Source organism: Chenopodium quinoa, unplaced genomic scaffold, assembly GCF_001683475.1.
Source record: "Chenopodium quinoa cultivar QQ74 unplaced genomic scaffold, ASM168347v1, whole genome shotgun sequence".
Lineage (NCBI taxonomy): Eukaryota > Viridiplantae > Streptophyta > Magnoliopsida > Caryophyllales > Amaranthaceae > Chenopodium > Chenopodium quinoa.
This window is the reverse complement of record NW_018743050.1, coordinates 795,832-867,920: the sequence shown is the minus strand read 5'-3', so window position 1 is coordinate 867,920 and position 72,089 is coordinate 795,832. Positions and strand designations below refer to the sequence as shown.

At 34.9% G+C, this 72,089-nt stretch overlaps 5 protein-coding genes, 1 long non-coding RNA gene and 1 pseudogene across 10 annotated transcripts in view; 3 read left to right on the top strand and 4 right to left on the bottom strand.

Moving 5' to 3' along the window:
- Nucleotides 1–20,155: 20,155 nt before the first annotated feature.
- On the bottom strand, nt 20,156–23,143 carry LOC110730857. Of its 2 annotated transcripts, none has more exons than XR_002513160.1 (3): nt 22,839–23,143; nt 21,741–21,811; nt 20,156–20,611 (listed from the first exon to the last, which is right to left on the bottom strand). It is a non-coding gene; the product is annotated as an uncharacterized LOC110730857 (long non-coding RNA). The 2 variants fall into 2 exon arrangements; XR_002513159.1 differs by having other exon boundaries at nt 22,842–23,135.
- Nucleotides 23,144–30,639: 7,496 nt separating this feature from the next.
- LOC110730856 lies at nt 30,640–37,179 on the top strand. Of its 2 annotated transcripts, none has more exons than XM_021910688.1 (8): nt 30,640–30,820; nt 33,182–33,275; nt 33,407–33,474; nt 34,474–34,546; nt 35,206–35,297; nt 35,389–35,493; nt 36,030–36,129; nt 36,821–37,179. In XM_021910688.1, the coding sequence occupies exons 1-8, from the start codon at nt 30,678–30,680 to the stop codon at nt 36,995–36,997; spliced, it is 852 nt and encodes a 283-aa protein (XP_021766380.1). In that variant the 5' UTR covers nt 30,640–30,677; the 3' UTR covers nt 36,998–37,179. The 2 variants fall into 2 exon arrangements, with proteins under 2 accessions (XP_021766380.1, XP_021766381.1); XM_021910689.1 differs by having other exon boundaries at nt 30,687–30,820; nt 33,178–33,275.
- LOC110730770 lies at nt 36,994–43,516 on the bottom strand (annotated as a pseudogene).
- A 4,045-nt stretch (nt 43,517–47,561) lies between these two features.
- Nucleotides 47,562–51,526, top strand: LOC110730854 (transcription elongation factor SPT5-like). 2 transcript variants are annotated; one of them, XM_021910684.1, is made up of 3 exons: nt 47,563–48,446; nt 49,171–49,999; nt 51,076–51,526. In XM_021910684.1, coding segments are annotated over exons 2-3 (600 nt in total). In that variant the 5' UTR covers nt 47,563–48,446; nt 49,171–49,400; the 3' UTR covers nt 51,077–51,526. The 2 variants fall into 2 exon arrangements, with proteins under 2 accessions (XP_021766377.1, XP_021766376.1); XM_021910685.1 differs by lacking the exon at nt 51,076–51,526 and having other exon boundaries at nt 47,562–48,446; nt 49,171–50,168.
- Nucleotides 50,233–52,062, bottom strand: LOC110730855 (HVA22-like protein f). The gene is made up of 5 exons (XM_021910687.1): nt 51,720–52,062; nt 51,592–51,618; nt 51,390–51,512; nt 51,047–51,293; nt 50,233–50,949 (listed from the first exon to the last, which is right to left on the bottom strand). The coding sequence occupies exons 1-5, from the start codon at nt 51,764–51,766 to the stop codon at nt 50,920–50,922; spliced, it is 474 nt and encodes a 157-aa protein (XP_021766379.1). The 5' UTR covers nt 51,767–52,062; the 3' UTR covers nt 50,233–50,919.
- Nucleotides 52,063–53,583: 1,521 nt separating this feature from the next.
- On the top strand, nt 53,584–54,519 carry LOC110730769. The gene has a single exon (XM_021910592.1). The coding sequence runs from the start codon at nt 53,584–53,586 to the stop codon at nt 54,517–54,519; it is 936 nt and encodes a 311-aa protein (XP_021766284.1).
- A 3,236-nt stretch (nt 54,520–57,755) lies between these two features.
- Nucleotides 57,756–72,089, bottom strand: part of LOC110730853 (serine/threonine-protein kinase HT1-like) — a 15,742-nt gene continuing 1,408 nt past the window's right edge. Inside the window, exons 2-12 of one of the 2 annotated variants that reach the window (XM_021910682.1) lie at nt 70,383–70,451; nt 70,181–70,258; nt 69,239–69,324; nt 69,030–69,150; nt 66,654–66,733; nt 65,438–65,497; nt 65,201–65,319; nt 63,471–63,556; nt 60,543–60,664; nt 59,456–59,567; nt 57,756–58,348 (exon numbers count right to left, since the gene is read on the bottom strand). In XM_021910682.1, coding sequence (XP_021766374.1) covers nt 58,253–58,348; nt 59,456–59,567; nt 60,543–60,664; nt 63,471–63,556; nt 65,201–65,319; nt 65,438–65,497; nt 66,654–66,733; nt 69,030–69,150; nt 69,239–69,324; nt 70,181–70,258; nt 70,383–70,451 — 1,029 coding nt within the window. In that variant the 3' untranslated portion in view covers nt 57,756–58,252. The remainder of the gene's footprint in view (nt 58,349–59,455; nt 59,568–60,542; nt 60,665–63,470; nt 63,557–65,200; nt 65,320–65,437; nt 65,498–66,653; nt 66,734–69,029; nt 69,151–69,238; nt 69,325–70,180; nt 70,259–70,382; nt 70,452–72,089) is intronic. The other variant, XM_021910683.1, reaches the window with a different exon arrangement.

Below are 72,089 nucleotides of genomic sequence, written 5' to 3'. Positions count from 1 at the left end.
ATAATCTTTGTGTGTTGATTATTGTTGTTTCTTTCGATTACTGTTGGTGTTATTATACTTTTGCTACTGCCATATTGCTGTTTTGGTTGTGCTACATTGGATTATTATTTGTGTGAGAATTTTGGTTTCATTGGATTGAATTTTGGGTTGATTGTCTTGTGTGTGACATAGTGGGTGTCGTAGTGACCCCCTTTTGATCTCTACAACTTGGTATTATAGTAGTAACAATAATGACAAATTACTAAAACTTATTAAGAATATAACAAACCATAGTAAGAATAAAATTGTCCAACTTCATAAAGTTTTCGAAAATATATCAATATGGATGTCTATAGAAAGATCATTAAAAAATAATTTCATTGGTTTTTTTTATTATAATTTTTTAGTTTTTCGTTTGTCAAATATCATCAAATGAAGTATTATTCGATTCTTATAATAAACATTTCTCTTCATTAATGACACTGACTAGGAGATATTTTCTCCAGTAACAAAATTGTATTTTTTGGTAACGTAAAACATTTTTTTAGTAACAAGAAAGATTATTTGGCGGCAATGAAATTTTTCCTACTTTCTTCTAATAAAATAGCGCCAAAACCCCAAAAAAACTCCCTCTCAATTTTCCCTATCATATTTTTAACTAATGTTGAGTTGTCAATTTTTAATAGGTGTTGTATGTGAGGTGCACATGCAATGATTGTATGTGTATCACCTCCCATACGGAGTGATTCCCACTAACCACCTTATTTAAATTCCCCTTGAAATACTTAATGATTGCACAATAATATAATTTGTAAGAAATTAATTATTACTCCATTTTTCGTGCATTAATTTATAAAATTATAGTTATAGCGTACGAGCAATAATTAATAAGTATATATTGACATTAAAATTATAAAGATTTGATTTATCATTAGTTCTATATTAACAAAAATAAATAAATAAATAAAAAATTATAGTCCAACCAACTAGCTCAAACAAACAACAAATTATGTACTTAGGATCTCATCCTTAAAAAATACACACACAAACTATTTTAGCTCTCAATATCGAACAAGGCCAAAGTATAGTTTGATTAAACTAATAAATTTATAATAAACCTGAGCATCGCTCAGGCCAATAAGTAGTTTCTAATTAATTAATGAGTTTTAAGAAGAAAAAAAATTTAAAATTACACATGGGATTAAGAAGGTAAACAAACATTTTGAGAGGTACAATGGTCCGTACACTATTTATAAGAACAATCTCCTACTTTTTATAAGGTAGGGAGGGATTCTTTCAAGCTTTATACTAATTATTTCACTCTAGCTTAGTTACTTTCCAACTTTTTTGACGAATACTTTCCAACTATATGATACTCCCTCCGCCCCATAATATAGTTTCCGTTTTCCTATTTTGGAGATCTAAAATGTTGTTCTTGTTTTCATTTTTGGATTGTATGTAAAGACCCTTATACCCTCACTTTTTTAACTTTATTCATTGTACTTTCTAATTTACCCTTCAATTTTGCACATGTTTTGTACTTTTTCCACCTTTTCTCTCTAACTTATGTTTGTTATCGTACTTTTAGTTTCACTTTTATTAATGAACTTTATCCACTTTCTCCTCTTATTTCTTAAATATTGTGAAAAAACACAAATAAGAACTATATTATGGGACCGAGGGACTACGTAATATTTTTTCCTTTTAACATTTATAAATTTTTTCCTGTTTGTTCTTTCTAATTAAACCCACACTTGAAAATAAGATGAATTTGCTTCAAAATCCAAAAGACAAGATTTTCAAGTGACTACCATAAAATTTGTTTTGTGGATTTTTTTGGATTAAATTAAGATTCGTGAAATGTGTTTCTAAGAATTTATTTATGAAATGTTTTTCTATTATTAAGGTTCACTTTCTTTAGTTTCCACTTAGGGCCTCAATAATGTTTAAGATGGCAGTCATGGGAAAATTGTTTGTGATTAAACAATTGAGAAAATCTTTCACTTCAAACCAAACAGGACGTAAGAGTCTTTGTTGATCTACACTCACGTGATTAACATTTTGTGTTTGCAATAAATTGATTATAACACCTCTTTTTATCCTTTAAGTGAAGAGATCGTTATACATCTAGTGCACAGTGCACCCAAGTTTATGTAAAAAAAAAATTGTAAGTTGATGTGCGTTATTTGTTGTATTGTTGATAATGCAAGTGTTTGCACCCAAATTTTCTCAAGATATATACGAAGTACTAGTATCCAAATCCCCCATCTTTAACTTCTTTCCAGGCATTCAACATATTCACAGGCTTCACATTGGTTCCATTACTTCCAAATTAGTTTCATTGTATGCAATGGCGGATCTTGGCCAAAAATATTAAAGGGGTCGGGATATGAAAATTTTACCTCTTGCTCAAAACTAATCACTATATTATAATATTTTATAAATAAAATATCATTATTAAGTTTAATAGCTAATTAATTGCAATAATGTACCAAGGGTCGAGCCCCAAATGGCCTCGGTGAAAGTTCCCCTTCTGATTGTATGAAGTTTTCACCATAACTATTTTCATATGGCAATATTAATGTAAGGTTAGGGTAAAGGGTAAGATAAATTTGGGAATAAGTGAGAGAAAAGCTAAGCTTAAAGGGAGCCAAATCCTAACAAACCCATGATCAAAAATAAATGATGATCATACATCTCCAACAACATAACTAACTCTAATAAGAACCACCAAATACAACTCCAATCAACATAAACAAACCCATTACTTACAAAATTCACTCATAAAAATATGATAATGTAGAACTTGAGTGAAATACAAACTTTGAACTCATTCTCTTTTTTTTTTCTTTTCAAACTTGAATTTTTTTCTTTTTCTTTTGAAATTTTTTTTTTCTCTTCTTTTTTTTTTCTTCTTGAACAACCTTCAAATAGAACATTTGAGCATTAAAAATTTTTCCTTTTGCTATTTTTTTTTCTTTTTAACTCATATTGGAAATTTCAACTTTGTCACACAACATATCATCAATATTTTCCAATATAATCATAAAATCAAAGAACAATCACTCTTCTTTTATTCCCACATTGTGCAAATAATGTACACACCACAACTCCCTCACCTCACCAACTAATAGCTCCCCCAAGCCAAGCTTGGGACTAGTAACCAATGGGGCTCATATAGGCTTGTAATGTGGCAAAATAAACAATAAAAGGGCACAAGTAACAACATGGGTAACAAGAAGGGAACAAATGTATCTAATATCGTCTGAAGGCTTCCTAAGAGAACAAATGTCTTCGTCCTCCTCAATGTGCATAATATTGAGCTATATAAACATTACTAATAGTTGCAAACCAATACTCAAATTCATTGACATACCAGGAACTATGGAACTATCACACATTCCTAACCAAATCAACTAGTCAAGCACTATATTCACAAATAGTTGGCAAGATTGACGCATGTTAAGGTTTCAAAGCAATCAAACATCAAATCATGATCAACTAATCCTCAATATTTATCATCAATAACCAAGAATCAAAATAATTTCGAAAAATTTCATCAAGGGACATAGGGAAGCATGATTTATTATTCATTGGAATGTATTTTTGGATTTTTTATTATTTTTGAAAGCAATAAAACTAACCTAAGAAAGCAATAAAATCTACTAAGCACACCAAAAGAAAAAAAAATAATAAAATAAAATAAAAAGAGAGAGGGTGAAAGATATACCAAGCGCACACGAGAACCTCCCCCCAAGCTAAATAAGACAATGTCCTCATTGTCTTAAAGGGAAGCTATTAGTCAAAGTGACTACTCCTCATCATCACCACATCAATGTCACCAAAGCCTCGAGGATTGCAATGCATCTCTTTGGAACAAAATTGGGCAAGAAAGAAACAAGGTGTTAGTGGGAAAAAGCTCAAATTGAGTCAGGTTCACTATTCTGATCATAACTTTTGATATATATAATACAGTGACTTCAATTGCATTGGAAACTAAACTTGAATAGCTTTCCAAAGACAGGTCACACGCAAGAATCGGATAAGAAACGCAAAAGTTATGGCCTGTCGAAGTTGAAAAAGTTTGCTGACGCTACGCGCGCCCGATCGGGCGAGCTCTGCCCGATCGAATACGAGTGCAGTTCCAGCGTGAATGAAGCCTTATCTAGCTCAAAATATTCACAAAAACAAACTCCCACAAGCATTAGTTACACTCTCCTTACCTCTCTAAAAAAAATAAAAAAATATAAAAATAAAATAAAATAAAACACACACAAAAATAAGAAAAAACTAAACTAAAAAGCAAATTAAAGTACGGGTTGCCTCCCGCAAAGCGCTAGTTTATCAAGGTCCCGCTCGACCATACTCCTTCTCTCAATCGGAAGAATTCAACGCCTTGAGTAACTTATCAAATGCTCCTGCAAACATTTCATTTAACACTATATAGGGCTTAATTGCAAGCACATTAATCCCTACAAAGAAAAGGTTAGGAGCGCATAAAGAGAACTCAAGGTAGAAGGAATTCCCTAATCAAAAGTATTTATTTATCTGCTTTGATTATGCCCTAGGTCTTTTAATATTTGATTTTTCCCTACTTTATTTCTTTCGACCTTATTCTCCATAGTATAGAATTTATTCACAATAATATTGGTTACTTAGATAATTTAGATTATAATAATTAATTAGGAATAGAAATACTTGTTTCCATGTGGAGTTCGACCCTACTTCCCTATCTACTTTAGTTAGAGGACCTAGGTAATTATTTTTTATTAGGGGATACGACTTTACCCTGTCAAAATTTGGCGCCGTTGCCGGGGAAACGGTTTTATTTTTGTTTTCTTATTATTTTTTTTAGTCTAGATTATCCCCTTTTGTCTCAGAGAACGTTAGTTCATTGAGGCAATTCTCATATTTGTCTTTTAGTTCTTTGTTTATGCCCAGGTGTTCCAGATCAGGTTACATTCCATTCGATCCTGAGATCGAGCGCTCTTTTCATAGGCAAAGGAAAATCTATAGACAAATTCTGGCGGGTTCTGAGGAGGACAACAGTCGAAGATATCTTCCCTCTGATTCTAGTGACACAGATATTCCCTCAGATTCAGAAACAGAGATGACGGCCCAGAAGAAACTCAGTGACTACTCGCAGCCGAAGCTCACAAATTTCCCGCACCTTACTCCCACTCCGGCACTAGATGGAGTTCAATTCGAAATCAAGCCCCAATTTATCACTATGATAGAGAGGAAGCAATTCAGTGGAGCTAAGGGTGAAGATCCTAATCTTCACATCGCAGATTTCTGCCAATATTGTAACACCATTAGACAAGTCGGGGTTACGCAAGACCAAATCAGGGAGATTCTTTTTCCTTTTTCATTATGTGGCAAAGCTAAATTATGGTTTAATGGTTTGAATAGAACTGCACTTGGTATTACTGACTGGGAAACTCTTGCTTTGAATTTCTATAATAAATACTATCCTGCAGAGAGAACAGCGGTGCTAAGGAGTGCTATTCAGAACTTCGCTCAAGAGGCTGACGAAACGCTATATGAGGCTTGGGAGAGGTTCAAGGATCTACATAGAGAGTGCCCCCACCACAATCTAGCACAATGGCAATTGATCCAAGCATTCTATAATGGACTTGGAAATTCTTCTAGATCAGTGCTAGATTCTGCAGCTAGTGGGAGGTTCATGAATTTAAATGTGGACGATGCAGGACAGGTTATCGAAGACATGGCAATACACAATTCCCAATATGGGAATCCGAGAGGGTTTGCAAATAAAGGAAAACATAATGTCGATTCCGTATCCTTTTTGCAAGCTCAATTAACGTCTATTTGTCAAAAAATGGATAATCTTATTGTTGCTCCTAACTCTGTAGCTAATGTTTCTGTTGTTGCTAATAATGAAGCTTTTTGTGAAAATTGTGGAATTGTAGGTCATTGGGAGCAAGATTGTAGGAGCTCTATGGAACAAGTTAATGCCTTTCAAACCTACAGGCAGAATAACCCATATTCTAATTCCTACAATGCCGGTTATAAGAACCATCCCTATCTTTCGTACCGGAGCACCAATAAACAAAATCCTCCACCTCCACAACAACTACAATAGCAACCCCCACCACAGCAAAAATATTATCATCCTAATTCCGGCCAAAAAAGCCAAGCATCACCCTCATCATCTTCCGACCCTGCCATGACAGAAATTAGAGCAATACTTGCCAATATGCAAAAGCATATGGAGAGTAGGGATGCGCAAATTGATTCTATCCTAGCCCATAATAAAATCATGGACAATCAAATTGCACAACTTTCATCTACACTACAATCTCGTCAGCAGGGAGCTCTACCATCACAACCTATCCATCCTACAGATCATGCCAATGCAATCACTTTAAGGAGTGGTTCACATTATGATGGACCTCCTATGCCAAAGGAAGATAGACCAGTTCCTGATTTAGATTCCTTTATACCAAATGCTAATGCTGCTAGCCCTGGAGGGCTCCAAATAGATACTAACCCTACTAATGTTTCTGTGCAGGGTAAATCGTAGGATAAGGGAGGAGATGTGCAGATCCTGGTTATCAAACTTCCATTCCCTAATAGACAACTGAAGAGTAAGTTTGATAAACAATTCGATAAGTTTTTAGAGGTTGTGAAAAACCTGTAGGTAACAGTTCCTTTTACTGAATTAATCACTCAAGTTCTTGCTTATGCTAAATTTATGAAAGACATTCTGACTAGGAAAAGGGCCTTTAATGAAGTAGAAACTGTAGCTTTCACAGAGGAGTGTAGCACTTTATTGCAAAACAAATCCCCTCCTAAATTAAAGGATCCCGGTAGTTTTTCTATACCTTGTCATATAGGGAATGTTTTTATTGATAAAGCTTTGTGTGATTTGGGCGCTAGTGTCAGCGTCATGACATTGTCTGTCTGTGCTAAACTTAATATGGGAGAATTAAAATTTACTAATATAACTTTGCAAATGGCAGATCGTTCGGTAAAATACCCTTTAGGTATTTTAGAGGACGTTCCTGTCAGAGTTGGTAAATTTTTATTCATGTTGATTTTGTTGTGTTAGACATGGCAGAGGATACACAAATACCCATTATATTAGGTAGGCCTTTTCTCCATACTGCAGGAGCAATTATTGATGTTAAAAATGGTAAACTAACCCTTTCTGTAGGTGACGACAATGTTACTTTTAGTTTAGGGAAGGTTTTGAAGGGGCCTATGCTAGAGGAAAATTGTTGCTATATTAATGTAATTGATATAATGGATGATATTTGTGATGATAGCTTGCCACAGGTTCTTGCGAAGGATCCCCTGGAGGAAGTTCTCTGCGGGAATTTATCTAGAGATAATGCAAGCGTTTGGGGTAATGAGGTACAAGATATTGAAAAGGCTCTTTCCTTAAAAGAGTTAAGCCCCAAGGAAACAATGAAGGTAGTAAATTTAGTTCAGGAATCAAAACTTGCAGAGGTCAAGAAACCTGAGCTAAAACCTCTCCCTTCTCATTTAAAATATATTTTTCTGGATGAACAGGAACTACACCTCGTGATCATCAATACTGCACTTACTGACCTACAAACTTCCCAACTTCTAGGGGTTCTCAAAACCCATAAGAAAGCTATTGGGTACAGTATTGATGATCTCAAGGGTATTAGCCCTGATCTTTGTATGCATAGGATACATCTAGAGGACAACTATAAGCCCTGCATTCAACCCCAACGAAGATTAAATCCCAACATGCAGGAAGTAGTCAAGAAAGAGATTATGAAATTACTTGATGCAGGTATTATTTATCCTATTTCTGACTCAAAATGGGTAAGTCCTGTGCAGGTAGTGCCAAAAAAGGTGGGATGATTGTGATAACAAATGAAAAAAATGAATTAATTCCCACTAGAACTGTAACATGTTGGCGTATGTGCATTGATTATCGTAGATTAAATATCACCACTAAAAAGGACCACTTCCCTCTTCCCTTTATAGATCAAATGCTTGAGAGGTTAGCCAATCATAAATTCTTTTTCTATTTGTATGGGTATTCAGGATTTTTTCAAATTCCAATTCACCCTGAAGATCAGGAAAAGACTACTTTTACATGCCCTTATGGCACTTTTGCATATCGTAGAATGCCTTTTGGTTTATGTAATGCACCCGCTACCTTTCAACGTTGTATGATGAACATTTTTTTTTATTTCATATAGTCTATTATGGAGGTCTTTATGGATGATTTTAGCGTATATGGTTCTTCATTTGATTCATGCTTAATTAATCTCGCTAAAATCTTGAAAAGATGTGAAGAGTGCAATTTAATTGGGAAAAATGTCACTTCATGGTGACAGAGGGAGTAGTCCTAGGTCACATTGTATCTGATAAGGGCATACAAGTAGACAAAGCTAAGATATTAGTGATTGAGCAATTACCTCCCCCAGTTAATGTTAAGGGAGTTAGAAGTTTCTTGGGTCATGCGGGGTTTTATCGCCACTTTATCAAAGATTTTTCTAAAATTGCTAAACCACTGACGCAACTTTTTCTCAAGGATGCTCCCTTTATTTTTACTGACGAGTGTCTTGAGACTTTCAATAGGATTAAGCAGGCTTTGACATCGGCACCCATCATATGTGCTCCCGATTGGAACCTTCTTTCGAGATCATGTGCGATGCAAGTGACTTTGCGCTAGGAGCCGTGCTCGGACAGAGAAAGAACAAGGTTTTTCATGCTATTTATTATGCTAGCAAAACTTTGGATGAAGCCCAAGTCAACTACGCCACTACAGAAAAGGAGTTTCTTGCTGTTATTTATGCTTTAGAAAAATTTAGATCATATCTTGTTGGTTCTAAAGTCATTGTTTTTACTGACCATGCAGCATTGAAGTACTTGATAGCCAAGGCGGAATCAAAGCCAAGGCTACTCCGATGGGTTCTTTTGCTCCAAGATTTCAACATAGAAATACAAGATAAAAAGGGAGCAGAGAACGTAGTGGCAGACCACTTGTCACATATCAGGTATGATGAGGGTAAGGATTCTCTACCTATAGATGATTCTTTCCCTGATGACAACCTTTATGCAGTTGTAGAGCAACACCCATGGTATGTGGACTTTGCTAATTATTTAGTGGGTGGTACTCTACCTCTTGACTTGTCCTACCAACAAAAAGAGAAATTCCTTTCTGATGTTAAACATTATTTTTGGGATGATCCTTTTTTGTTTCATGAGTGTGCAGATGGATTATTTCGCAGGTGTGTTCCCGAATGGGAAGTCCACGGTGTTCTTACTAGTTGTCACACCTCACCATATGGAGGACATCATGGCCCCACTAAAACGGTGGCCAAGATTAATGAGTCAGGTTTTTATTGGCCTAGATGTTTAAGGATGCTAACATTTTTGTGCAGGCTTGTGACTCTTGCCAGAGGACTGGCAACATCTCGCGGAGGCATAAGATGCCCCAAACAGGAATTTTAGAAGTTGAAATTTTTGACGTTTGGGGGTGTTGATTACATGGGACCGTTCCCCTCTTCAAAAGGGAACCGTTATATTCTTGTCGTTGTCGACTATGTATCCAAGTGGGTTGAGACCATCGCCACTCCTACAAATAACGCCAAGGTCGTCCACAGACTTTTCAAGAAGACCATATTTCCAAGATTTGGTGTACCCAGAGCTATAATAAGTGACAGGGGATCTCACTTTCATGAACGGAAGTTAGACACCCTCCTCAAAAAGTATGGTGTCTACCATAGGACAGGTTTAGCCTACCACCCCCAAACTAGTGGCCAAGTTGAGGTTTCTAACCGTGAGATTAAGGCCATTCTAGAGAAGGTGGTGGAAAAGTCAAGGAAAGATTGGAGCGACAAGTTGGACGACACCCTTTGGGCATACAGAACTGCATTCAAGACCCCTGTAGGTACTACTCCGTATAGACTCGTGTACGGAAAAGCATGTCATCTCCCGGTCGAATAGGAATATAAGGCATATTGAGCTATTAAGGAGCTCAATCTAGATGCCAAACTAGCGGGAGAAAAGAGGTTACTTCAACTTAATCAACTCGGTGAGTTTAGGTTGACGGCCTATGATAGTGCTCGAGTCTACAAAGAGAAGACGAAGAAGTGGCACGACAAGATGATCCTTCCGAGAGAATTCAAGGAGGGTGATAAAGTGTTACTATTCAACTCACGACTTAAACTTTTCCCAGGAAATTTAAGGTCAAGGTGGTCGGGTCCTTTTATCGTAAAGAAGGCCAATAAATTCGATTTTGTGGAGGTTTTCGACGAACATGGTAACGAGTTTAAGGTTAATGGCCAAAGACTCAAGCTATATCGTGAGGGGGCTACAATCGATGCAGTTGAATCACTTCACCTAAGCGGTTCCGATTCACTCTGAGTTTCACTATGGTAAGAGGGTCGTGCGAGACCTAGATAAACCAGCGCTTTGCGGGAGGCAACCCGTATTTCTTGCTTTCTAGACTAGTTTTCCTTTCTCTTTATTTTTATTATTATTTTAGATAGGCGAGGTAAGTGAAATTTTACCTTTTATAAGTGTTTTTGTACAGGTATAGGTTTGAGAGGTGAAGAGATTTAGAAAAATTTGAAGACGAAAAGAAATCGAAGAAGAAGCTAAGGAAATCCGACTGGGCACGGGCCAGATCGGGCGGAGCTCGCCTGATCGGGCGCAAAAGCGAGGACAATTTTCAGCTCTTAATTCGCCCGATCGGGCAACGCTGCCCGATCCGGCGCGAAAATGGAGTTGTAAATTGGAGCTTAATTCGCCCGATCGGGCGCGCAACTGAAGTTAGAAATTCGAGCTTAATTCGCCCGATCGGGCGAGGCTGCCCGATCGGGCGCACTTTTGTGAAAAATCGAGTGAAGGAAAAGAAATGTCGGGCGAAGCTCGCCTGACCGGGCGAGTGAAAGGGCAAAATTTCACTTCGTATTCGTGCCCGATCGGGCGCGCCACCAGGCATCTGGATTTCAGCTTAATTCGCCCGATCGGACGCGCCTATTTTTGGCCGTCCCTTTTAATTCTTTCCCTTATTTCTTTCCTCACTTTCTTCTTCTTTCATCTTCTTCCTTACTACTTTCTCTCTCTAAAACCTCCATTTTTACACCTTCAAACTCCCTTATTTTCAAGATCTCCTCCAATTCTTCCATCAAAACTCAATTATTTTCGCATATTCTTAATCCTTTCATCTTTCTCTACAATCTACACCCAATTTCTACCACTTTCTCTCAATTTTTATCAAACCCTAAGAGAGAGAAAGCTTCAATTCCTACATTTTTTTCATCAAAAATGGCTCTCAAAATATCTAGGACCGTAAGGGGGGAAAGCTCAAGGCAACAAGAGCCTAGGATTGACCCGGAATTGCAAGTTTCGGGATGGGAGAGGGTGGTCATCACCACCCAAGAGCAAAAGCAAAGGATGATCAATCTCACGTCAAGGCAGGTAATTCCTACACGTTTTGTTCATCACCCCACCCTTGCTAAATTAGGAATTGATAAACCCGTAGAAAAGTTGTTCAAAGGAATTGGCATGAGTGGTTTGTTTAACATGCATTATGATACTTATGATTACTTGACTTTGGAATTTATTTCTAGTTTTAATGTCATAAAATCTAATGCTTTGATTTCTCATGTTCAATTTAGATTACTTTAATAATGATGTTAGATTGTCTTTGAAAGAATTTGGCAAATTATTTGAGTTAAAATCGGATAGGCCAATTGAACCTCCTCAAGACAACATTGTTGTTGTCTATCAATCCCTTACGGGGGATGCTAACTTGAACCTCCAACATGCCAAGGGCACTTGGATACAACATCCCGTGCCAAATTTTTGGCAACGGTTTGTTGGCCTTACCATATTTGGGAGGCATGAACCCGCCAATGTTAGGCGTGATGAGCTAGAATTGTTAGGGTCATACATGATACCTAGGAGTGATAAGCTCAACATTGTCCACAAGATGGCCAACCACTTCCAAAGGGTGGCCAATGCGGGCGAGGCGGGTAGGTCTAGGGTACCCATTTATTTTTGTGGTCTAGTAACTCACATAGCGGTCAAACACCTTAACTTTGTCCCTAACAACGACGGGAAGGTAGCCGGCCCAACTATTATGGACTTACCCTATTTAGGTGGCCTAAATTGGATAAATGTCATGGGAGGTGAGACTTGGTGGGTGATTCAAAGGGAATCGGGTAGAAGGGACAATGCTTTTACTTTGCCCAACCCCACCTTGACCAAATTTGAGAAGGGGAAGCCTTCTTATACTTTCGAGATTAACGGTCAAGGTGAGGTTCAACCACCTCACCCTTCACCACAACCCCACCAATCTCCCCTAGACCACTCCCCTCATCATCATTCACCACACTACCCACCTCCACCCTTCACATATGACATTCCCACTTCCTCAACCAACTACAACATTGACCCCAACGCCCCTTATGACTTTTCGGCTTTTAGGAGCCAATTGGATAGAATTGAGATGGGGCAAGGGAGAGTCGAGAGTATGGTTAGGAATTTGGACACTAGAGTTCGGTCTCTAGATAGACGGATGGGGTATGTGGAGAGGAACGTCGGGAGGGGTTTGTACCCCATGTATGATGATTATGCCCGTCGGGGGGCTATTCCCCCCGATTCACTTGTTCCCGATTGGTTCCAATATCCGCAAGGTGGATACACGGACCCAAGTGCCTACGGTACCTATGTGGACGACTCATCGGTCCATGGTTATGGGACCGATGTTCCTTTTGGTGGGCTTGGGGGGAATGTGGACCCTAACTACTTTGCAGGTGGTTCGGGTTATGGAGGTGGTGGTGCAAGCCATGGAGGAGCCGGTTCTAGCCATGGAGGGGGCTATTCGAGGATGGACGAGGATGAGGAGTAGGCTACACTCCCAAGTCAATGAGGGCATTGCTTGATTTGGCTTGGGGGGTGATCTTTCGCTTGGTAACTCTCTTCCTTTTCTCTTTTTTATTTGCTTTTTAGTATAGTTTTATTTGCTTTCTAGTGTAGATTTTATTTGCTTTCCTATATGAAAAATACAAAAAAAAAATTGAAAATAAAAAATATCCAAAAATACATTCCAATGAATTGTAAATCATGCTTCCCTGTGCCCCTTACTTGAGAAAATTTGTTTTGATTCTTGGTTATTGATAATGAGCATTGTGGATTTGTTGGTCATGATTTGAAGTTTAATTGTTTGGATTCCTAAACATGCGTCAATTTTGCCAACTACTTGTGAATATTGTGCTTGACTAGTTGATTTGGTTAGGAAATGTGTGATAGTTCCATAGTTCCTGGTATGTCAATGAATTTGAGTATTGGTTTGCAACTATGAGTAGTGTTTCATGACTTACTATTATGCACATGAGGAGGACGAAGGCATTCATTCTTTTAGGTAGCCTTTAGAGTATTTAGATACATTTGTTCCCTTCTTGCTACCCATGTTGTTGTTTGTGCCCTTTTATTGTTTATTTAGCCACATTACAAGCATTTATGAGCTCCATTGGTTACTAGTCCCAAGCTTGGCTTGGGGGAGCTATTAGTTGGTGAGGTGAGGGAGTTGTGGTGTGCACATTACTTGCACAATGTGGGAATAAAAGAAGAGTGATTTTTCTTTGATTTTTGATTGGAAAATATTGATATGTTGTGTTTCAAAGTTGAAATTTCCAATATGAGTTAAAAAGAAAAAAAGAGCAAAAGAAAAAAAAAATTAATGCTCGAATGTTCTATTTGAAGGTTGTTCAAGAAAAAAAAAAGAAAAAAATTCAAGTTTGAAAAGAAAAAAAAAAGAGAATGAGTTCAAAGTTTGTATTTCACTCAAGTTCTACATTATCATTATTTTTATGAGTGAATTTTGTAAGTAATGGGATTGTTTATATTGTTTGGAGTTGTATTTGGTGGATTTTTGTTGGAGTTAGTTATGTTGATGGAGGTGTATGATCATCATTTATTTTGATCATGGGTTTATTAGGATTTGGCTCCCTTAATGCATAGCTTTTCTCTCACATACTCCCAAATTTATCCTACCCTTTACCCTAGCCTTACATTACAAGCTTTAAAGACCTTCCGACCTTGTGCATAGAGTTGTGTAAATGTGAAAGTGTTGTTTATCAATGCAAGTTATGACTTGACATATTTCGAGTCGACTAGTAGGTTGAGCGTTCATTGTTTTAAACACACGAGAGTGTGAGATGGGTGGGCATTGTTCACAATAAAGGGGTTGGTTGGAGAGCGATCGAGTACATCTTTTACTCGCCACATAAATGAGAGTTGAGTGTGTGAGCACTAGTCTTGAATTCTATATGCTCTTGTGGTTTGCTCTATTTGACAATTGTTGGGGAGGAAGGGTGATTAGATGAATAAGATTGATTGATGTTGAAGCATGTTCATTAGATTTGCCTTGAATCGTTTGTGCTTGATTTGATTATTGGGGTGAAGCATGTTTTATATGTTCATTGATGAGCTCTTTGCTTAGGGACAAGCAAAGGTTTGGCTTGGGGGAGTTTGATATGTCCATTTTATATAGTAATTTACCCCCGTCCCTTGGTCATAATTAGTAGTGTTTTTGGCTCTTTCGAGCCACTTTTATTACTAATTTGTGTTTTCTAATGTTTTCGTAGTTTTATATTTTACTGGAAATTGCACTTTTGGAGCATTTTCCCGGATTTTATGGATCAACTACGGAAGCTAGAAGGACACGGCCACTTTTGAAGCCCAGGATCGGTGAGAGCCGATGATTAAGGGCTCGGTATGAGATACCGAGGCTATTGGATCGTTTAATCAAGACCCGATGAGAAAACTTAGATTGGGCCGAGGAATTGAGCCCAATCGAAATCCGAGCCTCGAAGAAGAAGACCGGGCCCGATCGGGCAAGCATACGCCCGATCGGGCGGCTGCGCGCATAAGGATCCTCAAGGGAGAGGCGCGCCCGATCAGGTGAGCATAAGCTCGATCGGGCGCGGCACACCAGCAGCGGGCAAAGCAAAAAAGGCGGGCCTGATCGGGTGGCCCTTCGCCCGATCGGGCGCGTGTTTTTCTCAGACCTGATTAGTTTAGTTTTAATTTTTGTTTAAAAGAATGCTTAAGTACGAATTATGTACGTAATTTTGGTTTTACCTTCTTTTTTAGACTTTCTCTCTCTACTTAGGATATTTTCTCTCTCTTAAATTTTCTCTCAACTTTTGTTCTTAATTACTTCCATTAATCCAGATTACTTTTGGTAACAATTTCTTCTCTTTTAATTTCAGCTATATTACTTGCTTCTTTGATTATGCTTTGCTTTATTTATTTGATTAGTAGGGTCGAACTCCACAGGGAAACGAGTCTTTCTATTCCTAATTAACTAATATAATCTAGATTATGAAGTAACCAATATAAGTTGAATATGAAACTAAACTACGAAGAATGAGAATAAGGAGAAAACAATATATAAAAAGGATCTAAGGTATAGGTTCACCATTAAACAATATTCCAGGGTAAAACATAATAATCAATCATCAATGTATACATTAATCAGATCATAAAGGGCTTTCGCTACGTATTACAATCACACAATTAATTTATCGATGTAGACACCCATGTGTGTCTCCCCAAAACCAAACCCAGTGATGAGTACCTTTCACGTCGAATCATAATCGAATGAAGTGAAAGTGTGGAAAGTTTAGTGTGGCGAATAGTTTTAATTCCTTTTCTTCTCTCTGTTTTTGAAAACTTATTTTAAGAAAACAGTCAATCCAGTTTGGTTGGTCCATGATATGGGTCCAATAATGGTGTAGTTGGATGGGATTTGAAAAGACCTTTCCAACGATATATTATAAGCCCAATTCCGATGAATATTGAGGAAGTTATGGCCAATTTACTAAACTGGGCCCGGTTTGTGCCTTATATACGGTCCAATAATCTAGAGGAGGGCCTAATATGATTTATCATTCCTAATGCAATTAGAAATGGTTTTAGTCTTCTAAAATCTTCTAGAAGGTTCTTTTCATTCCTAATTCAATTAGCATTGATAAATTGACTTTTGTTGACTTTTCAGAGTTTTAATCAAAATCAAATAGCATTTTCGAGGGAATTATATGATTTTATCCTCCAGTACGGCAAACTTATCTGATTTTCGAAAACGCGTTAAAGTCAGGCTTGGCGCCTGACCCCAGGCTTTGGCGCCTGGAACCAGGCGCTAGCCATTGGCGCCTGGCGCCAGTGTTGGTGCCTTGCGCCAGTTAGCCAGGGTTTGCGCCAGCTCTGTTTCAGTTGCGCCAATGCTCTGTTTTGTTAATTTTATCTTTTTGGCTGATTTTCTCTATAAATAACGTATTAAAAACTCCGTTTTCATTCACCAACTCTCATCAAGATTTTCTTGATTATTCTCTCTCTCTCTCTTTTCTAAACTAGCCTTTTCTCAAATACAAAATTCCGCATTCGCAAGACTTAGAAACACCTAGCCATATTCGAAGTTACCTTCGCCCTAGACGTGAAAGGTTTAATTTCTGAGGGTTTGGTCCCAAATCTCTCTTTCAATTATTTAATTTAATTGTTGTTTATTGTTTTCCTTGAAGTTACTAACGTGTGTATTTTGTTATTAGAAAGAGGTACGAGGCATCAAAGTAAGTACTTTAATTGATTTATTGATATTATGATGTAGAAATCATGTTTAAATTGTTATTATGATATTCCTAGTATCATGTCTAGGGTAACTTTAATATTAAATATGATTGTTATGATGCTTCCTATTTTCTTCCTAATATTTATGATTATTAGTATCATGTTAGGGTTAAAGATTTGATTTTTATTGCTTAGTGACATGCTAGGGTTTGTTATTAATCTTGTTAGTATCATGTCTAGGATCTTGCAGTTATTATGCTTGAATATTAACATGAACATGATTATGATTATAATTGTTATTATGAATATTATTATTTTGATGATGATTATTATTATCATGATTATTTCAGTTATAATTTATGATGATTATGAATATTATTATTATTATTTTGATGATGATTATTTTATTTAAGATGATTATAATTTTATTGTCATGATATTGATTATTTATTATGTTTCTTGATATTTATTTTTTTTGCTTGATCACGCATTTATGCATGTTTAAAGGGAATTTGTACTTGTAATCACGCTTAATGAGATAATTAATAATCTTGTTTAGGGTTAATGTGATTATAATTCAAGTGATCGCTAATAATATATTTATGTGTGCATTAATATTCAACCAACATAGATAAACAATTTAGGGTTAATCCTATTGATTTCATGTTAATTAGAAAGCGCACATGAATACGATCAGAATAAAGTAGAGGCCTATTATTAGAGCAGGTTCAATCTCTTTTAGGTTGGATTTGTACCTTCATCCCCGAGCCCTTATTTGGTTCTAGACCTTATGGATTTGACGATCTCTTGGATCGTTAAGGAGTGTAACCTTCATCCTATGAACGGTTTACAAGTTCCTAAAACTTGTTGGCGACTCTTTTGCTCTATCTTCTTCCCTTTTGGACGCCACCGTACTTTAGTGTATGATCACAGTGGGGTTCAAGCTAGGGGTTAACGCTTGAATCTATTTCCCACAATCGATATTAAATCTCATCTCTCGAATCTCGACTTAACCATTTATAAATTAACCTGCATATTGAAACTAGACCTAAACATCAATTCTCATCTGTCGAATCTCGAATCAATATTGTTAAACTCATGCATAAAAGATCTGCGTAAATCTAGTCACAGAGCATTAAATCAATCAATAGGAAATTAATCTAGCATTCACTAGTAGAAAATAAGTAATGGCAAGCGGTTCAAACCCCCTAATGGGAAGCGGTTCTGAACCGTATGCCTTTAGGGGGCTTGCCAATTGGTCTTTAAAATGGCAAGCGGTTCGGAATCGCTTGCCAATTGTAGTGAAAGGGCAGCGGTTTTGGCGCCAAACCGCTGCCCATTAGGGGTATTAAAAATAAAAAATAAAAATTGGTTTTTTTCACTTAAATTGATACATAATCAAAAAATATATAAAAACATTAATATTTTTATTAATTAATTGTTGTAATATTACAATTTCTGATTTTAAACAGCAAAAAAAATAAATTAACAAAAAAAAATTACAATTTCTGATTTTCAACAATAAATTAACCACCCCACACCACCAGCCGCCAACCACCACACCACTAGCCACCACCCTACACCACCAACCACCAGCCACCACCACCAGCACCACGACCCCCAGCCACTTACCCACCACGACCCCCACCAACACCAGAAAAGCGGCCAGCACCACAACCCACCATCACCCGTCCACCCACAACAACCCCCACCAACACGAGAACACTTGCCAACACCACCATCCACCACAACCCCACCAACACCAGAAAAGCGGCCAGCACCACAACCCACCATCACCCGTCCACCCACAACAACCCCCACCAACACGAGAACACCTGCCAACACCATTGTCCTCCACGACCCCCACCAATAACAAATCGACCTAAACAAGCCAATTCAACCACCCATCACAATAAAATTTAAAAAAAAAAAACTGAAAAAACAAAAAAAAAGATAAAAAAAAAAGGAAATACCTTGAATACCAACAAAAAAAATCGAAATTGGCTTTAAATTTGGGCTTAATGGGTCAAATTCGACCATAAAAACTCTAGATCTAGAGTTTTTATTGTCGAATTCGACCATAAAAACCCACACGCACCACCACCGGACTACCACCGTTTAACCCACATGAATGGTTCAAAAATCCATGCTCGAATTGGGTCGAAAATCCATGCTCAAATTGGGTCGAAAATCCACCGGACTACCACTGGATTTCACTGAGAAAGGAAAGAAAGAGATGAGAGAGAGAAAAGAAGGAGATGGAGAAAGGAGAGATGAGAAGATGGCGTGACAATGGAGGTGTGAGAGGAGAGAGAAGTGAGGGAGTGAATGAGAGGAGAGAGAGCGAACTGAGAAGTGAGTTAGAATAATAGGGGTGAAAGGGGAGAGAGGCCGTGAGAGGATATGATGGGATTAGGGTTTGTGAATTGTAATCCCGCTTTTTTTTTTTTTTAAAAATGGCAAGCGGTTCGGCCTTGAACCGCTTGCCAATTTAACTAATGGTAAGCGGTTCAAGTCCAAACCGCTGGCCATTAGTTAAAAGGCAAGCGGTTCGCGCCAAAACCGCTTGCCATTTCACTTCCCTCTTTTTTTTTTTATTAATTAAATGGGAAGCGGATTTTGTAAACCGCTTGCCTATTATGGCTTCCCATCACATTTATTCTACTAGTGATTGATAATCAACAACAATAAATTACCCCTTCATATTATTTATGGATCCCCACAAACCCTAGAAATAAAACTACTCACACATAATAAAAACTAAACTTATCAAAACAATTAAATAAAGCATAGTTAAAGCAAGAATTAAGATAAAGAGAAGAATTGTATAAAGTATAGGTAAACAAATAAAAGAGCCAAAATAAAACTAAATAAAACTAAAGTATAAACTAAATTAATAAGAAGAACAAAACTAAGAAAACTAACTACTGAGTACCCCATCGTAAAAACTACTACATCCTTTTATAAGGAAAAGTAAGGATGGCAAATCCCACTTAAACTAAAACTACTACTAACTAAGATAAACTAAGAAAAGAAAATCCTGACACAACTAAAAGTCTAAAACTAAGAAATTAACTCTTCCAAGGCCTACGTACTACCTTAAAACAAGCTGGGCTTTGTTTGCATCAAGCCCGGCAGACCAATAGCAGCAACAAAAGCTCCACTAATAACAAACAATTCCACAAACTTAAACTGCACTTGCGGCATACTCGCCCGATCGGGAACTGGGCCACCCAAACAGGCTCGTTAATTTGGCAGCAAGCTAGGCTTCTTTTCAGGGAATTACAATTAGCCTTCAATTAGCTTGGTCCGTAATTCTTGCGGTAACTTTGAACCTCTTTTCTTTAACTGAGCCATTAATCACCGAATTAAATTTCTCTAACTCGGCCTTGGGCTAAAATATCCGGTCATAAAATACGATCCAACTCCAATATCTTTGTAGTGGCTCAATAAGCTTGGGAATTACCATAATTCTACAAATTCCTACAAAATAATACCAACTCTACAAAAACACTAGAAAACGTATATTAGTAATAAAAATAGCTCCGTAGAGCTCAAATAAGCACAGATATGACCGTGAGACGGAGAATAAAATATATATAAAATAGAGTGATCAATCATCTATGCTAAGTTTCGCCTGCAATTTTTCCTAACTTATATATTGACCTGAATATGCAGATGTAGTCTAGTCATGCTGTAATCTTTACATTTGTAGAAGGACATAACTTATCATAGAAAAATATATACGACTCTCTCCAACTCTCTCCAAATGTGATAATTTCCAATTTTCCACAATTTTCCATGGATTTGCTGAAGAAAATATATTCATAACACATTAACACACAAACCCTTCTAAAAAGATGGTGTCATGTCCTTAATATATAATGTATGATGCACATAACATGATACGCAAGTGAAAGCCCAAACAATGGAAACAAAGATGGTACAACACTAACTTCTGTTAATTACACCCAATCTGACTGCCTGAATTTTAATATGTTCAATATACGTCAATGTCTCACTTAGGTGAATCCGCAACGTTCTGCAAAAGACAAATAAAGGATAGACAAGTGAGGATGAAATTTTAAAAGTTCAATTTTGTCTAACTGTGAGGAGGGAGAGTAGAAGAGTATTGTATCTAGACCGAGTGTCATTGGATGGAAGAAAAATCTTTACATGACAAAACTAACAATAAGACATACTTGTATTAACCTAACCAACAATCAGAGAGCAAAAGAAAATAGGCTTCATTCACCAATTTAAGGAAACCAACCCCCATTAAGGAACTAACTCCATCGAAAATTTTTAACAGACGACTATAAAGAAACTACCCGTTCATATCTCATAAGACAAAGTATACTCATAATTATTCTCGGTAAAAAAATCAGTGAATCCCAAATCAAAGGTTACTGAATAAACAGAACAATAATACGTAGTATAATATTTCATCAACAACTAGAGAACCAAACACTTGCTAATTGGTCAAGACTCAAGAGCAAGTTCGGGCAAGACCATCTAGCACTAACATAGAAAAAAAGTGCTCCTAAAATGACACTTCACAATTGATTTAGTCAACCTGATCTCCAAATAAGTTAATGTATTCAACTAAGACTTTGCCATCCCATTTCCCTTCCAAGTTCCAAGAATCCAATCCTACTTACTTCATATTCATTTTATTTGAGAGGAGGAACCCAATTTACTTAGGTGTGCAGCTAACAGGACTTATACGAAGAACATCAGCTCTGACTGTGATAGCTAGTCTTTGAAGAAAACTTTCACCTCTGCCAGTTTATCAAATGCGGCTTTTGAAAGAGTAATAACACAAACAAGCATTCCTTCGCTCTTTTATTAAGTAAATCAGTTGGAAAACCAGATCGAAAACTCATTTTACAGGGTTAGAATAGATATGTAAAAAAAGTTCATACATATTGGACACATGATATATATCATATGACTATCTATAAGCAGTCTGTATGATCTGACTATTCAATATCCACAAAATCACTATGTAACGCACGACCTCTCTATAAAAAAATAATAATAAAAAAAAAAAAAAAAAAAAAAAAAAAAAAAAAAAAAAAAACTCAACTTACTAACAATGTCAAAATACAAATCATATTTGGAATATGAGCAAGTAAAAAATTAAAGCATATATATGATACAACACTCACCTGTTCTTCCTTCCATCTCAAATGGGCTTAGAGGGTCTTGCCAAAAGTTCGCTTTTTGGGGGCCATGATGACTACAATGTAAGCAACATAAGTAAATTCATTGGACAAATGTTTCAATTTCAAATGAGGCTTTATTTGACATGTTACAACTCCTACAAGACTCTTCCAAAAATTCTGGATGCTATTGCAAAAAATGAAGCAATGGAGTGCACTATAGTATAAAGTAATCAACATGGGTACAGAGTACTTGGGGGAAATAGCAAGTCCGCAGAATATACATCAACCAATAACTCACAAGTGCTCAAACTTCTACAGGAATATATGCCTAAACAAACCTAAACATGATTCCAGGGAAACCTTGGACGATATCCCAAGATTGTCAACAATAAGCTTAATATTAAACCAGGTAAAGTACACATAACACATAACCAAGGAGAGTATCAAGAAATCAGCACAGTAATTGAGGTGAATGAAGAATTCACATAAGTTGGATCTTAATCAATAAAAACTCACAAAATGCTCAAGATACATGGCTAAACGAAATTTTAGAAAGAGTTTTTAGCTTGGACGTTAACCCAGACAATAATCTCAAGTCTTAAACTCAACATATGGTCAGTTGAGAAAATTCTTAAATAGTAGAGCAACTTTTGGATGAACAACTTCACAAAATTACTCCTCACCCCTTCAAAGATACTCGTATGATCAAATTAAATGAATCCTGACTTAATCAAAGGAATAGAGGAAAACCAAAGCAAATTCAAACTCATTCTAAATTTGTACACCTTTTGAGAATTCCTACAAGTAGCACATGCGAAAGAAGCTTAATTTTGATTTATTTTTCTTGGTGTGTAAGAAGATAAATAGGACGAAGATGCAGATGAGATTCGATCTCAAATCATAGGACCACACAGATAAATGCATAACAGCATAAATGATTAAACTAACAATGGTTTAGGATGCTACGTACTAAAGTACTCATATTAGTATCATAATAAGTTGGTAGCATGGCAATTTTGTCTGTATATTCATAATTATTACTAGTATTTTATAAAAATAAGCCAAAGATCAGAGAGGAATAAATAAAAAAAGAAAGAATACCACCACCGCTAGAGAAACCTCGTCGTTGTATGAAGGGAGGAGCACCGGCCAGTTTAGAGGAGGAGAGGCAATTCAGCTGAGCAGCTTGACGAGTTGCTCCAAACCAAGCAGTCATTTTCGTAGCTTCTTTCACATGCAGGAAAGAGAGGTGAAAGAGATGGCACTGTGTCAAAGCATCGAGTGAAATCAATAGTTGGTAAGTTAAGAAGTGTTTAGAAAATCAAACACTTCCAGTGAGTTCTTTAACTCCTTTCATTGAGTTGGTGTCAAATCTGTCATAAAAAAAAGGGATCACTAGCTTACATAAGATAGGATAAATAGTCATACCCATTAGCCAACACGCAAGATGAGATCGGTTAGGAACCAAAATTTCATATTTGGTGGTTGTCCACCAAATATGTGCAACCTATTCGCTTTTAAGGGTGTGTTCTTTTCAACTGTAGGTCTACAACTTAACGTCAATCCCAAAAAAATGTATTCCATTCCTACTTACTCATATTTTTTCATTTAAATGTACACATACAAGGAACAAAGACCTCACAGATTATTTTGGAAGGTATAATAGTAAAACTCAACCATAAGTCCATAACTATTTAGTATGCCAAATTACCAGAAGCCAATACACATCCTGAGGCTTTAAAATATACTTCGTACATAATACATTTAATATTAGTCTTCTGTAGGCCTTTTATCTTGTCCAATATCGTGACATAACAATAAACTATCGGATCTAACACACAGAAGAAACTGTAATATTTACTATCTTACTACTGAGTGATTCGAAAGGTCTAGCTCATAGACGGGACCATATCAGGAATCCTTTTAAATGAGCTTGGCTCTAGTATATCTGAAGATATCTCATTCTTCAGCTTCATTGCATTCATCTCTTTCGGCATCTTCTCCATCTTGGTATTCTCCTTTTCTGAACTCAACATAGTGTCACTGTCAAGCTTCTGATTCTTCTGGTTGTTGCACACTTTCAAGGAGCTTCGGTCTTTCAAGTCTTCTTTCACTGTTTTATGCAACTGCAGGAGACCTGGATACACCCAGTGTCACAAAGGGATGAAATGAAGGTCACAGAGACGAAACATGAGAATAGTGTTACCAACTTACCACAATAACTAAACAAATGGAACGAGGGGAATAAAGAGATGACAAGGTCTGTGTTTGATTGGGTCTTTGGGAGGATAATCATTTTCCATAAAACCTTGACTTTATTCCAATTTCCTTTAATTTATTTGGTTTGTTAAGGGGTACAATAACAGAATTTGAACTTGATTTTCCAAACGATAAAATATATTTCTACTTTTTTAAGAAAGAATCTTCCATCTAATAAAATTCAAGTAAACAAAATAAAGGATTGCCTTGTTTTCTTATCTCTCAACCTCCTTCCCTCTCCTGTCTCTTCCCCCGCAGCCGCCCCACACACAAGCACGCACATGCAAACGCACGCGCACACACATTAATTTATACTATGGAGCAATCAATAAGGAAACAACAAGGTCAGGCCAAAGATGGTAGCAACACTTATTAAAAATTTTCTTATGCATACTAAAACCAGTAGCAAGACAAGATTTGAATTTAGTTTACCAGTTGCCAGTAATAACAGAAAAATCTTATGTTCCATCAACTGTGCACTCACAAATATAAATACCATTAAAATTTATCAAAATACAAGACCATTGGAATATCTTGATCACTAATAAAAGAAAAGCTCACCATAAAAAATTGTGAACCCTCAAAGAGTTTTAAGCTTTATCAAAGAAACTTTACTTCATAGAAAGCTGCAAGAAATTTTTATTCTACGATTCAGCAAAAAAAAAAACTAAAAAATTGTTTTAAACTACCTAAGATCCTCAAAAATTGGAAGTTTGCAACCTGATAATATTATGATTCAATGGCTTGCGTTTCTCATTAATCAAGGTCAATATTTATACAAGAGTTCCCTTGAGCTCCAAGGAAGATAAACTTCCAGTACTAATTACTAAGCATTGTGGACTACAATTTCCAGCATCGATTTCAATAATTCTTACTAAATTTCCAGAAAATCATGATCAGATTGCTGATAAACCAAACACAATTACTACACAAGAATTAGTAGATTATACTCTTTCAGAATTTTACATCATAGTATTCATGAAAACAATGTTACACCTATTAATTAACCTAACAAATAACACAATTTATACTTAAATCACAAAAAATTCTAAAATTTGGGAAAAATAAATCACTTTTTTTCCTTTTGTTGACAAATTAACAGAAAAATCGACTGCATATTTTCCAATGCTTTCCAGAAACCAGCCTATTTTTCGGCGACCGGACACGTGGTTCTGCTTCAGTTCTCCGTGTTTCAAAACGGTAGCCATAATTTAACACGGTTCACTTTGCTCGAAAAGTTTCGAAGTGGGGAGTTTCCGAGTGGAGCTTTAGGAAGCTGAAGATAAAATATACATCTGCAAAATTGCAAACTTTTGGGATGGAAGAGGGCAAATGTTAATACGACGCCGTTCTCCTTACAATATCTAGTCCATCCAAATTTTGACCCGAAATCCGTTTTGACTTTTGAATACTTTGTATTATTCTCTCCGTCTCAATTTATAGTTCATATTTGTATTTTAATGGTATTTAGAAATAGAAGTAGATCGTGGATGGAAAACATTAAAAAAAAAAAGTTAAAAGTATAATTATAGACAAAGTGAAAAACAGTACGAAGCAAGTTGAAAATTCAAGGTAATTTAGGAAGTTAAGTGAACAAAGTTTTAAAAAAATAAGGTTATAATGATCTTTACATACTCTCCTAAAATAAAAATAGGAACAACATTTTGGGACTCCAAAATAGAAAAATAAGAATTATAAAGTGGGATGAAGGGAGTATTATTTGTTAATATATTCCTCCGAACGCAAACACTATTCTTTGGAGTACTCCACTTTTACTAGATAAGTAGATTTACTAATTTATACCACTTTTACTAGATAAGTAGACTTACTAATTCATACCACCTTAATTTTTTTAGTTGATATGTTTTTACTTTAACATTATTTATCTTTTTTTTTATCGTATTATGAATAATGGTCGAATTTATGAATGGACAAATGAGACTAAAAAGTCGTGTCAACAAAAAAATAACGAAAGAAGTTTTAAGGAAAAATATTAGGGGTGAGCATGGGACGGGTACCCGTACCGTTAGTACTAACGGTTCGAAAACCCGATAACCAATATCACTAAAAGTGATATCTACAAAACGAACCGATAGAGATGATCATTGGGGGCGGGCCGGATTCGAGCCAGGCCAAAGCTAAAAATTAAGCCCACTTTTCGGGTCGGGCCAAGTTTCGAGACGAAATTTTTGTGCCCAACCCCGTCCAAAATGGTCGGGCCTTGTGGGCTTTTCGGGCCATTTTTGGATCGGGCCTAAAAAATCAACTAAATATGCCTAAAAACGCATTTCTAAACCAGCCCAAAAAAATATAATTTCGGGCCAAGCCCGACCCTATTTTGGGCCAAAAAATTCTGCCCAAAACCCGCCCAAAATCGGACCGGGCTAACTTTGATCACCTATACGAACCGATAAGTTTGGGTGCCCGGATTTTCGGATCGGTTATCAGGTACCCAATTAGGTATCCAATAGTGATAATTTAACTTAATAAATTGTAATTATGATTTTTTAACACTAATTAACAATAATATCACATGATCTTGACCAAATTATTAATAATATTATAATAATTGACATTATATAGTAATTATGAAGTAAAGTAAGAATTTAAATATTGAAAAATAGATTTAAGTAGGAAAAAAAATTGCTTATCGGATCAAAACGGGTGACCATTAATTTTAAAATGATACCCAAAAACCATGCCCGATAACAAATTATCAGAACGGGTATCCGAACCGTTATGGTTATCGGATCGGGTACCCTAATTTTCAGAACGGTAACGGAACGAGTTTTCGGGTTTTCAGTTTTTCGGGTAATTTTATTCAGCCCTAAAGAAATACTTATGTAGGATGTTATTAAATTCATTTTTATCATTTTTATCATTTTTTTTGTTAATAATAGTACAGTAACATTTTCTCAGTTTGGTTTCAAAGAATATTTTCTCAGTTTTTTTAAGAGAAAATTTATCTAGCTAAAAAGAAAAGTGAAACTAATTATTCATTTATTTTTTCAAGTAACGCATTGACAACGTGTAATTTTAAACATGTACTTGTAATAAGAAGATTGAGAACAGAGGAAGATCTAATCGTTCTTCCTATATTTTGCTGACTTGCTCCCTCCATTCTTGAGTTTCCTCCATTAAAACGCACTCTAAATTCTCCATTAAAGTGGCTTCCGAGCTTTCTCTCCACCATTGAAACAACTTTTGAGGTAAGAATTTTTTTCTTTTGATTAATCATCGAATTTTCAATTCATAATCTAGGATTTAGTTCCGCACTATCGTTAATTTGATTTAGTATATTTTTCGTTTAAGGGCATGCTTAGATTGGGGGTAATACTTTAAGGGGATAATAAAAGTCAAACTAAGCAAAATGAATGTGAAAATAGGGAAGAAGGAGATAGTGATGGTGTGATTGTACAAAAATTATGTAGTGATAGTAGTATGAGGTGAAAGAAGAGGAATCAATACCCTCATTTTGGGAGTAATAGTTACACTAAGGGGAGGATGGGTAAACACCATGTCTTCTACCACAACTACCTTATTAATCCCTCCATCTCTCTCTTATCCTCATGGCACAACTACCTTATTTCATTTGTAAACACCATGTCTTCTACCACAACACCTCTAATTACTTTTGTTTTTTCCAGTTTGACTTTTATTACCCCTTAATGTACTACCCCCAATCCAAGCATGCCCTAAATTGTAATACATAATAATTATAATTTTTATTCCACAATAGTGAATAAAACCATTAATTTATATGAACATTAAGTGAAAAAATACAAACATTAAGTGAATTTAACAATGAGCATTAGCAGTTTCAATGATTATAAATTTGAACGAAAAGACAAAAAACATATGAATATGTGAATAATGAATCTCGCATAATAAAATGGATCTCACATATTATAAACATAAGATTGAATATATACAAGCAACAAAATTTTAATTTACAAGAAATGAATAATTTTTTTTTGACAAGATACAAGAAATGAACATATGAACAAATAATATGACATGTATATAAGTACTTGTTATTTGGACTTCTATCATTATCATCTTCAACATGTATAGCTAAAATCCTTCAATATTTTGAGATCTAAAATTGGACTTTTAACACCTTTCTTGCTTTTGATTTTGAAAATTTTAGAAAATGGGTTGTTAAATCAATTTAGGGTATTTCATCAAAAAATCATTTTCATAAAATAAAATCAACAATGTAATAATGAATTATTCACTTATAACAAAATTTATCCGTACGTCATGACTTCATCTATATTCTGTAATACTTGTTTTCTAGGTTGCACAAGAACGGGTACTGACACAGACATGGGTACGAAACGAATACAGAAAAATGTCTATTTCAAAATAAGGGACACGGGTACGGGATGTTAAAATTGAAAACTAGATATTTTAAAAAAAGAATTTGACCATATATTTTTCATTCTACCCTCTTATATTATTAGATCATATTGTACCATATTAACGATGAGCTATATATGAAGGAACTTATATTATTTAACCATTACCTTAATTAGCTTACTTTACTTATATTTTCTTACTAGGTTAAGTCCCGTGCCATGCACGTTCATAATTAAATTTTACAATAAATAAATAATAAATATGGTGTTAATTCAATGATAATTTATCCAAAAAAATTATTTGTAACAAAATAACTTAAATTAAATGTAAAGATTATTGAATTGGATTGTATAAAAAAAATATAGTAATAGAAACTTAGACGATATAAGGTTTTATATAAGAAAATTAAATTATTTGCTTAGGTAATTAGGTTAGTATCCATATATGAACACATATACATTTGTCCTTAAATTTTTGACATAGTTTGATCGGCATAATATGAAAACTTATTTGAATTCATTTTACTTTAGGATAATTAGTATTCCGTAATCAAATTTTTAAATATATTTTTAGTGAGTAGTAGGTTTTTTTAAAATAAAATAAAATAATCACATAAATGTTTAGAACAATTAGATTTAATTTTTCAATATATGTTATGTACGAAGTATACTATAACAAAATTATTTTGTTCTTATAAAAGTTATGTATAGTTTTAAGATTGGTACTCTGTACAAAGTATGCTCCAAAATGATTTTTCTTTAAAATTGATATTGATAAAAATATAATAATCTTGGAAAACAATATATTTTAATACCTTATTTTTTTATAATTTTAATCTTTGTTAGTATTTTTGTAATTAAAAGTTTCCTAGTATATATAGAATATGTGTAAAAAAATTTAATTGAGTAATATTGGATTAAATGTGTTATCAAAATGAAAATAATTATTATTATAGGTTATAAAATATATAGATGTCATTAAAATATGGCAAAAAAATTAAAAAGGAAAGGGAATAAAAAGGCGGGAAAATTTTTAACCAGGAAATGACAAGTGTCATTCCTGGTTTCGCCTTAAGTATATGTTTATTGATTGATTAAAAAAAATTAAATAGTCCATATCATTGTAGGATACGGTCCGAGACGTATCCTCGTGTGTCTCACGGGTGTCGGTGTCTGACACGGACACGACAGTTAGATGAAGTGTCCATGTATCGTAGCTTGTTTTTTGTTGTAATTTTCTACACAAAAAAAAATCATGTACAAAATTTATTTTCGACACACACACCACAAACAAAACAAAACAAAACAAAAAAAAAAAAAAAAAACTAAAAAAAAACTGAAAATGCAAACAATGTTCAAATGTAAACTATGTAAATCTTCATGTAAATTTACCTCTTTTTCGGAGAATCCGGTTGATTTTTGAGTAATTCTTGAATATCCATGATGATTTTTAATGTTTTAGTGAGAGAAAATTATAAAGAGGAGAGAGAATGTGAAGTGTGTAAAAAAAGTGAATAAGTTCGGAGAAATTGGGGCTTTAATTATAATCAGTTTTTTTTTTTAATTTTGTTTTATTTTATTTTATGTTGGTCTAGGTAGGGGTGTTCAAAAATCGGTCCAGACCGAAAAAATGGACCGGACCAAACCCGGACCATTCGGTCCGATCTTCGAGTCTTGAAATTCATTTTTCCAATCTGCGATCCGATCAAGTCCAAAACCCTATAAAAATCAGTTTCGGACCGGACCAATTTTTTTTTATTAAAATTATGCATAAAACCTTAAATAATGGTTAAAATTATCCTTAATATGTTTAGAAAACTTTAACTTATAAGTTTTTTGTACTAAACATACAAAAAAAGACGTAAAAATGACGTTATGATATAATTTTTCCTTTACTTTTTTTTGTGTTTTCCTTAACTTTATTAAAAATTTAGTATTTTTTTTAAAAAAATTCTTAAATCGATCCAAAGCGGTCCAGTCGGGGTTTTGGACCGATTCTTTCGGTCTAGTCCGGGTTCGGTCCTAGCTTAATTGGTCCGGTTTTCAGTTCTTAAAATTCTAATTTTTGGTCTTCGGTCTGGTCGTAGACCAATGAACAGCCCTAGGTCTAGGTCTCACTTTTTACGAAGGCTGATGTGCGTCATGGGCCCGGAGAGTCTTTTCTGTATATCGGGTGTACAAAAAATTTAATGAACAAATTACCCGAATGTACGGTACACCCAGATGTATATAACAAAAATTCTAGGTGGGCTCTGTTATGGCTAAGCAGGGTGCAGCTTAGACCTAGTGTGGGCTAGACCATGTGAACTCAGCACAAGATATGGTCCAATACTACTTTGCCAATCAAATTCTCCTTAATTCAACAGCGGTGATCTGGGCAAGAGAACGAACAAGGAGAAAAAAAAAGTATCATTTGAAAAGGCTGCGAATTTTTTTGAAGATAATTTCTGCATTTGACCATTGGTGAGCTTGAATTTCTTTATTTATATGCTCAATTTCAAATTATTACTTTTATTTTTGAAAAAAAAAATGGGAACTTTTGTTTTTCTTATATATGTTATTCATGGGTTAATCAGATTGTTATCTAGTGTTGAATTACTGATTTGAACTCAAATTTATGAACCCAGTTCGATTATAAAGTGAAAGATTGAAGAAATTTGAGATATTTGCGGTTATAATTGGTTTACATACTTTGAAATTTAGGTTTAAAGAATCTTGATTTGGGTGAATTGTATTTATGATCAGGTTAGAGTTTATAATTATTTTTTATAAATCATGTAATTGTTAGATTGCTGAGGAGTTTATATTGTGAAATGTGATCTAGAGAGTTCTAAGATTTGCCATTGTGATTGATTTAAAATAATATTGTATATGTCTGGAAATAAATTCTTACATACGAAGTATGCTGTGTTTGGATTGTTTGTATTCGATTGTTCGAGGTTGGTTTTAGTTTATGATTGGATTTCTTAATGTGCTGCTACATGGGTCAAGTGATGAGGAGAGCTTAAGAATGAATTAATTAATATAAAGAGTCTAGCATTGAAATTTTGTCGAAGTTTCAATTGTGTGACAACTAATTACTAATGTAGGAATTAAGTGACGGAGTAATTAAATGGTTTGCCTTTTTGAAAAAGAGCTTGGTTATGCAATAGTTCGCGTGATTTTGCGAATTTAGTAGGATATAAAATTTCTTAAAAATTATATAGCTTGGAGAGTCTGAATTTAGGTGTTAATCTTTACATGAATTTGAAGTTAAATGCATGAGGTATGATAAGTACATTGGTTCGCAGTTAATGGAAGCTTTGTGCTTTATTAAAACAATTATGCTAAGCTTATGTGTTAAGTAGAAGGTTAGCAGGAGATGAAGTCTGGTGGGTTCTTTTGTTTACTAGGTGGAAGTCTGCACTTTGTATTCCGAAATGTTGTGTCCTGCCTTAGATGGAGTAGATGATATCAGACCTGTCAAGAAGTAGTGCAACTGCTAGCCTTATGTCTTCAAGACTTCAAGTGCGGGAAACTAAGTTAGAAATTTACTCTAGGAAAATTTAAAGGAATATACTTCATATGATATAATAGGAGTGATTTTGCTGTTAAAATTTTTTTAGTTACCCTAAAACCTTAAGTAGTCCACTTGGCACTTTAATGTTGGACTAAAACCATGCAAAGCTTTTCATAAGATAGCTGAATGACCTGAACTTAAAACTGGAACAAGTATTCATGAATGCGAGATCAGTGAAGTCTAAGAAACATGGCATATTACTATGGCGTACTTAGCCATCTATTTGTATATTCATTTGTGTTATATAATACATACTACCTCCGTTTTTTATTAGTTGACACGTTTTGAGTTTAACACTATTCATACACCTCCCTTTGACCGTGATTTATATGTAAGGAAAAAAATTGTCAAGTGGGATCTTGTTAGATTCGTCACAATGTATATTTTCATAATATCAACTTTTTATAATTTTTTTCTTATCGTTAATTAAAGATATTAAAGATTTAATTTGTGCATTTGCAAACGTGTCTAAAGAAATATGTCAACTAAAAAGAAACGGAGGAAATAGTATATATTTTCTGTTCACTCTAGGCCAATCATTTGATGATTAAAAAAGGTTGTGAATAGATGGTTAGGTTACTTTTAGAGTCGCATCTTATGGAAGCTGTGTTGTCAAGGCAAAATTAGTTGATTTTCAAAGTATAGAGCATTTTGGGTACAGCACAGTTAAAAAGTTCTGGAATCTCTAAACAGAGTAGGTCATCGAATTATTGATTATAATTGCTGAAGTTTTGATAGATTATAACCAGCGATCTTGTTGTTACAATTTCTTTTCGTGCAATTTAGATTGATAATCTTCATTGTGAAGATCATTTTGCGATTCATCATAGTTTATAAGTTCAATTGATCTATAGTATTAGACTCTGTGTAATGTAATTGTCGTGTATATTCATATCCTCGTTTCCGAAGGTTGCCGAAAAACATATATTTCTTCCATCATTAACAATGTAGGAGACTAGGAGCTTTCCGAAGCTTGTTGAGGTTTTGCGTGTTATCAAAGTTTTGGATATTTATTCAATTTGGAATTATTTCTTATTGATCTCTGATGTATGATTAGTAGTTTAGTATTATTGTATCTTTGTCGATTTTAATCTTATAATTGCAAGCAAGGATAGGAAATGGGTCGAGGTTGGAGAAATCCTCATTTGATTAGTGTAGTATGATTAAGGACATAATTGTTTTTGCTTGATTGCCAAACATTGCCGAGGTTGGTCGGTTCGTAATTTGTTTATTTTGTTTTATATATGTGTGTGTGTGGAAGGTAGGAATCTTGGTATGGGGATCAGCAAAACTGAGATAAATCTGAGAAGGTTAATTGCTGCTGCACCACAACAGCAAAATCAGGCGAAATTAGCTCATGTATGTAATTCATGATGTTGTGAATAATTTAAGTTTGTGTGCATCTAGTTTTTTCAATCATACGCCTATTCAACATGTTTGTAGCTCATGTGCTTTTCAGCTGATTGGATTTTAAACCTGTAATTATGCAGTATGTTGCTACACTGCGCGAATTGTTGGAACATCTAACTGAAGAGACCACTCCAGAAGGCTTGCCCAGGTCAGCTTATACATTTGTGGTCTTTAGTGGCCTTTTTTATGGAATGTTTAAAAATTTTGTGGTAAACAAAGAGATCAACTGCTAATAGTTGTGAACTTGAAACCAAAGCTCTAGTGAAAAACTACCTTTCTCTCTCTTCTTATTGTTATAAATAGTGGAGATATTCTCTTGCTCCATAAAGTTGGAGAAATGGGTTAGAGGCAGAAAGGGTGGGATTTGGGTAAATGGGGATAAGCTTCCTCAGCGATGCATGGTAGAAGCAGATGCAATAACCTTAGCAGTAGAAGCAGAAGTAGAACTAGTAAGAGATTAGAGTTTGGATGTTAGAGTTGCAATTTTACCTTGCTGAATTATTGAAATCATCTACTTTGTTGAGAAAAAAAAAAACCTATTCTTACACTATGTTTGAATAACTATAGTGAAAGGAAAGGGAGGGGAAGGAAAAAGAGGGAAGGGAGAAGGAGAGCTTCCATTTTCCTTTCAAATCTCTCCAACAATGGAGGGATTTGATTCATTAAAAAGTGGAAGGAAAATGGATCCTTCCAATTCCCTCCCCTTCCCTCCTTGTATTAGATATCCAAACAAGGGAGGATGCATTCCTTCTTTTCTCTCCTCTTCCTTTCCGTTCATTTCCCTCTATCCAAACATAGCATTAATGTCTTTTTTGCATAATGTTGTAGACTGCGAGTGAAAATTGGGACTAGTTTCTTGGTTAGGATAGTGTAATGATATAATCTGTTAATTTATGAGTATAATAGTCTAGCTATCAAGCCGTTTGATGACTATTGTTAATTTATGATATAATCTGTTAGTTTATGAGTTTATAATAATCTGTTAATTTATGAGTATAAAAGTGTAATGATATATTGTGATTTGTTGTGTTAGATACTTTGCTCTATCATCAACATAACTAAAATCCATTACTTTTTTCAAACTCTTTGTTACTGTATGGGTTTACCAAACATAAATTTAATCCTGCTCCTGGGTTTTACCTTGTAGGGTCTCCAAAGCTAAAGTAAATGATTACTCTGAGAAGATTGAATCTATTGCAGCCAAATTAACTTCACCTATGGTATGTTTTGACGCCTCTTTATGTGTACTAATATTTTTCTATGCTTAATCTTAGCTGTTGTGGCTCTGCAATATATTGCTTTTTACAATGCATAATCACTTATAATACTTGTGATAGCAAAATGTAAGCTTGTATGTCTGCTGGTGTCTGTGTCTGTTCATTGATTATGTATTTTTTGTATGATTTTGATTGAGGAGGTTGCTAGTGATTTATTAGTTACACATAGTTGAGTTTCTCGAGTTGTTCTAGGATTGATTTTAAAATATTATTTTTATTTTGTTGTTGAAACCAAAAATTTGCATTATGCAGAGACTAAGTTGTTTCAGTAACAAACTTCAGAAGTATCATCTTTTAAATAGGGCACAAAAGGAAGAAGTGGCCAGACCCTCTGAATATAGAGATAACTGTTCTATTGCTGTTCATCTGGTTTTTTTCCTTGCAGATGAAATTAGTGAACATGATAATCAGTACTACTGTATTTTTTCTTTTTCTCTCTTTCCCTCTCTTTTTTTTTATATATAAAGTTTAAAATCATGAGAGCTTATTTTTGTTGAATATATGATTTCAATAGTTCCAAAGGGAAAACGTTTGCTGCTTTTGATCAACTTTGGTGTGGAAGGAGGTTTCATTAATGACTATATGGTACATGACTAATGCAGGAAATCTTTGAAGAGACTTCGACTGAGGCAAGCCCTCAAATAGCTGAAGAACTTAAAGTTGCCTCCCCACCAGGACTTAGGAAGAGACCAGTGTATGTAAACATTACAGTCTTATACTCTTATTCATGGAGTTATTTTATGGAAAATTTTGAAAATGAGTTGGAAGGTTTTTTGCAAGTGTAGGCCATCCTCATTTGTTGAAGACAAGTCGCACGATAATGTTGGACCTGATTCCTCACCAATAGTTAAATTAGATGCTGCTGCCCACTCACATATAGACAAGCACAGGTAATTTTATTCTGAGCATTGTTTTGTAAATGTGGTAAATAACTCCGAGTTTATCACTATTCACTTGAAAGAGTAAACTGAGTAGTCTTCTTGATACACATCTACTGTCCCTACGGAGTGTTTTGAAAAAGGATATGAACTATACACGTCTTCCAATGTTAATTTCAGGAGCAAGAGGTCAACAGGATTATAACTTGAAAGTTGAAAGATCAAGAAGCTCAGTTTACTGGAAGCAGAATATAAAGAATTGTCTTGTATAAATTTTGTGGATTCTTTTTGAGAAAATTGTTTCCGACCCCATGTTTTATTTGATGAAGTTGTCTTCAGCACCTTTTTTTTTGCATATTTATACAAATGTCTACTTTATCCCAATTTGCTGTAAAAGATTAAATCCTTCAAGCCTTTTTGAGGGAACATGGTTAAAGATAAATTTTCAGAATTGTAGTATCATGTTATTGATTCTAGGTGAGCATATGCTTAGTCAGCTTTCCTCTGTAAAAAATTGTGTAATTAACTTTCATTTCTTTGTACTACAGAAAGCTTCAAGAAGACTTGACTGATGAGATGGTGGGAATGGCACGACAACTGAAAGAGAGCAGTCTCTTAATGAGTCAGTCAGTGCAAAATGCTGAGAAGGTCAGTTTGAATTCAAGTTATATATTTATGCCTTGATGAGTTTTTTATGCATTTCTAGACTCTCTACTTCATGAAAGGTTGTCCAATTGCCCCTTTCACTTGCTACAACTAAAAAAACCAAAAACTTTCTATGACTTAGAAAACTAAAAAAAGAACATGAAACATTAGAAGATTGTGTGAATAAGGTATAATTTAAGTACAGGACCACTGCATCCTATATAAAATCAAAGGCCAGTTCACTAAGTAACCTTTTTTTTCAATTGCATTTAATTGCGTTTGTATTAGAGTTATAAGTGTAATTTAGGATGGGGCACTATATATAGTCTTGCAGCTGTATCTTGAAAATATTCTCACTATCTTTCACACTCCTGAGAGTTTTAGTGGAAATTAGTACTGAGAAGAAGTTTTTAGATGTAAATTTCTATCTATATGCTATCTTTTGCGGCAAAAGATTCCATGTCTTCGGTGCAAAAACACATTTCTTGCTTGCTTTAGCGGAAAATTAAATTTTCTGCTTTTGACCTTCTCCTCTGTCAACTAGTCAATTGTTTTAAATGCTATGCTCGTCGCTTCTCACCTTTCTGGTCTAGTCTAGCATCTTATATTTGTTTGTTTCCAACTTAGCTCACAATATTGTGGATATATTTTGGGGGGTTAATTCTGTTTTTCCATCATGGTTTTGTTGATATAGATTCTTGATTCAACCGAGAAGGCAGTTGAGCATAGCTTGGCAAGCACTAGTCACGCCAATGTAAGGGCAATGAGTGTTTTTTCACAGAGCTCAAAGACTTCATGTTTTACATGGCTTATTATGTTGTTTATGCTAATAGTATTTATGATGGTAGTTTTCCTTATTCGTATTACTTGAGTTTTTTTTTTTTTTTTTTTTTTTTTTTGGGATCAAAAAAGGAAGGCGATAAGAGACACTGTAAACATACTTCTAATTAGGGTGACTGTTGGATAGAGTTTTTGTACATGTAATGTAATTTGTAAGATCCCTATCTTAGGGATAACCACTTCTATTGATATGATTGACTTTCTGTTACATGATATTATTTCATAAATGAATACTAACTATTCTTCTTTAACTTCTTCCTTGAGTCCCTTCTCCATATTCTATGTTATATCATAAAACCATTTGGTAATTGGTAATTGGTAATTGGTCATTGGTGTACCTTCTTCGTCTTGTACATCAAACTTTTGTTCCCTATTATCTATATTATAGAACAATTAAAATTGAACTCTTATATAATCTTCGATATTAATTTAGGTGACACCTGAATACTACATCAGGTTAGCCATTTGGAGAGACCTCAAATTGAACAAAGCATAGGACTGACTGACTGATTGACGGATGAGATATCATTTACGATGTGTGACACTAAGGAAGTGCTCAGCTAGAACGTGGACGTCTGCTTAGTTTCAATTAGATCTGCTCTGATGTGTATCTGATGTCTTGTCCTGGAAAAAAAAAACTAATTACTCAATTTGAATTACCTGATCCAATTAAGACGGAATTGTTTATGAGCTTACATGACTGACCGGATCAAAGCTTACTAGACTTGAAAATAAACGTAACTAAATTAAAGTTTTTTAAATTTATAATAATGATATTGACATAAAATTCAAAATATGAATCGAAACCAAATACAACTGAAATGACTTGAAATCGAAACCAGACAATTATGCAGTTGGTCACAAAAATTGCATCTACCTCTGTTTTGCCCTGTCCAATTTTATTCAGATCTAACTTCTGGCAAATAGGCAACAGATGATCAAGGGCAATATGTGTCTGATGAATGGCTATATGGCTATAAAGAATTAATGAAGAAAAAATGTCATTTAACCAAAATCGGATTCCATTTCCAAGTTTTCATTTTCTCTGCTCTCAAATACTCTTGCAGTTCTGCACCACTAACAGAAGACAATGCTTCTTTTTCATCATGATCTTCATCCCAAAGTATCTATAGATTTTACTGCTTTCAGGACATTAAATTTGGATGCTGTCATGATCGCGATAAATTATACATGAGCGGTCCCTATATTGAATTCTCCTTGATTATTATTGCTACATACTCAAGAAAACGGAATTAATTGGTGTAAATGTGAAAAAAAAAAAAAAAAAAAAAAAAAACTACATATGTAATTGAAATAAATAATATTCATCTTATAAGGATATAAAATGTCTGGAAAAAGTTGTTGCTATAGAAGGACAAATCTCTATTTTTCCAACACCTTCCATACAGTCTACAATTCGACAAATTCCGAAAGCTGTAAACTCATTGTGGCTCCTATGATGGAAATGTGTTGTACTGTACACCATATTTGACTGCTATTGGGGCATTTCCTGAGTTTAGTATGGCTAAACTAGGCTATCTGAATTTTCAGAAACAGCTAGGTTATTTAAACATGCCTTAAGAGGTTTGTAGCTAAAGAAATAAAATCTTTTAGGGAAATTCTACATCATACCCCTGAGCTATTGACTATTCCACGTTGTACCCCTCCCTTTAAAATGTTCCACGCTGTAACCTCATGGTCCCAAAAGTGATTAAGCTGTACCCTGCCGTTATCCCTCCGTTACATGTTGTCGTTAGTGAGACCCACTTTACACCTATTTATTTTTTTTCTCGATTTTCGTGCTAAAAAATGTCCAATTAAAGGTTTTAGCGGTCATTTTAGGTCTAAAGGATCCAAATTGAGCTCGGATTTTGCAAAAAGTAACGTAAAAGCCCCGTTTTATGAATTCTAAATTTAACTATAAGAATTCAAATTCACAAAACGAGGCTTTTACGTTTTTTTTTTTTTTTGCAAAATCAAAGCTCAATTTGGACTCCCTTTAGGGCTAAAATGATCCCTAAAACATATAATGGGACATTTTTTAGCACGAAAATTGAGAAAAAAATTAAATAGGTGTAAAGTGGGCTCCACTAACGGCAACATGTAACGGAAGGATAACGGTAGGGGTACAACTTAATCACTTTTGGAACCTTGAGGTTACAGCGTGGAACTTTTCAAAGGGAGGGGCACAACGTGGAATAGTCAATACCTCAAGGGTATTATGTAGAATGTCCTAGAGTGACCATAAAATCTAGATGGTGGTAGTATATGCTAAAGAAAATATCAAATTTCTAACCTCTTATTGGAGAAAGAATACAGCATTGCTCGTCTTGCATGCCTCACGGCAGAACATCACTACAAAATTAAAAAAAAAAAAAAAAAAAAGAGTTCAGAGTTTCGACGTCTGTCAGAGAACATCACCAGTGAATTGGAAAGGAAAAAGACGAGTGGATGAAACAAAGAAATATAGAGAAGTAACCTTAACAAAGTAAGACAGGAGTTGATGCCTGCAGTCTCTGAACTATTATTCACTTTTTGTCTTAGAAAATTTGTTTTCCAGTTCATTGAGTCTCCTGGGAGACCCAAGTTCTGCAATATGCAAAACAGAATTTTCTTAGCTTGGATATAAATTAAGAAAGTATGTAAGTTGGAAAACTAAAGCACCTTCAAAGATATCAAAGCTGGATGCGCCTGCCACACTCAACTTGGTGAATGGCAGAAGGGACTTCTTAATAAGAGGATTATCCCATTCGAGAGATTCCCACCACTCTTGATCTGCTTTTATCTGTTGAAGAAAAAGCGGTACCAGTCCTTCCCCATTGTTGTGTAGGGGTACGGAGAGAGGTAGTCTCTTCACTATTGGACAATTTGTAACATTGATATGTTCAATGGAACCACAAGTTGGTATGATTCCATGAAAAAAACTTGTATGACATGGTAGATCATCCAACTCTAACGCCCTTAAGTAGGGGAGTTCATAGGCGCCATTACTCTCTTGACCCTGAGAGTTGGGTGATGTAATAATCTCCTCTAAAATGTTGCAAGCTGCTACTTTAACTTCTCTCAAGTTTCTCAACTGCTATTGTGTTAAACTGCTCTTGAATATCTGCTTGATTTTTGCACAATATTCAACAGTAATTTGCTCAACAGAACACTTTCCTAGCATCCCTCCATGACAGATGCCTGTCAACTTTGGCAGCTGCCTCAAGTGCAGAGCTCTAAAGTTGGGAAGCCAGATTAAATCACCATCTTTATCGACATATCCTTCAAAATCTATCTTTTCTCGACCACCATCATCATGGACTGCAATAACCATTTCTAATTCTTCGCATCCTTCGACCTCCAGCTCCTGGAGGTTATCAAGGCCACCTTTTAACAGATTTGATGTGAATCTCCTTTATATTGGGACAATATTTTATCACCAATATCTTAAGATTGGAAAAGGCACCTCGTTCGATAGCAACTCCTCCTTTTACTAGACCCCTGAAATCATGCAGATCATTGAGAATTAACTCCTGAAGGCATTGAAGCAATAAAACAACAGCAGCATTGAACTGGTTTTTTTCTTGTGTAGCTTCAACGCATGATACTAGTGACCATATCACTTCTATCACTTTGCAACGCCTAATGATAATTCTTTTCAATGCTGTTAAACGAATTAATGATGGAAGGGCACCAACCAAGCTTCTTGCATCAAATGCAGAGTTATGAATCTGTAGATCTTGAGAGTTCTCTGGAGGAACAAATAGATCCCCTTCGCTTCCTCCTTTAAGACTTCCGCTGCATATGATCACCATTCGTTATGCGTCTATGCTATGATCAACCCTTTTGTATTGCCCTGCTCCAATGACAAACTCGTAGTACTTCAGCTGCTGGAAATGCTGAGATTTAACATATTTGTTAAAACTGCTTACATCAGATATCCTGCAGCCTTCCAATCTCTCCAAATATCCCATTTTCAACACATCATCTCCTGAGATACTTTGCACATCTGGATCGAGCTTAAGGCATTGGATGTAAGTGAATGTCTGGCACAGATCCTTGCATCCCTCTAAATCAAGGAATCTAAGTTCAACTAGCTGATTTATCCCACGCGGCACATCTTTCATTGACCAGCAAAAGCTAAAATCCAACTCCCTCAAGCTGGTAAGTTTCACTACTGACGGCACAAAATGCAAACGCTTGCAGAATTCAAGCAGAAGAGCTCTCAGGTTCATCAATTCTGAAATCGAGTCTGGTAGCCTCTTGATGCTGGTTTTGGACAAGTTAAGCACTTTGAGGGCCTTCATATGCACAAAGAAAGAATCTGGGAGTTTTGTAAATGGGTTTTGCTGGAGCAGTAAGGTAGTGAGGTCTGGGCACATGGGTATTGTTCCGGGTTGAATTTCTGACAAAGAATTGTGCACTAAGGAAGCCTTGTCAAGATCTATTGTCCATCGTCGGCCACTAGGTATTCTTCTCAGCTCTGCACCCGCTGCAATCATGTATCGTGGCTTAATATTGGTGATTCGAATTGCCATGTCTCTGATGAAATTCTGCATCTTCACACATCTGTTATCATACCTCTCCAGTAAACATGCATTTTCGAGTTTATTGAGCATGCTGTGTCCTTTATCAAATTGCTTTTGCCAGCTATCTATCTTATCCAGAAGGCCTTCAGAACGGAAAAGCACAATCAGTTCATCTCGTACAATTTCACCATATTTAGGATACAATGCACATAATAGGAAACATTCCTTCAGCCTTTGGTCTTTCAAACGATCATAACTAAGCTTCAAAACTGGGAAAATCTCTGTTTCTATGTCAAATTGTCCTTCACTTGAGTTTTGCAACTCCTCTAAAGTATTACGCCACTCTTGTATGTCGTCTACTTCTTGCATGCTTCCAGCCATGACAATCAAACCAAGAGGCAAACCAGCACATTCAGCAGCAACTAGCTCTGCAAGCTCATTTATTTCTGATAGCATATATATGATCTCTTCTTCCAAGTACCTTCCTAAATAGCTCCCAAGTTTTTTCCTTTGATAGCGGCTCCACCTTGACAGTTTCCTGACATTTCATCCTTCTGCACACATCCAAAGACCGTGTTGTCAGGATCAATTTGCAACTATTCTCATCTCTGATGGGAACCCCCACATCCTCTAGAGAAAAATGTTCCCTCACATCATCCAGGAAAAGAAAAACACTATTTCTCTGCTTTAACTCATAAGATAAAGAAGCTGCCTTCCTGATTACATTTTTCTCCGTTAAAAGATGCTCAAATTCATAGCTTCAGCAATTTTATCCTGCAACATAGGCAATGTGATGCCATGTGATACAGACACCCAATAAACGCGTCCAGATGATTTAAACCGTTCAAGTAGCTCATCGTGAATTTCCTTGAGCAGCATAGTTTTCCCAACACCACCTGGACCATAAGTCCATAAACGCCTACTGTGGAGATAATGTCATCATCTATCAGCCAAGAAATGACTTTTCTCTTATTATCATGTAGCATTCTATCATTTATCTTCATGTTTGTTGTTACTAGTGCTACACTAGAGCTCCCATGAGCATAGAATGTAAACCCTCGAGGAAAACTCCCTTGCATAGTCAATTCTCCAATTTGCTCTATCAATCCAGCATTGTTCCGGTCTGATGTAATCAAATCTTTGCCTCGTAGCACCACCTCTTTAACGTCTTTCAACCAGTTATCAACCTCCTTCCTCCGTCTCTTTCCTGGTTGAAGCTCCTCTTGTTTTGTTTCATTGAGTACATCTTCTGCTTTCACATGCAATGCTCTGGCTTTACGCTTCAATGTCTGCAGCTTATCATCTTTGCCCTCACTAATATTCAACAAATTCTTTAAGGTTTCCATTGAAGAACCTGATAACCAAAAACAGGTACAAATGATTCTACAGGGTAAAGGAGGATCCAAAAAGAACACTTGTATATACTTTTAGTAAAGCATGTTTTTAATTTCCTCAAATGTGTGTTGTGGTAAATCTCAAGGTAAATATGGTAGAACTCAGTGTTCATAGGAGGGTTTAAGCATGAAGTATGTACTGCAACATCAACAAGTTAACGCTTAGACTCTTAGATTATACATCCGGGAGCATGACGGAGTGATGGACTTTATGTTTTTGTGTTACTTTAGAAGAATACTACAAGAGAGGGGGTGAATTGTAGTTAAGTGAAATTAGGCTAACTTTTTTGCGGAATTAAAGAAACTGAGCTATAGGAACTTTAAAAGTTTAAAGTAAGATAGAGAGATTTTACGTGGAAAACCTCTTGGCCCTAACAAGAGGAAAAACCACAACCACTTGAGATTTTAGGAAAGATTCTTCACTATAATAGGGCAAACAACATATCACAAGCTAAAGGATCAATCTTCAAGTTCCTCTACGAACTTGAAGTTCCCAGCAGCATGTCCCTCTACTTGCCACTCTTCTCTTCTTTATTCTCTTCTCTCACTTTCTCTATTGACTTCTCTTAGAGTTCACTCACTTTCTCTGCTGCTTGTAGTCGCCAGAGGTGGCGTCGAGGAGTGTTGATAGGCGATGCCCGGCATTGGTACGGGTTTGTGCACCACGGATGAAGAGGTAGAGTGTTTAAGCGTTTTATATAAGTAGAGCGTTTAGGAAGTAGAGCGTTTAAACCCTTTGTTCAAAAACAGAAGGTACTAAAATGTAAGGTTAACTCCATTCGTCTCTTATTGTTTGCACTATTTGACCCAGAAAGCTCTCATAAAAAGTAGATTCATGGTGCAAACAAAAAGGTTCTTAAGGGGCATATAATTACCTCCCTTTTGGGGTTTATTCCAAACAAAAATAAAATTAGAGGGTTATATTTTTTTAAAACATACGTAGTACTTATTTATCAAACTAAGGAGTATGTGATATATATCGCTCCCTGTTTAGAAATTCCTTAGTGCGTCATTGTTAGATCACTCACATCAGTGAGCATTTTTTTGCTCGTGAACAAAATTGATGAGCAAAAATGGGTAAAACTTAATACATCAATGAGCAAAGTGGAAAATGCTTATGAGCAACTTAGAAAATGCTCATAGAATGAGCAAAATTAACAATGCAGTAAAGCGTGGGCCCCAATCATCATCAGCAATTGGCGCCATTTTTTTTTTTTGCTTCCCACACCCCAAAACGACGCATTTTGGGAAGCGCACTCAATACCCAATATCAAAACGCGTCGTTTTGATGGGTGAGAAGGAAAAAAAATTAACTCCAGCCAGCTGACAAGGGCGCGTCAAACCAGACAGTGGGGAGCTGACAGTCTGACACGCGTCCCTGTTAGCCCAACACCCAATCACAATTATGTTACCGGTTTTTAACGGTAATAAGTCTGAAACGGCCATTTGGCCGACTTATAATTTTTTTAAAAAAATCATCAACGGTTATATTTTTTTTTTCTCTACAAATAGAGATCCATTTTGACATATTTTGGTATACTTTTAAAAATCATAAAAATACTCTATATTATTTTTACTCCCAATTCTAGTAAGATTTAAATTATATTTTATAATATAAAGTTCAAAAAGGTTATTTTTTGTGTTCAGAAAATTAATATTTTTTTAAAACGTTATTAACAATATTTTAATTATAATATCAGTGCTTTTTAAGTATTTAATATTGTTGTTATTTTATCATACAATTTAATGGATCCCAAAAACCCTAATTACTATCAACTTGCTCAACATTTTTCTGATTTAGGTGATGATTTCATCACTAGTCCCAATTTTCAACTATTCCTAGAAAGATTAGGAAACCCGTCTTCGCAAAATTCTGATCATCAACAAACACCTCCGCAAATTCCTAATGAAAACACTTATATTGAGCAACAAACTCCTCCCGTTACTGTAGGGAGCAACTCTGAGTATGACGTGAGCCAGGAAGAAGTTGTTCTGGAGACACCACAATACCCTCCACCACCTCCTAGGATTCCGATCAACCAACCACTCGCTAAAGCGAGTCGCATTTGGCCGGTTGCTGAGGATGAAGCTCTAATTGGGTTATACCTAGAAATAAGTGATGATACGCTTCGTGGTCCAAATCAAAAGGCATCTGAACTTTGGTGAAAAGTTCATGCAGCTTACTATAAAGTTCAAGCGGAGAAACCGCATATACTCCCACCAAGACCTATAAAGAGTTTGGAGACACATTGAAGAAGAATGGCAGCTGATTTGCTTCAGTGGAATAATTGCTATGAGGAGGCGGGCAAACTTCCTAAAAGTGGTAATGGTTACAACGAAGCTAATCGAATTAAAAATGCATCCAAGTTGTTTTATATCTCCTCCAAGTCATAACATAGTTTTGCATTTCCCCATGGAGTGGAAATGGTTAATAAAGACCTCAAGTGGAGGACAAAACTAAGATGAGGTCTGTTAAAGGAGGAAAGAAATGGTTGTGGTGCCGATGATGAGGAAGATAGTAGTGAAAGTGGGAAGAGGTCTAGGGCGGAAAGTGAGAATGAAGTCCGTACTGATGGATTTATGTCTGGGAGTCTACCATGACATGACGATGTCAAAAAACGAAGAATAAGCGTAAGGGCAAAGCAGTTGCTTCTTATAGTGCAATTTTGAGTATCAGTGAACAAATAAAGGCGTGTACTGAGGTTAGAGAAAGGGAGGCAAATTTAAGACAACAACGGTTGGAACTTGATAGCGAAAAGGAAAAGAGGAAGCAAAAACAAGTTGATTTAGCAGAGAAGAAGATGAATTTTGATATGCTGCAATCTCTTTTAGGAAGGACAACACCACTCACTCCTGCTGAAGTGGCACACAAGGAAGAGTTATTTCAACTAGTCTAACGGTAGAAAATGATTGTATGTTTTTAAGTATTGTGATATAATTCTAAATTTGAAGTATTGTTAATTAGTTGTATTGTGAGGTTAGATTTTTCTAATTTATGTAATGAAGTTGAATTGTTGTAAGCAAAGACTAGTCATAATTACTGCTTGTCATGTCTCATTCATGTCCCTTGTCTTAATGTATTTTGAGCAGTCATGTGTCATTCTTGTCAATTTTCTTGTTGTATGTTGAATAGTCAAGATTCAAAAAGTATCTTTAATCACTCATCGAATTGTCATTCATATTTTTGACCTCACATTAAGAGTTCATGCTTATAAATATTAAATACTACTGAAACCATCTACACAAATACAATATAATCCAACTGCTCAAAATTATCAAAAATATCGTAAGTATGGGCTTTGACTAATTAAAAATTACATTATTATGGAGTACCATTTTTATTTTATTTTTGACAAAAAACAATTGTAACTTCATAAAATAGACCCATCTTGGAAAAATCAATACTCCGTAATAAAGTGTTGGAGATTATTTAGTTTATTGAGTGACAAATCTTCTAAACGGTGAAGAAATCACTAAAATTGGCCGACTGAATAGACATTTCTGTCAACAATTATTTCTTAAACAACAATTAGTATTAGGTACTACTGGAGTACTATTCTCATGGTACTCCAATATAAAAAGTTGTGAGAGTATATAAATCAATATAAACCTAAAATAAGTAAAATTTCAATTTCATTTCTTTCTCCACTTTCTCTCTCCCCACCTTTTCTCTCTCTAATTTCCCAACCCACCATTTTAGCATCATCAAATCTTTTATTCTTCTCAACAAAAACCAAAAAATTTCTTTTGATTATTATTTTAACCACTCAAACAAGCACAAAATTGCTCAATCAAAGCTGAAAATCAATTTCACTACATAAAAAATGGTTTATAGTTATGAAAAATATAAAGAAACGACAATTATGAACAAGAATGAGCAAAATAAAGTAAGTATATTTAATTTGTTTTGTTTTTAGTTTAATTAATTGAAAATGATACTGCTAATTTGAACTAAATATGTTAATTTGATTTGATTCAATCGAATCGTTATTTTTGAATTTGCCAAAATGTTGTTATTTTAAGAAAACTTTATGTTATTTTACTAATTAAATACTATGTAGTTCTACTAAAACATTATGTTATTTTACGCAAATCTTGTGTTGTTGTTTGCTAAAATAACCTTATGTTACTTTGCTAAAACGTTGTGTTACTTTACGTAAACCATGTGTTATTTTGATAAATTCTAGTGTTATTTTGTGGAAACCTCAGCCCGTGTTATTTTACTATAAACTTATGTTATTTCACACGAACCTTGTATTATTTCAGTGAAATCAATTATTATTTTGCCAACAGATTATTGTGTTATCTTACTTGAACTTTTTGTTATTTTGCTTCAACTTTTTGTTATTTTCAAATGTATGTTATTTTTACAGAACAATACGTTAATATCCCTCTTCGAAAATATTCGCTCACTTTATTTTTTTTACGTAAAATTTCTTCTGGAAATTCTCATAAATTTGTTCGATTCTTTTTCTCTTCTTTAAATAAAATCATCTTCATTCAAATTGCTGTTCAAATTTTATCAGATTCTCACAAATATAAAACACTTAATTGATTTTTAGGGTTTTAATTTTTCTATTTTTTGAAACAAAGGGTTTTAATTTTTCTGATTTTGGTAATTTGAGCAATTAGCTCTTCAATTCAACAAAATTTCTTAATAATAGAGTGATTATTTGAAATTTTTTGAAAAATAAAGTAAGACAAAGGGAAGAGCAGAAGAACAAAAATAGAAGAAGAATTTTTTTTTTTTAATTCAAAAGCTAGTATTTGACCCCCTGGAGTACCATGCTCACGGTAGGGGTGAGCGTAGCAGGGTACCCTGTAAAAATATTAGGACCCGGAACCGGAACCTGTTGCAACAGGTTCCTAAAAATAGGAACCGGAATCGGAACCTGTTGCAACAGGTTCCTAAGAATTGAGAACCAGAACCAGAACTGCAGGTTCCGGTTCCTAAACAGGGTACCCTGTCTGTCAAAGTAAGTTTAATAGTTACTTGATAAATTGTGACAAATTTATTTTTTTTAAAATAGATGATCACAATAAAAGCTTACAACTTTAGTATAGTACTTCAAATATAACAAACCAACACTAATTGTCTAGAATTTTTAATACCATATAGGTTCCGGTTTCATGTACCCTATAGGGAACTTGTACTAACAGGGTACCCTACAGGTTCTAGATCCAAAATTTTATTACCCGGAACCGGAACCTGTTGCAACAGGTTCCTAATTTTATTACCCGGAACCGGAACCTGATCAACAGGTTCCGGGTTTGGAACTTGCGGTTCCGAACAGGTTTCGGTTCAATATCAGGGTACCCTGAATTTTTGTTCACCCCTAGCTCACGGTATTCCAGGAGTATTATAGAAATTGTGCTTAAACAGATTATTATTGTCAATTTTTCCTACTAAAATAAAGGACAAATATTACTCCGTAAATCATAAATTCACAAGTGCGAAATTTCTGGACTTTTTTCAAAAAAAAAAAAAAAAAAGAAAAAACTGGACTGATTTGTTCAATATACAGTATATTGTATCAAGTCAATCGTCAGCAATAATCTTTTTGTAATCCGTCAGGTACTGATTTTTAACCTTTCTTGATGTAAAATTACATATCTTTGATTCTATTATTCAATTTTTTTTAAGTAAATCTGTTAATCCCTTAATATTTAATCAATTGGTACATAGAAATATGTTTTATTTTCGGATCTCTACCTTAATTCATTGGTTTGAACATTTGATCATGCTGCCTATAATTATATTAAGAAAAAAAAAAAAAAAAAAAAAAAGGTATCAATGAAATCATGAATTTGATCTTGTTTCAAACAAATTAAGCTGCAAATTTGATTATTTTGACTGATTAGCGTGCTGTGATTAATAAGTATTTGGGTGTGTGTTGATTTTGTTGAAGGTTGATGGGTTGTATTTAACTTTTGATTTACTGAAAAAGTAGTGATGGGGTACATAAATTGATGCATAATTTGTTGATTGTTGATGTGATTCGCGGTTTCTGAATATAGCGCGATTTATTGGATGGATTAGTTGGTAAAAACTATTTTATGGATTGGAGCATTGCGAACTAAACCTGACAATTTTAGGCAATCGCGTTGTCTAGAGTCCCTATATCGTTTTCTGTTGAATTCCTTTTAGTTGATTGATAATTAGTATAAATCATAAATTTACATGTTTGTTTGCAGAATTTACAATTGGTTGCTGTTACAAATAACTGTTCGTAATTCATTCCTTTTGTTTTGAGTTCTTTGAATTATCATTCTAAGATTGGGCTTTTTGGTTGTCTCAGATATCTTAGTGACGAACTTTTAGCTTCGTGTGCAAATATCTGACCAAAGGAATCGAAAGTAGGGGGGTTGTGTTTTAGCTTCGTGTGCAAATATCTGACTAAAGGAATCGAAAGTAGGGGGGTTGTGTTTTAGCTTTGTGTGCAAATATTTGCTGAGTGGAATTACAACCTTAAGGGGAATACCATTCTCTACAGTTGTGTGTGTGTTCGGTTGTTGAGAGAAGGGAAATATGAGTCGTGACCAAAAGAACACAAAAGATGTAAATGATGAGGTTGAAGAATTGCTTAGGGCTGCAGAGGATGCAGCTTTACTAAAAATTAACCTCAACTCACACACGATTCATGCCTCCCCTTCTGATCTACACCCAGAACTAGAGCAGCGATTCAGGGACCTTAAGACGGGCTCTAAATCAAAGACAAAGAAAGAGAGTGTAACCAGAAAAACACCTCCAACACAGTCTGCTGACGTGAACAATCAAGTTGAGGAAGATGACTTATTAGCAAGATTTGCAGCTCTGAAGGCCTCTTTGCCTAAGCCATCTCCCTCCGCTTCCTCTTCATTTGTGGGTGTTGGGACATTGGATGCTTCTGTTGAGGATAAGCTTGCTGGTGGCAGTTTGGACAGTAAAGCTGTCATTGACGATGAAGAGGAAGATGAAGTAGAGAAGGTTATAAGGTGGGCTATGGATGCGGCACGTCTTGATCCATCTCCATCTTCTGATGATGAGGAGTTAGAAGATGATACACAAGGTGATGATTCTGATGACAATGAGGCGAGTGATGAAGATGTTGAGAGCTCTAAAAAGAAACCAAAGGGGAAACCCAAATAGTAAGTTGCTGCTATATCCTTTAAATTTCTCCCCTTGTGTTTGTGGTGCATTGGTTCATAGCTTATATTATGCAGTAGGCCAATACAGATTTCTCATCATTTGATGCATGGGAATTTTTTGTTATGTAACTCCAAACATTCTACTTAGTATACTCCATATTATTCATGCTATTATTTAGCAATAACAAAGGAAGGAGTGAAATTAAATGAACACAGCTTTATTGTAATAGCTTAATAGGGAAGTAGAAAAGTGAGGAAGATATTGATGCCAACATTTGCACTTTCTGAAAAGCTTGGAAAATATTTTTAGTTCTTTCCCTAAAAGTTAGTGAAATGGCATCACAGCGTTGTGGATGGAACAATGTCATTTCATACCATTTGCTAGCAGTGTAGTTTGGTATCACAAAATCAATGGCCCTCCCTCTCTTTGAACCTTGGTGAAAGGTTGAAAATAGCCATTACAAGTAGCTAGTGTATGAATTTTTTGCTTTTATAGAATCATGGGAAGGGTGAGGATAAAGGATTCTGTGCTTTGTGTCCCCCTCCCTCCTCTCCCCAAAAAAATGGCTATAACTTAAGATTCACAGCAAATATATTGGCAATAAAAGGAATTGAGGCGATGCATCCTTTGATATGATGGATTGTTAAATAGAGGTCAACTTGATATTGATGTAGTATGTAAAGCTAGAACATGAATGAATGTTTGCATCTGATAGTTTACGTTATCTTCCTCATTCACCAAATTCTAGATACATTTTTTTTGAGAAATCGTACAGGTTGATTTTACAATATCTGTTAGAATTGTTTCATAAATACATTTCTATAATACAAAGTTGCAGGAGCTGCCAAACCAGGCAAGTATTGAAATGAACGTTGTTATGTAACTGATCTATTGGAAAAATCCATCTGTATTGACATCCTTAGCTTTGCCTTTTTGCCTCCTTTTCAGCCTGCAATGTTTTGTAAGCATATTAGTATTATGTTAGATAAATTATGACTGAGAAGCAGGGACAAGATATAAGTTATAGATTAAAAGTTGCATCTTACTGCTCTGACAACACGCTCGAATGCATCAGGCCCATATCTCTCAATGTAGCGTTCAACAGATTTCCGAGCATCAAGAGACATCAATTGGAGCACTTGACGGTGGCCCTGAGGATAGTTGGAATTAACTGACAACCCAAGCTTCACATACTTGCGGACGTAGTTCTCATATATGTATGCAGCGCCATTGAAGATTGGCAGCACCAACCACATGCAAAACAAGAGCTTAACATATGGCCAGAAAGGAAGCCTGCAACATTTTGGGAAATTTATTTTAATTGACTTGGCCTTTCTTATTGCTAATACATTATATGATCACCATTTATCGATCCATAAATACAGATACCATTGAAGGACTCTCCAACATGAGAGCTCAAAGAGAGTTGTCAACGAGTAAAGAACCCAGTATGTCAGCCATTGTTGATCATCCAGTGTTGAAGGGCTCTCAATAGCTCGCATTGATGCATATCTGTTGAATAGCTATCTTCAATATTGCACTTTTCTGAATGATATTCTGCTATTGAAATAACTATTGAAGTATAACTTACAGTGGATACAGAAGCATCAGCCCAGGCCTGTAATGGCATAGGAATAATAAAGTTTTAATCAAAAATTGTCAGACGAAAAATGGAACAACAAATAACTTGTAAACTAGAAGTAAAAAAGGAGGGCTAACCCAATAAGTGCATCAAAACTCATAGCAATTTTTGCAAGAATACCCATGTCTGCAGACTGTTATGCTCCTGTTACAGTTTTCGGCTTCAGATAGAAATAAGCAAAATGAGATGTACAGAGCTTTAATAGAGAAGATAGGATTTCTGGGTTTATATGATAACTGTTCATATTATGAAGCAAAGGATAATTGTTGGGTTAAACCAAAGTCTGGTGTTGGCCCAACCAACAAGAAAGGGTAAACTAAGATTAAGGAAAGAATATTTTCATTTGCTAAAAAGTTCAACTCTCAAAGGTAGTTTGATGAAGAGAAAAGATTGTTGGTGGATATAAAGTTAAGTAATGCCTTTTTAGCCTCTCCTATTTTATTCTCGCAAAGGCAACTCTAGCATGATGCTTGGAATTTCTTGAATATGCATGGTACCACGGGTACTAATAGATTTTTATCACATTAGTTTCATTTTGTACAAACACACAATTGAGTGTAGGAAGAATCAGTCTCTAATCGAATCAGTCTCTAATCCCGGTGTTTGACAATAGGGATAATGAGGATAAGAAGGTAGGATAAGGATAGGGAATTATTAGGGGGGATAAGGATAAAAATTATGATACCCATTGTTTGGAATGAGTTGGGATAAGTAGCAAATTCACTTAACTATTCTTACTAATTTCTGAGGAAGCCCCAATTAATCAATTTGATAAATAAAATTTGTTTATCAAATGACAAAATGGTAAATAAAACAACATAAATGCTCAGTCATCATGGCATTTTCGTAAATATATCAACAATAGTGGGACTCAAATTTACTAAAAAGTTGTTGGTTTATTTACAATTTTGTCATTTGATAAACAAATTTTGTTTATCATATTGATAAACTTGGATTTTCTCCTAATTTTTGTCCTCTCTCCTTTTCCTTCCCTTTCATTAAGGGTAAATTCGTCTTTCGCCTATTAGAGCATCCCCATCAATGAGTATTTTTTTGCTCATGAGAAAAAATGGTGAGCAAAAATGGATTTATAGCTTCCCCATCAATGAGCAAAAGGAAAAATGCTCATGAGCAGAATTGATTTTGCTCATCCTATGAGCAAAAATGAAGATGAATAGTAAAAGAGTGGGCTCCACAAGAGGGAACAAACTGACGCCTTTTTTTTTGCTTCACCCCTTCTCAAAACGACGCGTTTTGGGAAGTGAACTGAACAGCTCATCCCCAAAACGCTGCGTTTTGAAGGGTTTGAAGCAAAAAAAATAAATTAAATGGCACCCACTGACAGGGGCGCGTTAGTCCAACCATTGAGGAGCTGACACGCGTCCCTGTCAGCCTCCTTACCCAATGAGAAAATATTACTGTTTTAAAACGGTATTAAACATTAAACAGCTATTTTGGCACTTTTAATAATAAAAAAAAATCATCAACGGTTATATTTTTTTTTTTCTCTACAAATAGAGATCCATTTTGACATATTTTGGTATAATTTCAAAAAACACTATATTATTCTTACTCCCATTTCTAGTGAGATTTATTTTATATTTTCTAATATAAAGTTCAATTAGGTTTTTTTTTTGTTTATTATTGTTAATTAATATTTTTAGTACTCAAATATTTTTTAAAACGTTATTAATGATAATTTAATTATAATATTTTGTTTTACTTTCAAAAATAAAAAATACACTCTTTATTATTTTAACTCCCAATTGTAGTAGGATTAATTTATTATTTTATAATATAAAGTTCAAAAAGGTTCTTATTTTATAGTTAATTAATTTTTGTAGTACTCAATTAATTTTTAAAACGTTATTAACGTACTTTTATTTTAATTTCGGTGCCTCTTAAGTATTTATTATTGTTGTTAATTTATTATACAATTTAATGGATCCAAATAACCCTAATTACAATCAACTTGCTCAACATTTTTCTGATTTAGGTAATGATTTCATCACTAGTCCCAATTTTCAATTATTCCTAGAAAGATTAGGAAACCCTTCTTCTCAAAATTCTGTTCATCAACCAACACCTCCACAAATTCCTAATAATGAAAACACTTATTTTGAGCAACAAACTCCTTCCGTTACTGAAGGGAGCAACTCTGAGTACGATGTCAGCCAAGAAGAAGCTGTTCCGGAGACACCACAGTACCCTCCACCACCTCCAAGGATTCCGGCCAATCAACCACTTGCTAAAGCGAGTCGCATTTGGTCGGTTGCTGAGGATGAAGCTCTAATTGGGTTTTACCTAGAACTAAGTGATGATGCGCTTCGTGGTACGAGCCAAAAGGCATCCGAACTATGGCGAAAATTTCAAGCAGCTTACTGTAAACTACAAGCTGAGAAACCGCATATTCTTCCACCAAGACCTATGAAGAGTTTGGAGACACATTGGAGAAGAATGGCAGCTGATTTGCTACAGTGGACTAGTTGCTATGAGGAGGCGGGCAAACTTCCTGAAAGCGGAAGTGGTTACAACGAAGTCAATCGAATTAAAAATGCTTCCAAGTTGTTTTATATCTCCTCTAATCCACAACATAATTTTGCATTTTCACATGGAGTGGAAATGATTAATAAAGATCCGAAGTGGAGGACTAAACTAAGATGGGGTCTGTCAAAGGAGGAAAGAAAGGGTTGCGGTGCCGATGATGAGGAAGATAGCAGTGGAAGTGGGAAAAGGTCTAGGGCGGAGAGTGAGAATGAAATCTGTACTAATGGATTTATGTCCGGAGGATTACCACGACCAAACGGTATCAAAAAACGAAGGCTAAGCGAAGGGCAAAGCAGTTGCTTCCGAAAGTGCAATATTAGTGAGTATTAGTGAACAGATAAAGGCGTGTATTGAGGTTAGAGAAAGGGAAGCGAATTTACGACAACAACGGTTGGAACTTGATAGAGAAAAGGAAAAGAGGAAGCAAAAATAAGTTGATTTAGCAGAGAAGAACATGAATTTTGATATGCTTCAATCACTTTTAGCAAGGACAACACCACTCACTCCAGCTGAACAGGCCCACAAGGAAAAGTTACTTCAATTAGTCTACAGTAGAAAATGATTGTATTTCTTTAATTAGTTTATTTTTAATTAATTGTATTCTGAGGTTAGATTTCTTTAATTAGTTTATCTTTAATTAGTTTATCTTTATTTTGTTCAATTTTAATTTGTTTATTTTTAATTAGTTGTATTATGATGTTAGATTTCTTTAATTATTTTATCTTTAATTATTTTTATCTTTAATTAGTTTATTTATAATTAGTTTATTTTTAATTAGTTGTATTCTGAGATTAGATTTCTTTAATTAGCTTATCTTTAATTAGTTTATTTTTATTTAGTTGTATTCATGTCCCTTGTCTTACTATATTTTGAGTAGTCATGTGTCTTTCATGTCAGTTGTCTTTTTGTATATTGAATAGTCAAGATTCTTTTCTGTCTTACTATCTTTAATCACTCATGGAATTGTCAATCATGTTTCATCACTCATGGAATTGTCATTCATATTTTTGACCTCTCATTGAGAGTTCATACTTGTAAATAATAGTGATACCATCTACGCAAACACAATATAATCCAACTCCTCAAAAATATCCAAACACCCGTAAGTAACAAGCAAACACAATGTTTTCCGTTAGTAAACACAAAGTAGGAGAGAGATTGATATGCATTTTTTTTTGCTCACTAGTGGGATAAAATTTGCTCACAAAAAATGCTCATGAGCAAATTTGGTTGGGAAGAGAGAGAAAGTGGGTAGAGAGAGAATGAGGAATTTTTTTTTGGCTCACGAGTGGGGATGCTCTTAATATTTATCCCCAAACCTTATACTTGCCCCTTTGTTATAGAAATAGAGGGATAAGCCCCTATTTAGTCTCATCCCTTTTATATGGGATAACTTGTATCCCCTCAAACAAACAAGGGATAAGGGGACGTTAGGGATTTTAAATCCTTATCCCATCAATAATCCCCACAAACAAACATGCTAGGATCACAAGCTCATGCATCTCACTTTGACCGCTGCGCCAACTCTTTTGGTCTATTACATTATGTGCTAATATTTTATTTAAACTAATTTGTTTTGGGAAGTAGGGGGGACAACTATTTCCCTTTGTCTCATGCTAGCTCCGCCAATATAAAGCGAAGTAAGTAGCAAACATAAAAATGGCCTAAGAAGTAAATTGATAAATATAACAATTTTCAAGGATACATTAGTAGGGTGTAAAATGAGTTGATACGTTTTACGAGCTATCGCGAACAACCTTTGTTATAAATCGTTTATTATGGTTAATAAACAAGCTTGAACAAAAATCATAAACTTGCTAATAAACATGTGAAGTTCAAATATCAGGTTCCATATGAAATATTCACATGTCAACAACAATTTTGTTATGTTGTCATCAATTAGTGGAACCTCTCTTTGGTGTTTTTTGTATGATGACATCCATAAAAAGCACAGAGGGGAAAAAAATTGTAAGATCAACTGATCAGTATACTCTTTATTACAACGGAAAGTCGAAAATTGTATACAATTGACATTTTACAATTAGGGTTCACGATAGACCTCATTATATCCACTAATGAGGAAAAGTGGACAACACATATCATTAACAATTTATAAGATGATATTGGTTTTAATTTTGTAATCATGTTATTTGTTAAGGGAATTATGATACTAAGACCATCTCCAATGGTGAGACTCTAATAGTATTTGTTAGGAGAGAGAGAGAGTTGTTTTTGCAAAGAATACCAATAAGTTGGTATCTAAACTTAGCAACTCTAAAAGAAAGTTGCTACGTTTAGATATTCAACTTGAGTCTCAATTGACAAAAAATGTGGGCCTTAATTATATTTATTTAACTTGTTTTAAATACAAGCCAACAATCTCTCAAATAAAAAAGATGAAAACAAAAGAATTGCATATGGTGGGTCCAATGGAAAGTGACATAAGTATACTTAAATGTGAGTCTTACCATTGGAAAATTATAAATCATATGAGTTGCTAAATTGAGAAGTGGGTTGAGTATTACCATTGGGAGTGAAAAACAACTCAACTTGTATTTTAATACTCATAATTGAGTCTCACCATTGGAGATGGTCTAAGAGCCTATTCAGCTCCTAATTTCTTTCTCTCATAAAATACTCATTTCAGCTTGGTTCAGTTCAGTTCAGCTCAGCTCTAATCAGTTCAGTTCAACTCAACTCCAATCACTTCAATTCAGTTCAGCTTAATTCAGTAAATGTGAACAGGCCTTGAGTTACAATGTCCTTGCCATTATACAAATACTGCCACCCATAAGATAGAGTTTTTTTTTCAACCAAAAATTCTCAAAATCTAAGGGCTTGTTTGACATTTTTTTTATTTTTTGAAAATAAAAACCAAAAACAGAAAACGGTATTTCCACTTTTCTATTGTCAATTTTTAAAATTATCATCTTAATAAGTTTGACTAATAAACATTTCATAACGCCACATCACCTACATATAAGATTAAGGGGATTCGAACACCCAACTACCACTCATGACAAAGTTGTCTATTTAACCATCTTAGCCCATTATCAAGCATGTTATAAATATGAAAAAAAATGTACACGTATATAATTAAGTGTATAGACTGTACACCACATGATTTAATTATTTTAAAAAAAAAACATCCAATAATGTCAATTTCAGATTTGAAAGTGCTTAAAAAAATATCACAATTGCACAATTACATAAATAGCAACTTGGGGCAACACTCGAGCTACTCACTAGTTATCAGTTAAATAAATGTTGTATTATTAGAGTTAAATTAATTATTCACTCTCACTAGTACGAAATGTTTGTGAAGCGAACAAATAATACAATCATCGAAGATAATCAAAGTAATATAGGTAATTTTTTTTTCCTTAAATAAATAGACTTAGGAGAATGGCGCTAAAATCAGAGTGTTATAAGTGTAAAAAAAATGGACACCATATGAACCCTTAGTTTCTCCTCTTTGAATCAGAGCAAAAATTTGTACATCCAAATGACTTCGATAACCTTTTCTAAATGACATAAATTAGGAAATTTTAAAATGGAAACAAAAATTAGTGCAAAGTAAGAAAGTTATGCTATCATTTGTCATTACTAACAACAGAACCCGAAATAGTTACATTCCTCAACTGTACAAGGATCTCATTTCAGAATGTAATCCGTAAGACCAAACGTATACTGAGAAAACTGTCTACCACACAGAGGAGCATTTTATTCTCCTAAGAATCCTAATAATATAAGACAAGTACTATCAACCACCTTTCACTTGAGATATGGGTATCACAGAAGTTGAAATGGCCAGTTGCACTCTCACAGAAGACCTGTCTCATATTTACAGGCGTATAACCTATTCAGTAATTCACTTTAAAGGGTCTTCCAACTTACTTTCTTACACAGTAGATTCAATAGAAACTGAGATAAACTCTTGGAAAGTCAGGAAAGAATGGAAGGCAGAAAAGCAGCTTTAACAGCCCACGGTCAGAGAAATATTTAGGATGTACAGAATGATTTAAATTCCTATGAACATAACGCACATTCCAATTGGTAGTCATCATCTAACTATTGAGGTGGACGAGTGGCTGCCTGAATCAATAGGAGCTTTCTTGCCCAACTTTTCTAGCATCCGGAAGCATCCAAAAGGTCCAGACTGTCAAATCCAGAGGGTGAAAAGATGTCAACAAATAAAACGTTCACAATACAGATGTATCATCAACTTAAAATACAAAGAAATGTCACTCCTATGATCTATCACAAGATAGGGGTTACTAGAGAACGTTGACAACAAAAAGCAAGATATAACGTTTCAAGATGTTATCTGGAAGCTTCTTGTATGGACTAAATGCTGTTTTCTTCAAGAAAAGCTGGCATATAATTAAGAAAGAGGTGTATGCATCAGTTATAGAATTCTTTGTTCTCATTTACTGAGGCAACTAAATTGTACCGCAGTTACTCTCATTCCCAAGGTTCCTAATCCTACTACGGTGAAGGATTTTCGCACATTAGCATGCTGTTTTGTTATTTACAAGATCATTTCTAAGATTTTAACTCAGAGAATGCAAGCGTTATTGGTGATGTTAGCGAGTTTCAAACTAGTTTCATTCCTTCCTGATAGACATATCTCTGATAATATTTATTGGCTAATGAGCTTATCAATGGTAAAAGTAGAGTTAATGTGTCTCCTAGGTGCATGATCAAAGTGGATCTAAAAAAAGCCTATGACTCCATTGGATGCAGTTATCTAAAGGATGTCATGAACTCATGACTGAATTTGGTTTCAGTAGATTTTTGCTTGTCTTTCTAATAATTTTTAAATATTTTCTTAAATGGCAAGTTTTGTCCTCCCTTTGCTGCTAAAAAAAGGTTTATAAATATTCACAGGAATAGGAAGGCATTCAATGATAAATGTGAAGCTCCAACTGCAGTTTATCATAGAATTTGTTTTACAGTTTCATGTAGAGCTAATGATTCTCAGAGAAAGCTTATTGTCCTTAGTTGTTTGCATATGATGACTTTTATTTTCTGCCCTTCCTAGAAGGTAGGAGTTTATTAGTGCTATTGCATTTTTTATTCTTGTGGTTTCTTTGTACTAGTGGTTTGGTTGTAATGCTCTTTATTGGTAATAAAAATTCTATATTTTATTTGCCGCTAAAAAAATGACCTACATTTGCAATATTATTAAGCCCTTGATTCATTTTCAATTTTAATAACTTGAGTATAGCAAAGATACTAGCAACCATAGTATTAAATAACTCACCTTCCAGCGTCTCTTACGATCCAATACATTTTCAATAACCTCCAACCTACTTATTATTTGTCTGAATGTTGGCCTCTTCATTGGTTTATCATTCCAGCAGTGCTCGATCAATCTGCAAAGTATATTCAAGTCAGCACAGTAGAGTATAAATTAAAATATTGAATAAGCTAATTATCTTCAGCGAAAAATCACTGTATTCCCCCTGCTATGCTGGACACCCAGTAGTTTATACCCTTAAGATACAAATACAAAGAACATACATGAAAAAACAAATCTAAAAGTAATCTTATAGCAATGAAAAGCAAATAAAGAACACCCAACAAACAAATTACTGTATGCAACCATATGTCAATGCAGCAAGTGTGGTCACATACACTACACAAGCCTTTGTTACGAAATAAAATCCCCATGGGAACTTCAGTATCAATGCGCTGTTTGATAATAGAGGTCAGTGCAATCAATGTCAATCAGCTTCAAGCTCCCCTCGCATGAAGCCTTTTGGCTTTACATTTGCAGGATCACCCATAATCTCCAATTTTACCCCAACAAAGATTATACCAAATATTGCCCCTTCATTCATTGCCAGTCAAATTTACAAGATAAAGGGATATAAAGGCCAATTAATTCCTGCCTAATAAGCCCTGTGTTCTCTAATTCTCTAATTCTCTTCACCTGAAGACATGGGTGTCAAAATTTTATTTAACTGCTACACACCTTTACCGATACATATATATACCAGATACATTCAGACATAGATTATATAAACATAATACCTATCACAAGGGAGATAATCTTCAAAAGTTTAATTAAAATTATAGGATTTAAGCATAGTTATCAATCTTATCATCAAACAAAATTTCTGGTCATATATTGCATTAGATGACATGTACAAAAGATTTAACAGAAATTCAGCCAAGCACTGCAAAATATTAACAGATGTATATCTAAGACTTGCCACCATGATATTAGTAAAGTAGTAACTTCTTTAGAACTCAACCACAACCTTACTGGAAAAAGGCAGACAAAAACTGCAGCAGCTCTCCTCCAGCTTATTAATAAAGAGACAAAATAAAACCTGGATACTTACTCTTTTAATCCAAGAGCATAATATTTGGCTGGAGCTGTAAATGGTGGGCGTTCATTAGAACAATATGCCTTAGCTACTTCCTCTTCTTGCATTGATTCAAAGGGAGGGCATCCTTCGATCATCTGAAGACACACATGACAGTAAACCAAAATAAGAAACTGAAATTTATGAATGTAAACAAAAAATAAATAAATAAATAAATAAAAAACCTCCACAAGTCTAAAGTTTAAATAATAAGTCCAACTCCAGATGGGAAAAAAGAGTCCATATCACAAGCCATCATAATAAATCTGAACTTCAGTAGATTCATAGATTGAACTGATAGTTATGTAGTTGTAGCATGCATTTAACATCAACCAATACAGCCTATACAGAACCAATATGGCTGATACAGGCCCATACATCTCAAATGGGACTGACGCAACAGCTAGGTGATACAGGGTCATCAAAATACATCATAACAATAACAATTCATTAGCTCTGTGGAAAAACACACATCTTTATTTGGCAAATTCCAACAATCAAGCTCGCAAGTCAAACTCTTTACACACCATAGGGACACTTGGAAGGATCAAGTGTTTCTATAGCCAACTTTAGTTAAAAACACCAGTTTCTCTAGATACAGACATTAATTAATGGCCCCACCTAGGTTTAGCTCAAAAAAGAAGCACCATGTATACAAAGACATCAAACAAAGGTCACGATTATAAATAAATTACAGCAAGAGCCAAGGTTGCCAACACATATGGGTCATTTCATGAAGTAGTTATTTCTTTCATTGAAGGATCGGATCAAAAGGAAAATAATTTAACGGATGGATTTACATGTCGTGGGAAGGTAAATCGTGTTTAATAGATGGTGGAGATCCAAAAGGTACACATAAAGGATAATGGAGTGTTTAGTTTAGCTATATGTGGTGAAGTCTTCGAGAATTAGGGAACTAGATACGTCTTTGGGGAAGCTTATTATAGGCTCTTTGCTACTCCCTCCATTTATAAATTAGTGTATCACTTCCTTAACCGAAAATATCCATCTATTACATTATTTCTCTCCCCTCCTAATAACTTTACTTGCTATTTTATATGTTTTCTATCTCTTCTCATGGTCCCCAACTCCCCACATGTAAACTCACACTACCTTTATGAATAAAATATTCCCCACTCACCTTTTATCAAGATATTAATTCTCAAATTCACCCACTTGCAAACTAGAATACTCACTTTAATTCATTGGCCTAAAACTTTGTGCATAGACAAGTGATGCACTTATTTTAAAAATGGAGGGAGTAATGCGCTAAGTGTTAGAAAGGCAAATTGCCAAAATCTATTGTAGATAGGGATGAATTCAAATGTATGACAATTAATCATCTCATAGACACTAAAGCACATGTTTAGAGGAAAATGTGTAATAACTATAATCGAGAAATAGTCAAGCTCGTAATAAAAGCTTTATATTACTCTCTCTATTTCAAAATCACAACTTCCAATGTTCATCTATTTCCGATTGATTTCAATACTTCCTAATTTGACCAGGTCCCACCAATATCTTATTATTTCTATCTCCTCTTGCATACCTCACTAAAGATGCAAATGAAGGAAGCGGATTTTCTGGATGACTACAGGAGATATTCTTGGGTGTTATATACTAGGTTTATGCATCTGAGACCATCCTTTCAGAAATAAAGTTTTGGTGTTGCTGTTGTCTCTCTCTCTCTCCCCCTTGTATGCCCAACAAATTAGTGGAAAGTGTGTAAAAATAATAAGGTAAATCTTCTCTCACATGGAATATAAAATTTTACTCACTGCACCAGCTTTCACATGATAAAGTTTCCCCCACGGCATTAACTTTTACATTAAAAAGTACTCCATTGGCTTTTTCAAGTGCTTACACTAGGTTGTGCATGGAGTTTTAGAATATTGAGCAAGTGAGGTTCGTTTTGCAGTATTGATCACCATAATATCAACTGGCAGAGCTTTAATCTAAACCATTTAGCAGGCCAACACATTTCTTCAGACTTGGCTAAATGTGAAACAAATATTGTGCACAGCAGCACAGATGAGGTGCAAAGGTAAGGAGGAATTACATTCAATGGAAGGTCTTTATTTACTCAAAAAAGACTCAAAAACCTATATTTTAAACGTAATTTTAGTCATCAAATCTTGACTGTATGCCTGCTAAAAGGTTCAAGGTAGAAAATGGCGTTTCAAACTCTCAAACAAGACTCCATAAACTAGTAGCTATCAAAAAAAAGAGTTATAGCGAGACAGAAATAGTAGGAACTATGAAGTTGGCACCTTCAAAATTGGAGTTAATGATGTGGATGAGAGGACAGGAGTTAAGAATTTTTTTTTTCCTAGATTTGACAGGGCTAATGCTGTGCTTTTTATTCGAATTAGCAGGTGTATAATAGTTTTCCTCATGTGAAGGGTTGTAATTCAGATTTATATGTTGAGGAAAAAATAGCCTTACTATCTTTGTATGATTTTCCTCTAAGAATGATCTTCAATAAGACTTTTCCATTTTTCAAAAAAGAAGAGCACGCATGAGTAAAAGTATCTAGTGTCACGTAAGTTGAAATCTTGCATAAAATTTGGGAATATCCTAGGATACTAGAGGCCTAGTAAACATAGAGAGCAATACTTCCTCTGTTCTTTTTTTTAGTTGACACATTTCTACATCACGTTTGCCAATGCAAAACCTAAATCATTTTATATCTTTTATTACCAATACGTAAAAATAATAAAAAGTTAAAACCTTGATGATAAATTAAATAAATGATTTTTTATTAAAAAAAGGTGTGATGTAAGCAACTCCTAAACTCCATTCAATCAGACACACTGTTCCTAAAACTCTTGACAGACCGACCACTTACAGTACCAGCATCTCAGAAACAATGTAAGATATGGGAAGGGCAAGCTAGAATCTTACTTCTTGAATTATCAAGGCAAATGAAAAAACGTCAACTTTTGTGTCATACTCCTCTTTCTTAAAAACCTCTGGAGCCACATATCTCCCTGCCAGGCAACAACCAGCAAAAGTTTTGAGAAACGGGTTAGAATAGAAGGGAGGGGGGAAAGAACAATTAATGACCTAGTACCTCTTCTATTTCCATTCATTTATAAGTCCAGGAGTCAATATATTTTTATGAAATTCAATTCACTGACAATAATAGCAGCAGAGATGAAAATACTTCAACAAATATGTAATTTAACTACAAGGGAAAAGCAAATTCATTTCAGATGATATGTTGATTATTCAGGCACTTTAAGGGAAGCACATATATAGAGATGTACAAAATCAGCTAATAAATTGTAACAGAAAAGAAGGTACCTTAAACAGATTTTGGCAAAAATTTGGTAGGAGAGGGCCATTTTCCCGAGGTCATTTTTTCAAACAAAAGTAGAAAGTAGTAGTGGATCCTCTTTCAGAATTTTTTTTGTGAAAATGGTTCATGTATTCCAAGTTTCTAATTTACCAAGCACTTGGATAGAGATTTTTTTGTGAACTACAGAGAGAGATTAATTCGATATTTTCAGAAATGATTTCTCTTAGTTCAATAATTTTCAAAAATGTAAATAAGTTTGTAGGTCTCTCAAACCACCCCTCATTATCCATACATGAGCACAAGAGCCAGGTATTTATCTGAGTGTTTGACTCAAAATTATGGACACTGGAATATAAACTTAATAAATGTAAGGGCATGGCAATCATGAAACATAAGCAATCCTTTTTCAAAAGGCTTTTGCATGTGCCTTCTAAATAACTGCTACATACCCACAAACATTACAGGGAAATTGGTTTATCAAATTCTTGTTCCCGTTTAAAACTCATCTAAAGCCACACTTGCCAGCACATATTGCATTGATTCTCTTCTCTATTCAAATTCTCTACCAACATGTGCATTAGGGTGATTGAAGGGTCCAAGTGAGAAGTGAAATGTTCAACAAGAGATTCATACCCTTACCGCTTTATGTGTATTCCAAAAAATGAAAGTCATAATTCAGCTACGAAAATCATAATATATTAGGTGTTTAGTTTGAAAGCACCCAGCTCCCTAGGCATATTTAATCTACTTTTCCACAACCTCGTTCATTATTTAGCCTTTCTAGTGGTCCTCTATTTCTCGTCTTTCTCTCATATCCCATTTTTGAAGGAGCTTTTTGCATACTTTAGCAGATATTCATATTCAATATTTGCATCAGATGATGAAAGCAGTACATCCTTTATATCATAACGACATATATCAATAAGTAGAGACATCATCATACAATACACAACTAAAACCAATAATTTCCAAATAGAAGAATTTAGCAGAATAAAAATTCCTTCCCTTTAAAATACCCGCCTTACCCCTTTTAAAATACGGAATAGGAAATTCTAAGACATTACCGCCACCGTGATAACGGCTAAGGCATTTATTAAAGACACATAGCAGAAGACTCGTTTCAAAAACCATTCAAAATAAAACTAACTTCAAAAGTCAAACCAAACGAAAGTAAATTCAAACTAAAGTTAAACAAAGTCAACATACAGCTTGGAACCCTTGTAGGCCCTTTCAAAACCCAAACCAAATGATTAACGCATTGCGTTAGTCTCACAAGCAAATAAATAATAACCAAAGCAATAACCAGGAAAAAATTCAAAGGTAGAAGACTCACATGAAAATTCTTGACACCACAGAGGCTCATGTTCTCTAACTGTTGTCGAGACTTTCAGCAGCTTGCTCACGCCAAAATCTGCAACTTTTAGATGCCCAGAATCGTCCCGCAGTATGTTACTGCCATCTTAACCAATACAGAGTAAGAATGCTTCCATTATGCATAGCTTCACATTCTTTAAAAGAACAACTTGAAAATGAAAGTCAAGATAATAGAGAACAAGTTAGAAAGACATACGAAGGCTCAAGATCTCGGTGTATAATTGCTGGTCTATTTTCGTGCAAGTAATTCATTCCCCTGCAATATAATAGTCTTTCAAATTTAAAGCAAATTGCATCCCCATCATACCAATGAAAGCTTCACCAAATCTATTATGCAGTTTCAGAGCCTACCTAAAAAGATCTCGAATCTTATTTTCCGGAATCAAATTTTTAAACAATAAAAGGCACACAAGAGGAATCGTAAAGCATTCACAAATGTAAACCTAATGCTATACAGTTTGAGATTACGGAAGCCATAATAGCTCTACTAAACCTACATTTAATCAAAGACGTTACATAGTCTGACAAAGCTCCCACTTAGCCAATTTGGATTGGAGAGCAGCAAATCTACAATGATAGATTCAGCTCTAAAACTACTAATCTTCACAGCATAATCCACACCACCCAAGAAAAATAAGGTGATTGCCTGATAGGTGTCCTTTTTTTTTCTCTCTCTCTCTTAGACCAGATCAAAGAGTATTCATAATAGGTTTGAAGTCTAAAGAGCAAGAATCACAAGCAAACATACGCAATCCACATAATTGACCAAAAATGATCCTTCCACATAATTGCAATTCACATAATCTTCCTCACACTCGGCTTCCCAAGCCAGCCCCTCCCTGTCAGGTAAAAAAATACTTTGGAACTGAAAAAAATCAAAGTCATTGATTTATATTGATTAAAGACCACAGATTGCACTCCAATACTTTGAAGGTGTTGACCAGTAGACAAATAGAATAAGAGTGCTAAGGAGAAAGGACTGGAACTAATCAGACCTATAGCTCAGTCATAGCTAGCCTTGAACTTGGTTCAGCTAAGCTGCACCGGTAAGGCAACATTGATCCCAAACTCCCAATGCTTCAAATCTGGTAACTAATAAATGGGAGGAGTGCAAAATATCAAGATATACATTCTGTTTTAATTTGTTCTTTTATGCACATCAAAGTTACTCGCAAAATCCTCAACAGATTTTAAATTGCCATAGACCATGATTGATGATTACGATATAAAAACCTAAAGGACTACTGACGCATTGAAGAAATATAGGAAGATGCACAAACAGAGAAATAGCTTAGAATTCCTTGTCTGCCTCTCTCTTATTCGTTGTTCATTGAGTATCATGAACATGAAACACAAAAATATGAATAAAAACATATCGTAGTTTGATTTCATATGCAGATAGGAGAAGCCACCTTGCAATATCGAGAGCGAACTTCACCGTAGTTAATGGCTTTAAAGCAACTTTCCGTTTCAAAAAAGCACGAAGATCCCCCTAAACATACAGAACTAGCAAACTGTAAATGCTTGTTTTATTTCAAATAAAGAAAATGTTAAATAATACGTAGTACAATAAAGTATGCAGCTATATCAAAAGAAGACAAGTAGCCTTCTAGAAACTAATGATTTAAGATGCATGCCATATGGTACATAAAATAAAGATGATCCTGGAAAGGTCCTTGAAGCATGAAAGTATCAATACAAAGAAAATACTTTTTCCCTTTTTTATTAGTTGACGTGTTTCTTTTTGGCACACGAATTACGAAGAAGTGGGAAAGATATGCTAAAGACAAAAGCACCCTTACTCATCCTTACCCACGCCCCCCACCCTTCTCCATAATTTTTCTTCTTGCCTCATATAGATCAATGAAATCCACTGACATGAGTGTTGAGTGTAAGCCTCCAATAGATTGATGAAATCAATCGACACGGTCGGGTCTGCGATGTAAGCCTCCAATAGACCGACGAAATCAAGATCTTAATTCTATCTCGTGGTGATGGAGATGGTGATGATGAGGGTATTGATGTGTAAATGCAAAAGAGGAGGTTATATTTAGTGGTGGTGGTGGTGGTACGATGTGGTAGAGGGAGGAGAGAGAAAGAGATGACGAGCGGAGGAGGAGGTGGTGATAGTAGTGAGGAACGAGGTATGGTGCAATGGATGGAGGAGAGAGAAATTGGATGATGGTCTGTTAATTGGGTGTGACTAGTGGCCTTGTGGGAGAGGAGAGAGATTGCTCTCATATAAGGAGGAGAGAGAATAAAAGTATGGCTAAAACTGACTATTCACCATAAAAAAAAAAAAAAAAAATATGCGTAAAATAGAATGAAGTATAAAATAATTCTTTCCCACAAAGAGCCTTACCACATCTCTTACAAACAGCAATGCATGCAAAAATGCCACTACATCTTATTCAAACCCAATGCAGAAGCTATACCAACTCATTCCATCCTCGCAATATCACAAGACACATGAATAATCCAAACAACCAAATCAGAATGCAAAGATAGTGGTTTCTGGGTTTTAGGGTTACCACTTGTTAGCACAAAGCACACACAGTTGGGAGAAAGGTCTCAATTTGATTATCATTAGTATGAACTTCAAAAAACTATAGTCCAGATTTAAAAAATCGCCTTTTTCAAACCTTTGAATTTCATTTCCAAACAATTCAGAAGGGTTAAACATCAAGTAGTTTGTGAGAGTGTACAATAAGCGTACAAGAAAATGCACCATGCATATTCAGCCACTGAACTCTTCAATTTGACCAGCAATAATATCAGACTATCAGAGCACAACACATCTACTCTGAAGACTCAGACTAAAGCCATGCTCTCTTCAACTTATTCAAATAATATTCACTAAAAATATTTTTAGTTCACTATAAATAATTTAAATAGGTTTTAATCGGAAAAAATCAATAACTTTAAAGAACAAATATAATAGAGAATCAAAGAAAAAAAATTAAATTCAACAAAAATCATTTTAGTTCTTTTTAAGGACAGGGAAAGAAACAAAAAAGGATATTACCCTGCCATAACTTTTTCACCAGAAGCCAAATGGCTCTACTTTAAACCTTACAAAGAAAGAAAAGAAAGAGACTTGTATAAATTACCCAGGAGTAATACAAGAGACACGATTTCCTGTGAATACATCCCATTAGTTCTTTTTAAGACCCTCCTTGCTTATTGTTATAAAGGAAATTGGGCTCCACCTAACAGAAGACACTTTGAGACACTAGATTCCAAACCTAAACCTCTTTTTACTTAAGTGATAACATCTATGCTCCAACTAAAATCATGCTGGCATGAATCCTAACAACAGATGCTAGAAAAATGATAAATGAGTGTAACTCAAAAAAGGAACAAAGTTTTCCTAATGTAAAGATTACCAAAGATGGTCAAAGTGGGGTATGTGAATGCTGAATATTACCAAAGATTAATAAGGGACAACTGCAAAAAATAAAATTTTAAAAAAAAAATCAACAACAAAGAGAGAGAGAGAGAGAGAGAGAGAGAGAGAGAGAGAGAGAGAGAGAGAGAGAGAGAGAGAGAGAGAGAGAGAGAGAGAAGTATTTTGTAAAGCAAGAGATTGTTTCAAAATTAAGAGCAAAAGACATACAAGGGGTACAAATGAGCTTAGCAAATAGGAAGAAGAGTGAAGAACACTGAAATTGAGTAAAGCTCAAAAAAAAAGCAGGTAGAATATATTTAAAGCAAAACATCAAGCTTTAACTGTTTCATCATAAACTAGACAGCATATTATAATGTATAATATCATTTGGAAAGAAGACCTTAGGCAAGTACTCTGTTATAATCATCATTGGGCTACTCTGTGTTACAGCTCCCAAGAATTGTACAACATTTGGATGGCGTATCTTTTGGAGTAACGCTAACTCATCTGTAAATGCTTTTCTACAAGCCAAGGAGAAAATTTAAAAATCAATCAGAGACTAACAAAATTAATCAGAAGACAAATAAATGAGATGTAGGGTCAACTCACACTTTTTCTTCATCCATCACCACGTCAATTCCAAGTGTTTTTACAGCAACTTCAATCCCACGCCACAATGCAATGCGGTAAGTACCCTGACATTGATGAACAAGGGAATGATAATGCTGAGATTCCAAGCAACATAACCAAAATAATTTGACACCAAAACTATATGTGCCTTACTATAAAAAAAATGATGAGAACATATTGCAATCTAAAATGAAAAAATGTAGTATAACTTGATATAGAGCTAGATCATCTTCACTTCATTTAACATTATAACTTCAAATCCTCTCATAAAGCACCAAAAATAAAGGGAAAAAAAATACTACACTATCTAGGAAAGCAGCCAATACAAGGTCCCTACCAATTTACAAATTGTCTCAAATAAAGTATACGAACATGAAAACTGAGAGTCATAGATGGATTTTATTTCTTCCACGTTTTGTTATAGATGGCTTTTATTGTTACTTCCTAAAGCATGATATATTTGCTGCTTTCTTTCTTCCACCTGCACAGATGCCAACATAAACATCTTTCGCACATCCTATTCAGGCCTGCTTCATCCTTCCATTCTAAGGAACATAAAGATATCTAGCATGGCCACCAACAGAAACACACCCACCCACAGAAATCCTCATTTTTAGTCATCCAAAAAATGACTCTAACCGGCACATAACATGTCCAAAGATCCCTGTGACTATACAACAAATCCATAATCTCCAAAGACTAAACTTTTTAGCTAAAGCAGCTCTGCTTGTGCCCAAAAACCAGATAACATCTATGTTCGATCATATGGAGGTATACATACTGGTAAGTTTCCTAAACTTTGTAATAAACCAGAAAGTCACTTAAAAAGTAATAGATGTAATAACTAAATGAACATAATTAAGCAAAATGGAAAAACTAGGAAACCAATCTCCATAAGAAAGAGTGAATTCACCAAGTAACCTTAGAAATGTCAACACTGTTGGAAAAGTCGAGTTCACTGGGATCAATCTCATATTCAGGGATTTCAGAAGAATCCACCTATACAGAATTGAACAGGGGCAAAGGGGGAAAAAAGACACACAGACAAAACTAAAATGGTCAACAGATACAGAAAGAGGAAAACAAAATAGAGCATCAAATGCAAATAAACATCAAGACGTACCTTTGCACCATGTTTCTCCAAAAGCTTGATTACATCTAGATGTTTGTAATATTTTGCATCTGCAAGAGGCTGTTTAAAATTGGGGGGGAAAAGTGAGTTTAACAAAATAATTAATCTCATCTAATTTCTCATGTTTTTTTATTGCAAAGCATATTCAAGGAAATTATTTTCAGAAAACACCAACAATATTTTTTATTTCTTTCAATGGTGCATTTAACGACAATACAGTCTATTCCCCGTCACAATATTGACAACAACATGGACCATTCCATTACATGAGAGTATAGGACCAATATTGGAACAAAGATCACTTATTTTTTAATAATAAAACAACGTCGAGTCTAAAAATTACAAAGTAATTACTAATTCCTCTGTATTTTAAACCTTTTTTTCTTGCAACATTTCTCATTTCATGTTTGTCAATGCATTATGTCAAACACTAATATCTTTAATTGCTAATATGTAAAATTGATAAGAATTTAATATTGTGAAAGTATAAATTGAGGTAAACAAAACAAGACCTCACATGAATATACTTATTCTTAATTATACATATCAAGGCTAGTTAAAATGGAGTATATGAATAGTGTATAAGTTAAAATGGTGCAACTTGCAAGTAAACAAAAACAGAGGAAGTATTAAATCGTTACACACAAAATAAAATATAAAGGAAGTAATCTAGTTTAATAAGTGACATATAAATTTTGTTATTGATGAAGTACAATGATACAAAGTATCACTTAACCAAAGAGTATTCCAAAGAGATTGTACAAGTGCAAAAGAAAATCATACTTTACACAACCTACATTGGACTTGATTTAATACCTACCCTGCCAATATAATCCATGAAAGCTGGAATGATCCAGAAGGAAAGGTAAGAAAAAAGACGTTTTTGCATTATAATCAAAGCATGACGTAAGTTTAGTGGTGTAAATGAAATCAGCAATACTCCCATAAGAACCAAACATTGTCAATTACACTAACAACCTACTGAAAGGCCACTAAATGGAGTAAAAAGAAACATGCAACAAAACAATAGTAAACAAGAACAGAGGAAGTATTAAATCGTTACACACAAAATAAAATATAAATGAAGTAATCTAGTTTAATAAGTGACATATAAATTTTGTTATTAATTAAGTACAATGATACAAAGCATCACTTAACCAAAGAGTATTCCAAAGAGATTGTACAAGTGCAAAAGAAAATTATACTTTACACAACCTACATTGGACTTGATTTAATACCTTCCCTGCCAATATAATCCATGAAAGCTGGAATGATCCAGAAGGAAAGGTAAGAAAAAAGACGTTTTTTGCATTATAATCAAAGCATGATGTAAGTTTAGCGGTGTAAATGAAATCAGCAATACTCCCATAAGGACCAAACATTGTCAATTACACTAACAACCTACTGAAAGGCCACTAAATGGAGTAAAAAGAAACATGCAACAAAACAATAGTACGATGGCAATAGCATAAACACCAGTCATTGGATATGAACCAAAACAAACATAAGACCCCTAAAGTGAAGGGGGAAATAAAAATAGAAATCAGGACAACTACGTATTGAAAGGTTCAAATTGGATGAGCAAACATGAAAATCACATTCAATGTGTCTTCCAGACATAATTTCACAGTGATAGCTTATCATAATAGTCAAACAAGTTACAAAATGTTTATGCTTTGGCTTTTAGGCCCTAGAAAC

What these genes read in the sequence shown, in the direction of transcription:
- LOC110730856 (XM_021910688.1), top strand. Translation starts at nt 30,678, where the DNA reads ATGGTCCAATACTACTTTGCCAATCAAATTCTCCTTAATTCAACAGCG. An exon ending in ATTTCTGCATTTGACCATTG is followed by an intron (nt 30,821 to 33,181) that starts GTGAGCTTGAAT and finishes TGTGGAAGGTAG; the next exon opens with GAATCTTGGTATGGGGATCA. An exon ending in GGACTTAGGAAGAGACCAGT is followed by an intron (nt 35,298 to 35,388) that starts GTATGTAAACAT and finishes TTGCAAGTGTAG; the next exon opens with GCCATCCTCATTTGTTGAAG.
- LOC110730854 (XM_021910684.1), top strand. Translation starts at nt 49,401, where the DNA reads ATGAGTCGTGACCAAAAGAACACAAAAGATGTAAATGATGAGGTTGAA.
- LOC110730855 (XM_021910687.1), bottom strand. Translation starts at nt 51,766, where the DNA reads ATGGGTATTCTTGCAAAAATTGCTATGAGTTTTGATGCACTTATTGG. An exon ending in CTGATGCTTCTGTATCCACT is followed by an intron (nt 51,513 to 51,591) that starts GTAAGTTATACT and finishes GCTATTCAACAG; the next exon opens with ATATGCATCAATGCGAGCTA. An exon ending in TGTTGGAGAGTCCTTCAATG is followed by an intron (nt 51,294 to 51,389) that starts GTATCTGTATTT and finishes AAAATGTTGCAG; the next exon opens with GCTTCCTTTCTGGCCATATG.
- LOC110730769 (XM_021910592.1), top strand. Translation starts at nt 53,584, where the DNA reads ATGGATCCAAATAACCCTAATTACAATCAACTTGCTCAACATTTTTCT.